Here is a 72,089-nt window from a genome sequence, read left to right on the forward strand (position 1 = left end):
TGTTTTATGCACGTATTAATCCGCCTACTCCGGTTCCCCCGCCGCCGCGTCTTGTAGATGGGGAACCGACTTATTCGGTTAATCGTATTCTGGACTTGAGATGGAGGGGACAAGGTTTGGACTGGGAAGGTTACGGTCCGGAGGAGAGGAGTTGGGTACCTGCTAGGGACATATTGGAACACTCCCTTATTGATGATTACAATCAGCAGGTACGCCCTTCTGGGAACTCCAAGAGGAGTTCTTAGAGGGGGGGTACTGTCACTGTTGGTAAACCGTGATCTCTGGGTTTTGCACTTTGTGGTGAAGTCTGTGTGTTTCGCGTCTGCACCGATTAGTTTGTGGGCGTCTCCGTTAATTGTCATCAGCAGCAGCTGTCCCTCATTACACACTCCCTATATATTGGCTTGTCTCACGTCTTGTGTTTGTGAGAACGTTGTTTCATGTCTGATCTCTGTCTCTTGCTTCTGTGTTGTTTGCGTTGGATGTCCATGTCTTCCCCCGGAACCTCATCCACTCTCCGCACTTCCACAAATCATCACGACTTACCTTTTCGGCTTGATTCCCCGCAGTTCCTGTGCCATCCTCTCCTGCTGCTTTCTCACCGTCACCATCCAGATTCCTCACCACCTCACCGCCGTCTTGGATTGTCGTCTTCCCAGCATCGTGTTGTACCCTTGTTTGTCTGTTTCATATTCATTAAACAGTTTAACTCGCACTTGTTTCCAGCTCCTCCTTCACCCAGTCGTCACAGGTAAGAAAAACATCATCAAAGTAGTCCATGTGACATCAGAGGGTCAGTTAGAATTTTTTGAAGCATCGAAAATACATTTTGGTCCAAAAATAGCAAAAACTATGACTTTATTCAGCATTGTCTTCTCTTCTGTGTCTGTTTTGTGAGAGAGTTCAAAACAAAGCAGTCTGGATATCCGGTTCGCGAACGAATCATTCAGTTCACCAAATCGAACTGAATCGTTTTAAACGGTTCGCATCTCTAATACGCATTAATCCACAAATGACTTAAGCTGTTAACTTTTTTAATGTATGCGCTGACACTCCCTCTGAGTTCAAACAAACCAATATCCCGGAGTAATACATGCACTCAAACAGTACACTGACTGAACTGCTGTGAAGAGAGAACTGAAGATGAACACTATAAGTCAGGTTATCACATTTATATATTTAATTGAATTTTACATATTTGAAAATGTTATATACAGATGTTTAAAATGTTTTCTCTTTGATTTTGCAGTGTTAATTTTACTGTGTCGACAAGGTAAGGCCTTATGTAGTTGTTTTGCCAAACCATTTTAGCATACATGAAACGCATTTAAATCCAAAACAATCCCTAAAATATTGCTTTTTAATAATTAGCTGTACTTTGTCATCCTAAAAAGTTTTCTTTCTTCAGGTGTTGACACTAAAAGATATTTCTCGTGTGAAGGTGGCTCTGTTCCACTCAACTGTGGTGAGTAAGCAAAATTCACACAGACTGTCAAAATTCACAACGATTCTTATAAGTTGTTTCACGTGTCAGATTGGGGATACATAAAGGTGATTACAGCCAACTATGGGTGAACCGATAACACAACCTGTTCCACTGGAAGATCACTTCATCAGCTCTCAAACGTTGACTGCTTCCAAGAGACAACCGTCCATGTGATGTCCAAACGGTAATCACTTCTTTAAGAACAACTGAAACAACAGGACTGTATTAAACAGCAGTTCTTCTCAAAACCGTATTGTGTGTGTTCATACACAGATGCAATGGAAGAAAGAGCTGTTCTGTTCCTGCAGTGAACTCTGTTTTTTCTGACCCTTGTGTTGGGACTCATAAATACCTGGATGTCTCCTATTTGTGTCTACCATTTAGTAAGTCAATAATTGATACACACTATCATTCTAAAATTGGGGTGGGATTAAGATTTTTGATGGCTAAGATGTTTTTGAAAGAAGTCTCTTTTGCTCTCCAAGGCTGCATTTATTTTCTTAACAGTAAAATGGTGATATTGTGAAATATTACAATTTAAAATAACTAATTTTTTTTTAATGCATAATTTAGTCCTGTGATGGCAAAGCTGCATTATCAACAGTCATTACTTCAGTCTTCACTGTCACACGATCCTTCAGAAATCATTGTATTATTCTGATTTGCTGCTCACTAAACATTTCTTATCAGTATTCATGTTAAAACGTTGTTCTGCTTAATATTTTTGTGGAAATTATTATGGAATGAATGTATCCTGGCTGAATAAAGTACTAAACTATCAATTTTTAAAGCTTTTTTCCCATCTTGAATTGGTTGAGGCTTACTACTGACCTATGGTTCTTTTGTTTCTCTAACATAATTCTAGGAAAAAGTGTCACGTGTGAAGGCAGCCAAAGTCTCATTGACTGTGGTAAGATACGTGTTAATTTCTGTTATCAATCCAGACAAACTTGGGCATAGCAATCATCTGTTATCTTTGGGCCTGCTTTTCTTCCACAAGTGCTTTATGAAGCTTTAGTGCATTGTCGGCACACAATTCTCTTTAAACTTTTTATTTTTCTTTCCTGTGTTTAGCTATCTCTGCTAAAACAGGACATGACCTAAATGTCTGCTAATAAACCTTAATGTCACACAAAAATCCATTTTTTTATGTGTCTAAAGGTAATGGTGTGATTTGGATTCATCATGCGAATTACGGACGACGGGATCTTGTAACCTGTCCACATAAATTAGCAACAACACCAGACTATTACTCTCCTCAGACCCGCAGCCTGCGTTCCAGGTACTACAGGATACACTATTAGATCACAAACAAACATAAACATTCAATCTTATCTATTTTTGAACCAGTTGACAAAATAATAAGGGATAATGTACATTAAGCTCATCATTATACCACTAATTAAAACAGCTACTTAACAAATAATAAAATGATTGATTTGTAATTAGATATTTAATTATGAGAAAAACAAATACTGTATAAACAAATACTGAGTGATAAAAGATAAACAATCGGTATAATTGAACAATATCAGAATAATAAATAATAAAACATCAGCATAAAGTAAACACCTAATTAAAACCATTTAAATGCCTCAAATGCTTCATTCCTCTTTGATCCATGTACGGATGTCCATAAATACTTAGAAGTGATGTACAGCTGTATATAATATTGTGAGTATCCTACTAAATAAATTTTTTATATATGTTTTATATGTATTTTCTAAATGAAAACACACTCCATTATGTCAAATGCTGCAAGAGAGTTGACTTTCTTGATAGAGCTGTTTAGGTTTCTGTAAAAATGTGCTGCATGAAAAAAATAAATTACAGATCAGTGCAAACCAGATTGAAATTATATGACCTACTGTATTCAGATGCTATAGTTTCAGCTAATTCTCCAATATAAGAGTTTGACCACAATATATAAACAAGCATGCCATCTAGTGGTACTTTATGGTATTGTAACAAGTTATCACCTGTCTAACTTCACTTAAAGATGCAATGTGTTATATTAACAACGATCTATTTACATAAATGCAATAAAATATACATTACTTTGTTTTAAAGACCGTTCTTAATGAACCGTTATGTTTGTATTACCTTAGCTTAGATTGAGCAATTTCTATCTACATACACCGTGGGTCCCTTAGATGGAAGTCGCCATCATGTTTGTACAGTAGCCCTAACCGGACAAACTGCTCTACAGAGCGCGCTTCGTCGCTTTGTTGTTCCTACGAATAAAACACTGACACAATGATGAACAAGTACATTAACATTTGTTATAACATCAATTTATTGAATAATTAGGCAAATATAATTCCTTCCTGTCTGCTGTCTTTAGCTACGACATCTTTACCTGTGTCGGCCACCGTAGCTCCTGTAAAGGGAGGGGTGAGCGGGGGACTGAGCCGTTGGTTGCAATTCGCAACCTCACCGCTAAAATTTACACACTGCACCTTTAAGGACTTATCACTTTTTGTTTTTAGCTGTAAAGTTTGTTGCATAACTTTATCACATGTTGTATATAATTGCACAAGAATGGTACTTTTTTTATATTGTACATTTTTAATAAAATGTTTTGAAATTGTTATCTTGCTGATTTGTTTTGAATTATTGTATTCACTCAATATTTAGACACGATGAAATGACTTCTGTGTTCCAACGTCGTCATCTGTCCTTCATTGTAACCGATTTCAAATGGTGCTAGAAACCCCAAAAGACTCTGAACACCAAAAGAAATCGGTCAACCTTGGTTACAGGACATGTCTTGAAGTCGATCATAAGCTGTGTTTAGTATGAATGTTGTCAGTTGTCCAGTTATCAAGTGCTGCATTTCCCACCCCAAGAACACTGATTTCAAATGGTGCTAGATTCATTTCATCAGCACTCTAAGACACCACTTGAAACCAGCTTCCAGGAGGAGACACGGGCAACCTTTGATGTCAGATGCTGAAACACAACTCAGCGTCACTCCTCGGATGGCAGGGCTTTAGACAAAAGGATAGAAAACCCAATATTAAGTCACATATTGTTTTGTTTTCATTTTGACCTCAGGCAGTACACAGTGCAGAAATCAATGTTGAATGAAACGTCTTCTACTTCTGCATTAATATACCACACTGATGGGAAATACAGCTTTGGGATTTAGCAGAGCTGTCACTTGATCATGAGGCTGGAAACCAAAACAACAAAATGCTAAGATTTTCTGAGCGCTAAATGCTATGTTTTAATCCTCTGAAGCTGGAGGAAAATATCCTGACAATGCTGACTGGCCGAAGACGCCACAAGAACAAGCTCTTCACTAGCGACTATCCTGCTAAGGAGCATTAAAAAAGGCAAAGGTTTTAAGAACCTTAAATTGAAACGAAATGCAACCTCAACTGCTTGTAAATCATAGAAGCTTGCAAATCATATTTTGATACAACAGTTAGATCATGCGACCTTCATCAGGCATTATTTTGGGGGTGTTTAAGAACCTCAAAAACATGAATATTCACTAATAATATGTATATAAAATGAACTATTTAATAACATATTAATATTTAATGATAATGTTTATAATAAGTGTAATAATATTTAATACAATAAAATAATATTATTGATAATACTAATAATGTTTATAATAAATGTAATAATGTGTAATAAAATAAAATACAGATTTTAATTAAAAAATAATATTTACAGTATATTTAATAATAGTTAGATGCCAAGCTATAAACAAAACCACAGGTTCGCTTGCATACAAGCTAAACAAAGTCTGTTTGGACTTAATTATTAAAAGTACATTTATTCAACATACAATAAAAATTAATAAAACAATATCTTAATATTGAATGATAAATTTAATTGTATTCATAATTATTTACGGTTACACTTTATTTTAAGGCGTCTTTGTTATACATTTACGTACTGAGTGACATAATTAATTACCTACAAGTACTTAATATATGGTTAAGTTTAGGATGAGGGTTTGGTTTAGGGTTAGTTGCATGTCATTTTGCATAATTTGTTGTTATTATAATAGTAAGTACATGTAACATAACAAGGACACCAAAAAAAGTGTTACTTTACACATTTATTAAAGATATGATAATTAACAAAACAATATATTAATATTTAATAATATTTTTAAAGCTATATGTAATACATCTAACTAGATTTAATCAAATAAAAGTGCTATAATTAAATAACTATAATATATAGTAAAGCTATAACTATAAAAAGCTATACAATAAATAAATATTTCCAATTTGGAGAAGAATTTCCTTCTGAATGGCTGTCAAAGGAACGGTGTAGTCACACACCAGCAGAAGCTACAGTAACCAGCAATGTTAACCAGCTAATCTCTATTAACGCTTTTATTACAGAGCACCAAATCAAAACTCAATCCTCGTGACAGATTCACACCTCAAACCACAGAGAAAACAAAACAAGACGAGAAAGCCCACACCTCCAATTCTGGCAGGAAACCCAACACGGCTAGACTTCTTTCACAGAGGATAATGAAGATTATTAGTCTACTCTGCAAACCTACAAAACACAATCAGGAAGAGCACACACAGACTGCTTCCATCTTATACACCTTCTTCCACTTGGTTGCTCGCTTTAAACATTAAATGTGCAGAAGGAAACATTAAGTGTAATGTTAAACAATATAATTTGAAGAAATATCGATCGGAGGATAAAAGATCGTGTGGTTTCATAAGCCCTAGATACGGCGCTCATAACAAGCAAATGCAGTGGCATAGTGCCAGTGAATAATTATACACGAGACAATGCTGATTTGCAATCTGACTAAGCAAATTTGGCATGGATGAAAAACTGTGAACAGCCTGTGTTTGTGGGCTCTAAGTGGAAAATTGCAAGCATACAGAAAGTATGTATAGTTTCAAACCCAAAGGAGACCAGTCCCTGCCTCCGTCTCCACAGCTACAGCCACTTTACAAACTCAAACATATTGTTATTTCTTGTGTTAATCTATAACTACTCGAAGCAAATGAGAATTCTAACTTGAATATTGATATCTGACGTTTACAAATAGCTCTCTTTCAGTGCTCTAGTACAGTGATTCTATATATATATATATATATATATATATATATATATATATATATATATATAACATTTTTTTTGTTTACTTTCATATTAGCAGGTTGTAACTCTTAAGTCCTGATGTGAAAGCAGTCGAGCTCCACTGCATGCTGAGAGCAGTTCATCTGTCACTCATTGGCAGGGAATGTGAAGCTGTACCTACGCAGGAAAACGGAAAGGATTCAAGAGCAAACGCAGGTCAGAATATATGAGCAAAGCTCATTGCATTCAACCTATTGTATCAAAATGCCATTCTTTTGGCTTTTACAACTGATAGAAAGACATTGAATCAAATACATTTGAATCAAATAAAAATTTCAATAACGAGTACTCACTAGACCTGCGGCATATAAGGTCGAGCGTGTGAGGAGACGTTGATTTAGTCTGTTCTGACTCTGTTTTACTGCCTCCTTCGTCGCGGTCTCTCAGAATGGAGTGCAAGTAATGGAGAAGTCTGGAAGGGAGATTCCTGATGCCAGCACTCGGCGAAGGGTGTGGTGGCAGGTACGGCCCTGACGTCTTGCCAAGGTTTTTTGTTCTTTACATATCGGTGTTCTCAGAGCCAAAGTCTCAAAGCCGATAACCTGACATATAGGCCTATACTTACATTTATTACACCTTCCTCCTAAATCTTACAATTTTTTGTAAATCCTGTTTTTTAAATGTCTATTGCTGCAGACTGATTAAGAGAGATTCAGTAAAGCAATTCATGGATATCAAAATATATTTTCTGCCTTCTTATGTTTGCTCAAGGGCTGCGCTGCGTGTTTGTTTTAAACTGTACGGCAGAGCTGGAACATGCCCCAGGAGCTCGGTAACCCTTATCTGACTGATAGGACAGAACTCGTGGGAGTTTCCCGGGAGAGAGGAGAGAAGCATGGCGACAGTTGCTGTTTAGAGGTATCTGGTTGCTCCTCTCACTTTCTTCTGGCTGTTTGTTCACCATTGGCCTGTTGTGCAATATTTATAAAAGACTTTAAGGGGGCAGCTTTGTTTTTCTGATGACAAAAAAATTATAAATAAAATAAAATAAGCAAATAAATAATGAAAAAAATCTAATTAAAAGACATATGAATTTATCAAAATGAAGTGCTATTTTTTTAATAAATAAATAAATAATTAAATAAATATATCTCCCCAAACTAAAATGTGGAAATAATTAAAAATGATTGATTTGATAAATAAATAAATAAATCCTCCAAAATATTTGGACACTTTAATTACTTAAAAAAAAATGATGAATTACATTGCATTAAATATCCTTTTCCCTTTATTTGATATAAATGTGTAAATTTATTCAATTAAATTAAAAGCTATTTATATATTTACATTCATTTTATTTGTACATTTTTATATGTATAAAAGTGTCCAAATACTTTTTGGGCCCACTAAATAGACATTATGTTGTATAGTAATCAATCAATCAAACAAATAAATAATAATTCTATACATACATCCTATATATTAAAATCTCAATTACAATTTAGTGGCAAGTTTCTGTTACACAATCACTTGGAAATATATTTTTCACCAGCTCTGTTTTGCTCCATGACAACATCAGCAAAAACTCAAGAGGAGTTTCTGAAAGAAAATGGCCTACACTGATATCAATATCACGGGGAGCTACAAAACCATGCTGAATATCAGTGAAAAATAGCATAAGTTACAATCTGCGTCACAGCCCATTCCTCGGCCCAGACGCCGGTAGGTAAACTCCGCCATGTTGCGAGCTTCATCCACAGAAAACGCCCCTCCCACGTGATAGGGATGATGAGGTAGACAGGGATGCAATCCCCTCCGGCCCTCTGGTGCTACCAACGTTTGCCAATGTCTGTGGCGTCTTATGCAGCATTAACAGCTGCAGTGCAGGCCTCTGCCTCTCTCTCTCTCTCACACACACACACACACACTCGGACGTAACCTGGGGACAACACCGCTCAACACGCAACAGGTTTTAGGACAGGACCATCTCCCTAATAGAACTAATCGCATGCACGTAACAAACTTGCCATGGCACTGTTTGACACAGTGTGTGATTAAATCAGAATTGTTAAAAAAGACAAAAATCAAACAAACAACAACAAAAAAAAGAAGACAATTCTAATCAAACAATCACTTGATGTAACAAAACATCAAATGCCAATGAAAGTCAATGGGAACCGAAACTATTTGGAACGACAATATGGGGAATAAATAATGACATATATCCCTTTAAACTGCATTAAAATAATTTTCCCACCCTCATGTTTTAAACAACATTGGTGAACAAACTAAATTGGACCCCATTGACTTTCAGTGTATGGACAACACAGACATTCTACAAAATATCTCCTTTTGTGTTCCACAGAAGAAAAATGGCACAGAGGTGCGAGTGAATAAACGAGAACGGATTGTTCATTTTTGGGTGGATTATCCCTTTCAATAACATTTTGCCATAGTGAGGTTCTACCAAGTAACAGCTCTCTAAAACAACAACACTACCATAACAGAGTACTCACGAATGATAATATTACCTTGGAGCCAATCGGATTAATCCCTCCAGCTGCTTTCCAGGGCTAATCCAATGGGATTTGGAGCTTCGAAAAAGCACCAGCCGGCGCCTGATAGGAGCAGAGCTCCGTCACTCATCTCTCTGATGCAGCTGCATTAGGAAGTCTAGCGCATTTGAACTGGACGCCTGCCAGTGCACAGTCACCAAGAGAGCAAGGTAAACAATTTCGCTCTCTCTCTCCCTCTCATTCTAGTACTTTCCCTGGTTCCCTCCCATGACATTTATACCCTTTTCATCAACATAACCCTCCTCAGGACACAATTTAACCCCTGTATTGAAGGTAAGACACAGGGAGGGAAGTTAAAATAATGTGTCACGCACTGAAAAGTAAGTGCTTCAAATATTTGCAAGTATTTCTAGTAAACCACAGAAACAAATGTTGTTGAGGGAAATGCGACATCTGCCCTCGTCTCTGCCAAAAGATCACAAATTTAGCCAAGGCACCTGCTCTTCTACTCCCTTATATAAGGGACATAAAATGCCATGAAGTAACGTCTAAGTCGCCTCTCCTGATATCTTAATAATCCAGAGATTGATCTCAGGTCAGACTTACAGTGACTAGCCTGCTGTATTTGACTTACCTGTTAAGAGGAGCCAGAAAAGATGTAACCTATATATATCGGTATCAGTATCAACCGTAAGTATGCGTATTGCGATTACAGTACAAACCCTTGTGGTATCCGATGTGGTTCGAATAACAGGCTAAAACTGTTATTTACATGAACTATTTCTCACAAGAACCTTCGAAAGCAGCATTTGTTTTGTTATCGTTTTTTGATAACCGTTTTTTTTGCGGACATCGCGATACCGTCACACGCCCAGCAAACGTCGACAAACACCGAACCTCTGCGCACACAATCCGAGGAAACTCTATCACGTTCTCAGCATCCATGTTGGAGCTGCGACTGTGGAGAAATGGACTAAAACGTGAAATCAGAGAGAGCGTAAGTGGGAGAGAAAAAGAGGAGGATGAAAGGCGGACAAGCAGACGAAAGGACTGGGATACACTCACAGGTAAGAGAAAAGCACACATGTCCGAATCCTCTCCTCCTAGCTGCTGTTTTCCTCTCGACGTGAACAAGTGACGTAGCAACAAATCCAAAATCTCTTTCTCTCTCTCACTTCCTCCCTCTCTCCACCAGACCTCCACCCTCTCCTGCTCGCTCTATTTTCATCTTGTTGCAACAGCAGAATTGCTGCTGTTTTTTTTCAGACAGACACATATCTACATAAATAGATCGCTAATAGACACATACAAACACGCTCATTGCGATCACCGAGACAGATAGTTGCCGCAAATGCTCCCACAATCCCTCAATGTCTCCTTCTCCCTCAGTTTGCCTCTCTTGCTCATTGTGACGCAGCACTTAATTCTTGGGTCTTTTTCACTCTGTGTTATTAGCACACAAACACAGCATCTCGAAACCCACATAACGAGTGGAGAAGTGAGAGACAGAGAGCCAGAGACACTTTGATAACAGTTGGCTTCTTTCTTTTCCTGTCTATCTGGTGTCCTCCTCTCCCCTCTGTCCTCCTATAACTGTTTCTCTAGCCGTCAGCTCCCCTCTTTTATATCTTCCGCGTCTCATCTGCGTCTCTGAGAGACACGCTGGTGTCTCGGTGAACTGAGATGACGGTGCCCCTATGATCACCTGACAGCCTGCAGCTTTTAAAGGCACATCGCAGAGCTCGGCTTCAGTTATGTAACAACTGGGCTGTTTTGTTTCTCGTGTTTTTAATCTCGGCCTGTTTAAAATATCCAGGCTGTCGGGGGACAGCTAAGTCAGATAATATGGGCAGGGACGGAAAGAATCTTGAATCTGTGAACATCACAAATGACGTGACTAATAGGGTAACGTCATACCAGCGTTCGGACAGATTAGAGAATGGACACGCAGGGTAAGATATGATATGGACTTTATGATTAAAGATATGATAAGGACTTTATGATTAAAAGAAAACAAGAGGGACTGTAGAATCATGGGAAGGCGCATCAGTGGCTCATAGACTTCCTCTTCCTGTTTTGTGACTACAGATCTGTAACCATGGAGACAGACGGCAGAATAACATGGATTATGTCACCATATTCAAAACTGAAGTGATGCATGAGGAAAAAAGGGAGAGTAAAACCTGAAAATCACATTAGGACAAAAAAATACACTTATTTAAATAAAAAAAATAATTAAATATATAAATACATTATTAAAATAGAAGAAAATAAAGTTTTATAAAATGCAAAATAAAATAAAAATATAATAATACAAAAAATTTATTAACTTATTAATTAACGAATAAATAGCTAAATAAAATAATAAGAATTAAACAAAATGCAGACAGGAGGTGATTTATAAATTTCTAAATTATAATAAAAAATATTAAATGAATCTCTTTCAGAAAACTGGCCACAGAAGAACTGCTTCTTTAAATATCTTCATACATAAACATAACGATAACATATAACAAGACATGGCTAAAATTGCTCTATGCTCAGAGTAGCCTGACACACTTTAACACAGACCACAATTCCCAGCATGCTCCTCTGTATGACATCTCAATCGAAGTGGGGAAGTGAGGTAGGTCAGCTGGCAGGGTGCAGTCTAATGATACACCACCAGCCAATGATAATCCTCCTCTCTGCTCCAGTTTATTTTAGATTGGGAGATGAACACAGTATGACATGCTACACTATGAAGCATGATGTTACTTTGATTTATCTTTAATAACATCAGTCTTTAAGTAAACAAATATCTGATTCATGCCTTGAAGGCACTTGAAGGCAGTGCTTCTATGTCTCTAATGGCTTTTTGAACCACCTCTCATCGCACTACAACTTGGCATCGGAACACTGTCAACTGTGTATTGATTAAGGAATTTTAAGTATGCAAGATACAGACCTATGAAAAATAGATTCTACAATATTCAGGAACCAACTGTTTTTTTTGAGTCAGAAATAAACGTTCATCCATCCATTTGCTGGATTGCTTTTCTAAACGCAAATTAAACCAAGTCACAATTCACAGTGCATTTTACCCAAGCTGTGCTTCAATCTATTTGTGTCTGGGTATATCAGGACAGCTATTATGCAACATTTACAGTTATGAGGGCATCTGTTGAGCTGATGGCTGGGACAACTTCCTCAGTATTTATCAATTCGATGTGAACCATTATAAATATCATGAAGCAGTAAATGCAGAGATGCATTGCATTAATTCAGGAAGTAAATAATCACAGAAATGGGGTATATTTTATTTCTGTCAGAATCAATAAAAGGAACTATACTTTCCTAATCTGTCCCTACATTGCAAATTATGCCAGCTAAATGTAGTTGAAACAAAGGAGTAAAATGAAGTAACAGAAGGTCAAACTGTTTAATAAATTACTAAATCCTAATAAAAATATTATATTAACCTGTTAATATTTTGTTAGAAGAACAACTTCTCTGCTGACTAGATGTAGGTCTACACATCAAATTATCAGCTAAATGTGTCATTGAAGAAAATAGAAATTTGTGGTATTAATAAAATGACCTCTTACACCAACGATGGATCATGAAAGAAGACATAGAGACATGACAAAAAAAAAGTTATAAAGAATCTTTGGTAACACTTTACTTGAAGCCTTTATGTATAATGCATTATAAAGGGTTATTAGAGGGTATAATGCATTATAATTATTCATATTGTGCATTCTAATACATTATAACTTATCATAAATTATAACAATTGAAAATGCATAGTGTAACAATAATTTGGAAAGTGTTATAATTTATTAGCATAGTTACACAACTATTCATGTAATTATAAAATGCATTATAAGGTGCATTAAAAGGCATAATTAAAGCATTCAAACTACTTTTATAATGCATTATAAATAAAGGCTTTAAGTAAAGTGTTACAGAATCGTATAACTTCTCTGTGCTAACAGCCTCATGGGAAGTGCGCTGACACATAGTGCTGTTGTACTAAATACTGTCCTGTCACAATAAAGGCAAAAATGCCAAAAAAGATATATCTTAAAAAAAAAAGAAAAAAAAAGGACAACAGTTATAACTGGCCGTGACTACAACTAACATTTGACATTAGACTGTGGACCTTTTTCCTATGAAACTCTCACTGAATCTATTTATTAATTCAACATTACATCTTTCTGACCTTTAATGCCTGATATAACACCATGTTTTCCTCTTTATCATGTCAAACAGGTTATTCAGCAACAGTGCATGCTAACTAGCATCCTTCCTGTCTGACTATTAATGCAGTCGTCATTAGCAGCAAGCGGGTTAATTTTAGCAGTGTCATCTCAACATAGTAGTCTGGTTCCTGTAGGCTTAATCTATAACAGGAGAGGAGCCTGGCCGACTGACTACACGTTGACCCTGAATGACGCACTTTCAAATAGCTGCCAAAGTGTTCACTCAGATAAAACCTTGGCGAATCAGAGAAATGAGATGAAGAGCTTGGCATATGTGCCAGTAAAGGGAGCTGATGCTAATGCCATCAAGGAGTGTATAGGGTTTTAATACATGATGAAAGTGAATTCCCATTAGAAAAATGGCAATATGGCTAGTGTTGTTCTGCTTATTTAGCTTGGATGGATGAAACTGCAGATTCCCACTGTGAACGCCACAATGGTGCCACACCCAAGAAGTCAATGCACATTCGTTGTCATTTATCTTATATAAAAATTATCTCAAGATGCATGCCAATTTGTACACATACCTTTGCAGTGTTGTAGTTCCTTGTCATCCCAGATTCCCTAAAAAACAAAAATAAACATAAACAAAATTGGTAAAAATGGCATTATAGAGATTTCATCAATATTCACAAGGAATGTACATTAAAACATATTTTAAACAATGACGAATGCAAGCAAGTTTGTCTGATGAATAAATACAATTCATCATCCAATCTCGAATAATTTTGGCATTGAATCATTCCTGGGACCACTTAGAGCCAGATGTATTCTTAATAATGATTCTACAATAATGTTACATTACTCTAAAACATGACTTCCTGTTGGTGTGCTTTAACAACACTCATTTGTCCTACTCTCTTGCATAGTATCTGTAATTATTGTACTGATTTGTCATATATGCCACATTTGTGACCCTTGAGCACAAAACCAGTCATAAGTAGCATGGGTATATTTGTAACAATAGCCTATAATACATTGCATTGATCAAAATGATACATTTTTCTTTTATGCCAAAAATCATTAGGACATTAAGTAAGATCATGTTCTATGAAGATATTTTGTAAATGTCCTACCATAAATATATCAAAACTTTATTTTAATTGGTTATATGCAATGCTAAGGACTTAATTTGGGGACTAACGACTATTAATCATTATGTGGATTTGGATTAATTTGGATTTTCTCAATACTTCGATTTTTTTTTTTTTTTTTTTTGCAGCTTCAGATTCCAGATTTTAAATAGTTGTATCTTGGCCAAATAATGCTCTATCCTACCAAACCATATACATCAATGGAAAGCTTATTTATTTATACATCTTCCCCTATGACTGGTTTTGTGGTCCAGAGTCACATATATTTGTTCCCTATAAAGTTATCTGAGATTAGGTGCCTTTAATCAGTGGCAGAACCTACAGCCATTCAGTCGTCAGTCTGGTTTTAAAGTCAATGCTTTCTAGTAGTAAATGATTTTCTGTGAACTGTAAATAAATATCTAAATAAAAATTATTTAATGATTTAAAAATAATAAATATGAAAAGTTTTGATTGATTAAAAAATGCATTTAATTGGGGTAAGTTACGTTTTAACTTCCTTTTTATTTTCTTGATTTTATGTTAAATAAAACTATTATTTATATATATATATATATATATATATATATATATATATATATATATATATATATATATATATATATATATATATATATATATAAACAGCGTAATAAACACAAACAGCGCCGCCCAATGGCAGAGGAAAATAAATGCCAGCTTTGTTTACATCAGAAATAAAAGGTGCGCACTTGACTAAAAACATCATTAGCTAATAAAGAAATGGCCGGTAGTGGGTCAACATGGGTAAACCTCATGTGTTCACCACACGAAACATCTAGAAATGCAGATAAGGTCCGCGGAATCAATAGGTTACATAAACCCAGTCATATAATATCATGAATAGACATTATCAGCTAAGACTGAATATGCCTTTCATGCAAATCTGAGTTTATTTGTATGTTCAGGACAGCAGCTATTTTGGTTAATCGACTGATGTCTGTGCGGAAACTGTTTATGCTTTAATCAGTGGAAAAAAACAACCGAGCTCACCTGTTAGACGCTATTCTGACTGATCGAGATGAAAACATTCCATGGGTCAGGGCAAAGCACACTGGGTTGTAAATAAGAACTGCGTAACATCCTTTCTTTGCCACGCCAAGCAGTCTAGGCCAACCACACACGCACGCACACCTTTGTCGCAGCAGAAACCCCTCCTCCTTCCCTGCAATCCCCACCTTGATTTTTCTTCTTTCTGAGAATCAGCTGTACATTATATTTAACTAAGGACAATATTATAAGACGATAACTAGTCTAGGTATTTCTAGAGCATCTCAATGAAAATGACTGACAGCATCCTTATAAAGAATAAAATGGACATGACGAGAGACTGGCTTAATGGGCACGATACCAACATATATGGCATATTTCAAATAATGAATACATCAATCTCGTCCATGTCAAAGTTCATAAAAGTTCATCGATCTGTCACACATCAGAAAACAACATGTTTTTTGTCCCGGCGATAGATTATTTAGAATAACGCAACGCCCAATGTGAAGGACTTAACAACTTTACTAAATAGAAAACACTCCTACTAACCCGAACAAACCTGTCTCAATTCTCTCTGTTGGCGATGTCAAACGCTGGGTGCTATCGGCTTGAACTTCATTTTTCAATTATAAAACGTCTTGATGCAGCGCACATCGAATTTTCCACAGCGCAACAGCTAGGCCCCGCCCAGGGCACACACCCCCGTGTCCTGATTGGCTGTCCGTCTTGAGCGCAGTATGTCGTACCAGAATCACATGCTTTTGACGCATGTTTACAAACACTCGAGCGAATCACATGTCGCAGAGCTCTATTGACATGTTTCGCGACTGCTAGATAATTAGGACTGTTAACAGAGGCATTTCCCTTTGCGCTACATTTTGTCTGACACGTGCAGTTAAGAAATGTTCAAAAAATTTGAGTGTCCTGTCACCGAATGTAACCACACTATGCTTCCTGCTAGAAAAAGGCATTTCCACTTTGTTGGTGAAAGTCTACGGAGCGGAAACGTGACGAACGTGTTTTTAATTTAAGTTTTAAAGGTCATTTTGATATATTTTTTCTCATTTGAGAGACATAATATAAAACAGAAAGTGTTTTATTTATAATTTTATTATACGTATAATTTTATTATATCTTTGTATTTAATATTTATATGTGAATATTAATATAACATTAATAATATTAATGTTATTAGATATTTTTAACATTTTTCATTTAAAGGCATGTGCTGATCATGTTAACATTAACATTTATAATTTATTTTTGATATTTTGAGAGAGGCATGTACATATATGTGGGTGTATGTATGTCTACAATGTAATTATGTATGTATATATTTCATTTATTTTATTAAAATGTGCTGATCATGTTTTCATTGACATTCCTTAATTTTATATTAATATTTAGATAGAAAGAGATGTAGGGTTGTAGTATTTGGGTCAATGTATGACTGGGACTATGAAAATATATTTTATCATGAAAATGCACAATATGTGTACTTTTAATGTAAAATCAAATCAAATGAATCAAGAAGAGCAAAGAATAGAAAAGAAAGCTTCACTGTCTTTCTAGCTGCATTTACTCTCAGTATAGTAAAGAACATGTCAAAGATATAGGTACAGCGTACAGTCATTATTATTACAGAAGAGGGCGACATTTCTCCAAGGAAAACAACCTAGACGATCACATGGATCAGTTAACATTCTTAATCCATGATGCAAGTGTTATGATAGTTTACACTATGCTGGCTTGCACTTCATTCTGGGCCCAGTACACAACATGAGAAGAACTTTAGACTATACAAATTTTGCATAAGTTGCTTTTATTGTATTTAGTTTTTAATACATTTTTAAGCCTGTATGGCTAAAGTCTTAGCTAGTTTATAACCCCCCCCCCCCCCACACACACATTTAATAATAAATATAGTGTCAATATATAGAGAAACAAACAGTTGTAGTATGATTACAATAGACTGGAATGTCCAGAGTTGAGCTGAGATGACGCTTGACATGGGAGTATTTAGGAGAACAGGAAATGAAATCACTTAAGTGTGCATTGCATCATTGTGGAAAGAAAGAGACAGTTTTCCTGATTCTGCATGGTCTTCATTAGAGACTATGGCCTTGAAAAGACAATGAAGATTCCCTTGTGAAGAAAGTTAACACATCCCACAGAGAACAATGGCTGTATTCATTGTATTTACGTCTGCTGTCCTGATCCTTCTTATGAAACCAGTGTTTTTTTTTTTTTATGTAATGATTGCCATTTTTAAATGTTTTTTAGTGCTCTTTGTATTCCGTACAATAGCATCTTGGGAACATATGAATTTAACCCGCAACATAATTAATTTGATGTTAATAAGAGAAAGTTTGTTAATATGAATAAAAAAAGTGATGTTTAAAATATAAATGTAGGCGATGTATCTGTATGTAATTGAATTTTTTAAAAGTAAAAATAAGAAAAAAAAACACAAAACAAACAAAAAAAGAAAAACTAATGTTATATATATATTATATATATATATAAATTAGATTTTTTATTAAATAGATTTTATCGACTTTTTATTAAATGACAGACATTAACTTTAGAAAGTACATTAATCAACTGTTCTATAAATACAGAAGCATTCTCATTTACTTCTTCTGATATGGTCATGTAATTATGCTGTGTTGATCTGTCATGCATGTTCCAAACAACAGGTGCAGACTTTGCACATGTGGGAAAATGTGATAGCATGCTTGACCCTCAGAGCTGCAGTAAAATGTTATGATCCAGTAATATTCTCAAACCAGAGGACTGTCACACTGTCACATGGCTGGGCTATACAGGTCTGTTCACACCCAGGCTCCCCAAACCCCTCGTCACAGGCTCCTTGAAATGACCTCCATCAGGCTGGGTTGGGAAGAACTTCACCAGGCACTAATAGCTGCTGATTGTATACTTAGGAATAAACGACTGCTTGTGAAAGTGTGGCTTCCAGAGTTGGCAACTTGACACAGCGACCATCCACAGCGTGTATCTGTTGTTTTTGTATATGTGTCCTAGCGTCGATAATAAAACTTAGCAGGATCATATTTTACACATGATGAAATTAAAACCAGGTGTCAGGGTGGGTGTGTGTGTGTGTGTGTGTGTGTGTGTGTGTGGAGAGATCACTGGCTTGGACGGCTTGGTATGTGCTTATGTGTGTGTAGTTTAAAATTTGTTATGTGGACACTCCCTTTAGGTCAGACTTAGGAGCAGCACATGGCTGTGTCAAACTCTCACGCAAAGATGGATGGAAATGTGCACACGCCTTACATGCGTAAGCAGCGTTATCCTGTGCTGTGTGTTTATGTCATGTATGTTCTCACATAAAGGAACATTTTACTGCACAGAGGTTGCTCTTTCATTGTTTAAAGAAATATTCTAGAGTTCATTACAAATTGAGCTTAATTGACAGCATTTGCGATGTTGATTAATTACAGCAAAAATGAATTTCCACTTGTTTTCGCCTTGCAAAAATCTGGCAAAAATCTGGTTTACAGCTTCCATATTTTCAAATATGAATGTCCAAAAGTATATTTGCTAAAATATATTTGCTGCAGCCAAACACATATTAAACATTTTCTTTTTGCCATTTTTGTTTATTTTTGAAAATATATTGTGTAAGATATAAATGTGTTTATTGAAAAAGCCTTGAAAAAATATAGTACAGTTTGAAATATATTTTGTTATATGAAGGTTTAAACTAAATATATATTCAATTTTAAAAATATAGTTCACTGAGCTTTACAGTTCACAACATTTATTATCATATATTTAGCATATATTTAGTACTACTCAATAAAAAATGTTAAAATACTGTTTTCATATTTTTGCCACATTATAAATATTATGAATGTTAAAATGGTTTTAGTTTAAAAAAGGTTACTATCTTTACTGTCAACACAGCATAAACACTTAAAACATTTACTAAAACTCTAATAATGCACACATTTTAGCAGAAGAACTAATGTGAGTGCTTTTATAAAATTGTAATCTTCACATTTCAGCTTTTAAATCCTCTAAAAATTGGCCCCATTTTTCATATTGAAGTAATATTTTAAATGTACATATAAATGTATAAGTATATATGTAAATTTTTTGATGAGTACATATAATATATTAATCTTGATTTATGGGAACCAAAATAAAAGTTTTTGTTTACATAATTTTTGTGATGTGTGTATACAGTATTTATTATGTATATATACAGTACACACACACACACACACACACACAAACACATGCATGTATATACTTCATAAAAATCTATGTTTATATATTAATATATTTATATATGGTATAATGTATATGAATATTAATATATAAGTAAATATTTTCAAAATATATGCTGTATGTGTATCTGTTGCATAGAAGTAAGCTTATTTTAGATGTTTCTCCTTGAGATTTCCTGCTGTGATGTTTTGTATTTTTCTTCTCCTTCCAAGTGTTTTTTTTATTTTTATTTTTTTACAGTGAAATCTGGAGCACGTCCAGCAGCTATCTGTGACCCTCCCTGTAAGGACACTCTCTGACTGCCGTCAGTCACATATAGCAGTGGATTATGTGTCCTCTATATTATCTGTGCACACTCTCTCACTGCCATAGGACATTGATGACAGTCTGTGTGTATTAATAACTGTCTAGTTTGTGACTGGAGGTGTAGGGACAAGGGAATGAGGCGAGGACTTTGAGATGAAGAGATGGATTACTCTGAAAGGCTAAACAGTCATGGAGTTCCAGGCAAAATGAAGCCCTCTAGAGGGCCCTGCAGTAATAAAAGACTCAACATTCTATTCTGTTGCTTAACTGGCCTTGAATGACATGATGCTGATGTTCATTCCTTTTCCAGTCAGTGATGAAAATTCAGTTGCTCTTCTTGTAACAGACATCTTTCCATCGTTTAGGAGTGGATTTTGTGGTTAAACAGTTTATATGAATATGTTTTGAAAGCAAAACGCTCATTGTGATGTTTCAGAGTTAGATAAATGTGCATTTGTCCAGCATATATAGCTAATTCTTATATGGACACATCTATGTCTCATTGAATTTTATATATAATCAACTTTATTTTTATTATATCTTTAAGTCACATGAAAAGAGCATTGGAAATGTTTTTTCATGCCTTCATCATTTACTTTTCCTGCTTTTCAAATGAATTTTATTGTTTCACCCTGTGAACCCAGACTTACAATCTTATTAAAAGTCCATTATAAAACATAAATAATATTATGTTAAACGCTGATGATCTAAACAATAAATAATATAATTATTGCAATCTTAATTGTGTGAAAAGTGTTTATATAAATGTGTACACAAATTACAGCTGTGCCTCACTTGTGGTGTCATTTCCATCATGACCAACAATATTGGTACTAAAAACTTTTTTTTTTCTTCTCAGAAGTTAGTGTACACTATTACCAAGAAAACAACACGGTCAACAAAGAGCTTAAAAAAGGAGTGGAAACAAGAGACGTGCGATGTCTGAAGAGAATTCAAGATAAATATCATTTATGTGTGTCATTTCCAATCAAGCTGCAGTTTTGTCAAATGATATCAGATTAAAAGTGTGTGTATTATATTAACAGTGTGTTTGTAGGATATGACAAGAAACTAAATGTTAATATGCATTTCACTACAGAAATTATGCTATTAAACACAATTTAATAGCACAATTTTCCTTTGGTGCATGTTTATACAGTACATGGTTGGACATTGTTAATAGACCAATTTAACCACTGAGAGTGTGAAATGTGTGTATTTAGGGGAGTTGAAGTGTGTACACCCTTGTTTTCTGACTCTTTGGCCGATATAAATTCTGATTAGAACTGTATTTGGTTTTATGGTCTGAATGCCTCTGGCACACACTGAACAATGTCTAAATCACATCGACCAACCGGATAGATAAGATTAGAGCAGTTTGTATCATATTTTATTGTAGTTAATGTGAAAAAGTTATGTTGAAATAATTTTGTGTGTGAATACAAGTGTGTGATTTTTTTGTGTAACAAGTATCAGCCAAAGACACTACTATAGATTTTGTCCCTTTTTGAAACGGGGAAGCTGTCCATTCAATACACTTCCTGCCCAGATCTAGGGACCAGATGTTTTCCTACCCTGAGAGATAAGGACCATGTCACCATACAGCAGTCAAAATGCTCACAAGAAGCAGGAAGTTGGTAAACATTCTTAAGCTCACTTCTTCCTAATAGAAACCTCCTGAGGGTTCAGCTTCTATAATGGGGACATAATGGTCACATGAAATGGCTTTCTTTAGATAAGAGCACATGATCGCTTTTAGTCATGTTTACTTTCATTAGGATGCATTAACTTCTACTTTACCTGCAAACACCTCTATTAGATTATTGAGATTAATGGATCATTAACCATTGAATGGTATTATGAACCAAACATCTCAAAATATAATAACATGCATAGCAATAAAATGAATGCAGTTAAATCACAATGCAGTGCAACGTTTGTATATATTATAACCAAAACTATTTAATAAAAAATACAATTATTTAATATATAAATAATTAAAACAGAACTTATAATTAAAACACTGTGCAATGAAAAATGCGAGGTGGTCTTCAATCAGTACAGGAAGTTGTATGTTATAAGAGTAACATGAACCCGGGTTCCCTTGTGTGATATTTATGTTCATTTCAAGTGTTCTAGCCTAAACATATGAGGTAGAAGTGCGCTTGGCACCCTTCATCTCTTCTCTATCTTTCTCTCTTGGTGACGACAACAGACTCTCCCGGGATTCTCCAGCCTCCCCTCCCTTGGCTGGTGTGGCCTGAACCTTGACACAAAACATACTTGTTCTTCTCTGACTCTATCCCTCAGCCAGGCTATCTTACCAACGAAGTGAGGTGAGGGAAATCTCGACAAACCTCACAGCTGCGACAACACTCGCCTTCACATGGCTGACAAGAGAAAACACCCTGCTGTTTTGGGTGGGAGTGTGGATATATGTATGTGTGTTTAATCTCTGACTCTTCATGTCACACACTCTCACACAAAGAAAAAAAAACATATTTTCTACTAGAAAAACTGTTAAGTCCAGGATTTATCTTCTTGGCCAAACATATGTTTTGATTATCAGCAAACAGAGGTCAGGTCAAAAAAAAAGAAAAAAGAAAAGCCCATTTGGTCAACTGTTATCATTGGAAGAAACGCCATTGTATGTGACTATGGATGTGTGAATATTAAGTGTGATTGTATAACAAGCCATGGCATTTTCATCTGATATAATTACTTCACCATAGTTAAAGGGATAGTTCACCCAAGAATGAAAATTCTGTCACTCATTACTTACCCAATAAACTGGACTAAACCCACAAATCCATCCAATCGCCAAAGATGAAGATGCTGTTTGTGAAGATCAACACCTGCATGCGCAACCTCTGAACAACTATACAGGTAAAAACATTTAATTAAATATCTAATTTAACAAAAAAGTACAATGGCATTACCATGGTTTTTAAATGTACTATGGTGTACAGTTGGAGTAGGCCCACTGTGTCTATTTTATGGAACTGTAAATGCAGTGGCATGGAATGGTGTTACATGAAGGGTTATATTAAGAAACTGTCATAGTCGTTCTTTTCAGAGATAAGCCATGATATATTTGGATTTATTTTTGCCTTAAGGAAGGCTGTTCTCAGTTTTTTTTTTACCAGACTCATTTGTTCTTGTTCTATTTATGTTTTGGGTTGTACTGTGAGGTTATTGTCAGGGTGATTCCTGATTTGTAGAACATATTTATCATGGTTTATGAAAAAAAAGAGCATCCTGAGAAGATTAAGTGTGACGTCATAAGGCTCACCATTCCAAATATGTGAGATGATATGAACTGGCTCCAGGCAGGAAAATGTCAAAAATTTTCGTTTTCATGTTTTCTCACATGTTGGTGACATAGTGATGTTTTTATTAATATTTGCTAAATATTGATACAAATATGTTGTGGTGTTGGTTTTGAGACCTCTTAAGACTGCATAAAGACAGATTTGGTCTGGATCTGGGCCTGGATTATGCTTTCAGACCGCAGTCTGACTTCCAACAGTCTGTGTGGTCTCTTATGATAACCCCCCCCAACATTTACCCGTTCAATGTGATTTTATTGGTAATGGCTGTTAACACATAGTGGAATGCAGAATGCTGTAAATTTGTTCTTATTTTTAGGAACATTGAAAACATTGACAGAATGGAAAAAAAATTATTCATGCCATAAAATCTTTCTAAAAATGCATTTCTAGTATATTAAGCAAGTCTTTTTTTCAGTAGATGTCTTGAATCATTTTTCTTACTCACATTGTTTTTCTGGTACTATAGGTAAGCAGAAGTCTAACAAAAATAGAAAAGTTCCTTGTCATAAATTATATACTGTAGCTATGGAAACATTTTCTTTTTCTTTTTATATATTAAATGTGATATATTATTTGGTGGAAATACTGTATTAGAGGTAAAATAAAAATAATAACAATAATTTATATAAATTATAGGTAATATAATAATAATATAATGAGGTAAAATAATAATAATAACAATAATTATATAATAGGCTGCTAATATTACTAATATTATATATTAAAATAATAATATTAGTAATATTAGCAGCCTATTATATAATTTAATATAATTATATATAATAGTATAAAATAGTTTATAATACTATAATAATATAGTGTATTGTATTTGAATATTTCCATGAGATTTTATTTGTAATATCATCATTTTCCCATTTACAGCTTTGTTTTTTAGGGTGATTATTTCAGAACTCAGAGGGTGTGAGACAGCAGTCAGTAACACATAAACGCTGACTTGCTTCATCTTAAAGTGATGAGGGTCCACTGAAACCCACCCTGCTCTCTGCTCTCTGATGTCATCACCCTCTCTTATGCAAACCAGCTGTTTGCTTAAATGGCTTTTAGATGCCAGCCAAATTTCTGCATGTGTGTTGAGGAATGAGGGAGAGAACATATGTGTGCATTTGATATCGAACACAAAATTCTTGAGTAAACAGCCTAGCCGCCATATAAATGAAAAATTGGATCATATAGATCCTAGGCACACAAAGACGACGTCTCACTGGGGTAAAGTAGAAATGAATAGTGAGCACATCAATTTATTTTTCAAAACTTTATTCCTATCACAAACATACATCAGTTTAACACAATGCTAGTACACCGATCCAAAATATGACGGAATATCGGAATGATAAAACAAATGTCATAGTTGAAATAAAGGAAATTGTATTCATATGTATCTACATTTAAAACATAATTCCTTATTGGTTTATTTTAAGAGATACAGTCACGCTCTAGCACCAAATTTTGACCCCAAGTTAAGTCAGTCTTGTGTCAGAAATTTTTTGAAGAAGTGAAAAAAGTAAAAAAGATATGATTTTAAAAGTAGTGTCTTTATGTCTGCACATTTTTTTACTGTATTGAAGTGAATCGACTAAAACTAAAAAGAATGGTCCAGGGTTTCATGGCTGCACCCAATTACATCCTTTTTTTGCCTAAGGACTTTTTGTACAGTGTAGTAGCAAATGCAGAGACAAAATAAAATGCACCCGCCCACCCAAGAAACTTCTAGTAATTAAAGCAGGTAATTGAAACGATTAAGTCAGTCATTCAATCCATAAACACTAGTTCTAAATGTCTAGAATAAAAATATAACAAAAAGAGCATAATACTGGTTTACAAAGTATGGCAAAGCTGTAACACAATCAAGAAATGTCAGATAACAATTAGCTGTCACCCTGAGCACTAACGGGCTTTGCAGCATATCTAATTGGTTGAATTTTACGGTACGTTAAGGGTTGTTTGCAGCAATGAAATGGAGTTGATGGATTGACGCTTGAACTGATTTCTCATGCTCAGCAGCTCCAGGAATCATTACTTTGTCATGCAGTGATATTAACAAAATTATACAAGACTATTTACTAGTCAAATCATACTATACACAAAGACGAACATTTGGAACATTTCATACAGTCTCGAAACACACAAACAATCCGTCGCAAACAAAAACACAACTCCCATCCATTGGATTCTGAATGTTTCTTTATAGTATCATGTGATTTACTCTCAGCTGGAAGCTGTGGAGCACTGGGACAGGAGCAAGGATCCTCCCGGCGTTCCGTTCCAGCCCTGGCTGCACGTTTGGAAGCCAGCAATGATTAATGGTTAATTAAAAGGTCCCCCACCCCACAGCAGTATTGTATTATACTGAAAGGGTTAACCTCTTGAACTAAAATGTTAATTTTTTTCATATTTTGATTGAATTTATATAATGTTTTTTTGTTTACATCATCACTGTCATAACTGGCACTTACAACTGCTTTCTGAACGTACAACAATCTTTCATAAAGTATTGAAATGTGTACATTTATTTTAATATATCGGGAGGAGGATTACTTAACCAGTTTGCCTCAAAAGTTGTTCTGTGTGAACTTCAATTGAACATTTAGCATTTTGCAGTGGAAATTTGAGTCTTTGACACCCGTGTGCCTTATGGCCAAGGTCAGTGCAGTAGATTGAGCTGGGTTTAAGAAGCAGGGACTAAGCCTTCCGCCCAGACCCTTGGTGGCAGGTTGGCTTGTTCACAGCTCAGTGTCTGCTGTTTTGGTGGTAGAGTGGCCATTGGTGGCAGCAGGAGGAGTTTGGGCTTTAACTGCCTCTTGTGACTCTCCGTTAAGACTAGGCTTTTCCTGGGGCTCAGGCTGGTTTAGAGGGTCCACAGACACCAGAGTGTTGCCCTGGTTCTCCTCGTCAGCCATGTAAGACTCCTCAGCCTGTAGAAAACAAAATACAAATAAAGATTTTCTTTTTATTTTTTATATTACATTTTTACATTTTATATTACATTTTTATATTACATTTTACTATATATTATTATTATATTTTTACTACTTATAATTATTTATAATTATATGAGTCTTTTTTTTTTGCAAGACAATTAACCCCAGGAATATTCCCAGAAAAAAAACTGTATTGCTCAAATTTACAAATTCTAATTGAGATTAAATTTCTTGGGATGAATGACATTAGACACAAATGAGACCATGATTAATCATGCGGATCATGGAAGAATTTGGAAATAAATTATGGCGTTCATAACAAGATTCTAGCAAATTTGATCCATTGACTGCATTAAACTATAAATAGTTAAGATTTTTTTTTTTTTTTTTGTCCGTATTTTTCTAAATCAGCACTGATGAGCAAGACTCTTGAACAGAGGGGAGGGTGTTCTTTGAGTAGAACATGTTAACTTCCATAAAATAATTTTTGTTTGATGTAAGATTTTTCCTGACACATCTTCAAAGCTAAAGCATTTATTGTGCAGCATAGGGCTTATGAAATGCTGCCCTATGAATGTACAGTATGTATTTTTTCATTTTAAGACTCTGTCTTAGGTCTGCCGAGAATGCACTTTGCTTCACTTTCATCATTTCTCATCGTTTATCAGAGAAGGAAAACAACTTAGAACTATTGGCAGGGAGATGAAACGGTGTTTCACTAGCATGTGTTGTGTTTCTGAGCATTTGATGGGGCGTGTGCTTGAGGAAATGCGTTGCACTGATATGCTGCCAATTGTTTCCCTCTTAATTATGAGCTTGGCAACAGTTCGCTTCTAAATACGCTGAACTTTGCAATTAAAATACATGCATAACACATTCAAAATGGAAATTTGATTGGGAACACTTGGCGATGGAGATACTGTCAGTGAAATTATCAATTTGAGGGTTTAGTCAGCAGGAAGTGAATGAATGTGTAATTTTGCTTCAAAGGTTTGTTTAGTGTTGATTTAGAGCATGCGATCGCAAGAAAGCACATTACAATTAAATGGATGTTTTTCTGGGGTTCAGTAAGTCTGACACTCACCAGTTTCATGCCTCTGGCGTTGTTTCGGCGATGGCACTTAAAGTAGTATATGCCGACTATTATAGCAGCAAGCAGTAAGCCAAACACCAGCAAAGACACAAAAACAGCAGAAGAAGATCCAAGGGAAGGTCCAGAGGAAGATCTCTTTTGTCCAGATCGAGAAACACACACAAAAAAAACATGTTGAACAAAAACAGGGATTAAATATCGGAGAGCTTCAACAGCAATTTGAATCATATTTTATAGATATATAATCAAGTGATGTTGATTTAGTTTGGGTGTCCCTTAACAGCATGCAGGAATGTTTTGTCATAGATCTATTTAAAAAAAAATATATATATATATATATATATAAATGGTAGAATAATTCACCAATATTGGTAGATATTGTATATTTAAAGTGTTAGTTCACCAAAGAAAATTCTGTCAATGTTAATTACTCACCCTCATGTCGTTCCAAACCCATAAGACCTTCATTCATCTTCGTAACAAAAATTAAGATATTTTGATGAATTCTGAGATGAATTCTCTCTGACCCTACCATAGACAGCAAGGGTCTTTACATGATCAAGGCTCAGAAACGTAGCAAGGAGATCGATAAAATAATCCATGTGACATCAGTGGTTCAACAGTAATTTTACGAAGCTACAAATACACTTTGTGTGCAAAGAAAACAAAAATAACTACTTTATTCAACAATAAGTCTCCTCTGCATCATCCTATAGCACCATTTTGGAGAGTCACATATATAAACAACATATGCAATTTACAGTATATACACGGTTATTCTGTTTACGTTAAGATCAAAGCAAAAAAAATTACAAAATTTACACGGCGCACCCATGTACAGTGCTGCTGACAAAGAACAGCATGATTAAACCACTGATGTCACATGGATTATTTAATCGATCCCCTTGCTACGTTTCTGAGCCTTGATCGTGTAAGGACCCTTGCTGTCTAGGGTCAGAAAGCTCTCAGAACTCATCAAGAATATCTTCATTTGTGTTCTGAAGATGAACAGAGGTCTTATAGGTTTGTACCGACATGAGGGTGAGCAATTAATGAAGAATTTTCATTATTGGGTGAACTATCCCTTTAATTGTGCAGGCTCATATCCCCCTATTTTTAATTTTACATTTCATCTAATACTCACTTGAAGTTAGAAGCTTTCCTAATTTAGACTTTTTCCACTCTTCCTGACATGCGTCCCATACACAAAATGTATCTGTTGTACATAGTTTCATATAGCAAACAAAAAGAGGAAGTAAACAGGAAGGAGTCTTTGTAGTTTAGCACCTCTCCCTGCCTTTCACAAAGCATGTCTGGGCTCCATTTTATCCCATAGTGTCATGCCAGAATAACCAATGCCTATCATGATGAAAAAAAAAATTTTGATCCTTCGTCAGACTGGACATTCGCTGCTATCATCTCACCCATAGTACTTTCACCGGTCTCAGATCTGTTCTTGCCAACAATGGATGCTCATCATCCACCCCCCCAATTCTTGTTTCTAACCTTTACTGGGTTCATAACCACATGGCAGCACAGAGGAAGCACTGAGAGGAAGCTCCTCTTCTCTCCCACTCATTCATCTTTTGTGTGGAAGAATTATTTATAACGAATGACGAAGCAGGATCTCGCTAATCTGAGCTCACAGGCATCAACAGCTCAAACTGCCCTGCTAAACTATATCCTCACAGACACAAAAGCTTCCTTCCTTTCTAATGTACACAGACGTCCATTGGTTTGGGTTGGCAAAGTAGAGATACTGGAGAAGTCTCGTAGAGGTACTTTATAGTTGAGTTTAGATTGTTTTAAGCTCTTCTGATGACCTTTTGGAGTCAATATGGGAAATGTGCATTGTTATGATGCTGATTTGGCCTCGCTGAAAAGTATGAACGTGTAAACAAAAGTATAAATGCAGTTGCAAAATGTCCCTTTGCCAAAAATGTATTTTGTAGGTACAGTGGCAAATTGATAGTATCAAATGGTAATATTGTGGTACTTTGATTTATACAAATCTACTAAATTATTTTCATATTCAATTGTATTTATAGTACTTTCCTTATAAAAAAAGTACTATGGTAGAACCATCGTACAATGATATAATAGTATTATTATGGTACTTTGAAATATATCATGGTATTAAATTTCATGTACTTTTTTTTTATATCATCATACTATTAGTTCTTCAGTGGTTCTTTTGTGGTAGTTGAGATGCTATATAATGTAGCACTGCTAAGTGTTTTTTTTTTACTCATAATCATAGGGGAACCAATTTAAGTGCTATTGGACCAATAAAGAACCTGTAATATTCTTCAGTGGTTCTTTTGGGTGGTTAAGGTGCTATATAGCACCATCTTAAAAGACATAGGTGCTATGTAGCTTTAAAGTGGTTCCCCAATGATTACGAGCCAAAGAACCACTTTTAGTGCTATTTAGCACCATTTTTTGAGAGTGTATGGTAAATGTCAACAAATTAAGTACCATGTTAAAGTACCAAAAAGACCATCTGTACTGGAGAAGTGTAGTGGATGTGTCATGATATTTTTGGAAGTAGATAAAAGATAAAAGGTATTACCATCTGCACCATCTGATGAAACTTGTGAATGTGAATCCTAAATGTCGGGTTTAGGAAAATGTAAGCTAAATTGGTCAATTTAACTAAAATTAAATATAAAAATCACATTTCTTCTGCATGTTCTTCAGTAAAGCTTTCGAAAACCAATGAAAACCAATGATTGATAATAAATTAAAAGACAACTCTGATAATTCTTAACTGAACAGTCAAATGTACATTTAATTTGGACCATTGTTAATTTTCCAAACAGAATTCTAATCCATGATATTAGTAACCAAAAATAAGATTATAGAACCTTGATTTGAGACTGTTTTGTTTACCTTTATTTCTGTCTCCTTTACAGCAGGGGTTAATTGATTTGGGTTTTCTGATTGGTTTGTTACAGGTGTAGACTGGCTGGCAGTGGTATTTAATTGAGGTGCTAAAACAAAAGAATCAAGGATTAGTAGTATCACCAACTATAAACACTTAAGAAATTAATTAAGGGCAATTTTTGAAACCTCGTACTTTGGTTAACAGAACCTGTTTGGCTGGGGATGGTTGTTTTTTGATCATAAGGCCCAGAATTTGAGTTTGCTGCTGAAACTGTTGTATCTTCAGCTGTCGGGGGTGTTGTCGGGGTTGCTGTCCGGGTTACTGTAGAGGATGCCGTCTGGGTTTCTGTTGGGGTTTCTTTCGTGGTTGCTTTCGGGGATGCTATCGAGGTTGCTGCCGGGGATGCTATCGAGGTTGCTGCCGGGGATGCTGCCATGTTTGTAGACGAATCTGGTGACTTAACTGTTGGGCTCTGTCCCTGACAACCTGCATGGTACCACAGAAAATGTTAAAGATATCAAATACTGTAAGACACTTTAGGTTGCACTTCCACCTCACCTTGTTGATATATGTATGGTCATGTTACATAAATAATGAAAAACATGATCAAATTTGCACAAAATTGGCATTAATGTGCCGCCCATAAGAGCAGTTATATTTTGATCTCATAAAATTTGCTTAAATATAGCTCATTGTTTGGTAGACACTTCCAGACACAGAACATTCATCTGTTTACAAACTACAAATTTTTGTTGTATTTCCTATTGAAACGGGAAGTTGGGGAAGGACGTATCAAAGGCCCAAATAAAAATAATTTGGTCACAGGAGTGTTTTTTTATTATTTAATAATGGGACTATACTGGTTGTGCTGTATGTTTTTCATTCACTAAAAATTATTTGTTCATTAAAGACGTTTGTATGTGAATCAGACTATATTAACTGCCCAGGTTTTTTTTGATTTACTAAAGAGAATTTATTCATAAAAGCAATTTGTTTTTTACATATTTTATAACATTTAAAATATATTAATTTAAAAAAGTTTTGCAAATCGGTACAGTATGGATTTTAGAAAAAAAATTCCATGCCACCTGTTCACTTTGTATGTCATACAGTCAATAAGTGTTTGCAGTTTTTGACCAGGCTGTCAGATCCTCCTTATCCAGAGCCTGCCGCTCAGTGTTTGCTAGCATGTGGGTGGTAGGTGTACCCTGAGGTTGAGAAGAGGTAAAAAAAATTCTGGCCCTTGTTATCTAATGCCCTTATGTCTCCACCCTCTCTAAAAATGTGCCTTTTTTGCACAGCCACTCTGCATTATTAATAACTTAAGCAGGAGGGTAATGCTCCAGACACCGACTGAGAAAATAAACATTACCCTCGAAAAGTCAAGACCTTTGTCTTTGCTGTACATTACCACCTTCCTTATAAAGAGTTATGTTTAGAGATGTGGAATGCAGGAAGCGAGTGGCTGGGTGTAAAGTACAAATTAATTTGTTTGCCCGTTTGTTTTAGGTGTTGCATCCTCAACTAACTATGCCATATCCGATAGTCATTAAACTTGAGTTCTTGCTAAAATAAACATGATAAGAACTACTTCTAGTTTTCACTCTTGTACTGACACGTTCAAGGTAAATCATTATATGTAAATTATTAGCTACATATAATATATAGTGATTATTTTTACAATAAAGTCATATTAACAAGCTTATTGCTTTTTTTTTTTTTTAAGAGAACGGGACAACTGGAAATTAATTCTTGTGATAACGTGACACAAATGGTGTGCACAAATGCTCAGTTGAACCTGGAATTGCCTTTTAAGTGGTTTTCAGCAAAGAATTGACAAAGTTTTTTGGCATTGGGGATTGGAGCAGCTGAGCTTAAATCTAGAACAATTTCTACATGTAACACGTTTTGCCATCAAACTTATAACTGAGGCTTCAGAATGGCATTTGGAGCTCATGCTGGGTGGTCTTGTGTTTTCCTAACTAGAAATACTAAGATATCTTCCACAGTCTGATCTTAAAGTGATTCTACATTTGTCTCAACAAGTGTGACTGTATCACGCAGGAACAACAATCTTTGATCAATCTTTTTAGTTAATCCACCAAGAACTGACAATCTGTGCTTGGTAAAGCTCAAATCTCTTAGTGATAGCTCACTTTCTGTTCGTGACTCTTAGCAGCATTTTGTCATTTTAAAGGATACATGGCCACCGCGATAGCGCTCGGCCGCATTAACAGCTTGAAACACCCCTTCCTCATTACAGAAACACCCTGAATATCTAGATACTGTTTGTGGCTAGCCATATATTTTAATTTGCAGAACTGGGCATGCATCCTATAGCGCTTAAGAATGTTAATAAAACTAAGCACTGACTTACGCAAACCAAAACCTGACATGTTTATTGATATAATAATTGTTAGGAAGAATGTCCCTCTTCTCCTAACATCATATAAACAAGACTAGTTAACATGAACGCCCTTGTACACATTTGTATTTGTGTGTATTCTACGAATGCAAAGTGCAACATTCTTTTTCATTGTGTATGGAGACAAACATCTTTGTGTACAAAACAAAATTCTTCTCCCAGCAGCACAATCACAAACACTAGCAATGTCCTGTTTTGCATACTTTCTGTCCCAAGTCAGTGTTGTGCGAAATTAGATTTTAAGGGAATTTAGGTAGATGTTAATTGCTAAAATACAAATCCAAACAGTACCCAAAAGGTTTTCTTGTTAAGGAAGGAAGATGTACTGTATTATGGTATGACGTCACCATTTATATTCCTAGAAACTGATATTTGTGGTGAATGAGGTCACTCTAGACAATCTGGGAATAAGTCTTGCCTAACAAATGAATGTCCATGTAAATATTGTCCCTCATAGCCAGACCTCTGATTAAACCTTGTGAACACAATTTTGATTCCAGGGGGACTGATAAAAACCTTGTGTTGCGTGAGGTCAGCCAGTCAAAACTGAGAAAGTACTTTCTAGTTTTTTATGCAGGCAGTCAGGAAGTGTGCTGAGTGTATGCATAAATGTTGTGCTTAAATTTGCTCTAGCATAAAATGCATACATTTTATCCATAAATGTTATTTAGATTTGATGCATAAAGTTTCTACATACTCTCACAATATACATTTATTTATGCATAAAATCCATAAGTAGTCACGTAAAGCTGCATAAATTGTTTCTTGATATTATTTTTTACCGTTTTAAAAAGTTACAAAAACCTTGTGCATCAAGACATCTGTCTTGATGTCTCAGCTAATAAACTAACAATGATCTTCAGTCATGCCACATTATATCTACTTTTATCGAACATATACTTGCATGCACTTTCAAATATGTACACGATCTAAAGCGCTACTCTGGAGATGAAAGATAGAAATTATTAATAATGATTTTTCAGACACCATGTTGCAGATTAGAAATGAGATAATTCAGTTCCCACTGTGAAGAAGTACAGTAGGTCGGTTGTCTTGCTGCAGTCTAAACAAACATAAATCTCAACCCATCAAATTTTCTTCCCAAATGAGATAACCATCTTGACGTATCTAATATTTCACAATTTGTGCTGCGGTGAAATCTGGTCATCAGTCTGACATCTGGATGCTCGACAGCAAGCACAAACAGAGTTCTGGAAGAGTGAGAGTATGTGACTCCACCTAACTGCTTCAATGCATGTTTTTCATCCAGCAATACAACAGAAATATGACCGGAATCATTATTTTCCCAAGGAAAGTGACACAACAGGGACCAAATGTGCTCTCCAGATTTCTGAATCACTCTAATCCTTTCTGTGGTGTTCTGGCACGTCTGGTCTGATGTAATGAGACAATCTCAGGCAAAGACTTTCAAAATCCCTCATGCTCTCAGCTGTGCCTGAATGGATGTACGCCAGTAAGCTTAACCAGACACGTCCTGACAGCTCTGATATAAACCTGAGAGCTAAAGCCTCCTCCTTCCTCCAGAATCCCTGGAAACATGAGAAATGCCCATAAAATGCTTAAGGTTATTTTAAAGTAAGTACTTCATTAAATGGATAGTTCACCCATGAAATGAATAATTTGCCATCATTTACCTTTGCCAGATATGTAGATGATAGAATTTTCATTTTCGGGTCAACTGTCTTAGTTGTACAGAAGGATTCAAATTTCAAGAATCTAGAAGAAGCTAGATTTTGTGTTTTTATTTACATGAACTAGAAATATTGTAGAAAAACTCCAGATAACCTTTTTTTTTTTTTTAAATTTAAATCATTATAGATCATTTTTAGACTATTGCCTCTATAAATGTCCCGTGGGCCTACTCATACAACTAAAAACGATGTCACTGTAATTTTCCCAGAGACATTTATTTCTGGAAATCTAAAGGCATGTCTGCTTTCATTCTGACTCTGGAGGATTTTTGAATGTATCCTCAGCTCAATCCCCAGTAGGAATGCAGCGATAAGCTATCTGCCTTTTCACAGCTCATCAGGGAGTGTCTTTAATCACTACCCATATTAATGTTTAAATCACAAGCTTGTTGAACTCTGGGACAGTCTCTGTCTTCTTAACAGAGCCCTCCTCTTCTTCTTCTGTCCTCACACAGATCTGTGGCATGACTATCTGGCAGGACGGAAGGCCATCTCGAAATCACCTATCTCTGGGTCTGCTTGAAACAGGAGAAACCTAAATAAACAGCTTAGCGAAAGAGGAAGGAGTGTGATAACGGGTGCAGGCAACTCAAAAGGGTCTGTAATCACTCTAATAATCAGTAACGTGTTGTCCAGCAGGGTGGAGTCCATCTCTCTCAATCTCCAGATGCACAGATCTCAAGGGAAGTACTCTCCTCCCAGTGTACGTACTTTGTGCTTTAACATGAGGCTCTGATGTCTGCAAACGGCTAGGCAGGACGGCAGCCTGGGATTCAATGCTCCTCCACCCAGGCCGTAGAGAGCATGTCTCGGTGATGAATCAGCTGCAGCCCAATTCCCTTACCTAAGCAGGCCTGAGCTCTATATGTTTACTATCATTGTTCCATCGTTCTGTCATTCTATTAGTTGTTCTATGCATCTACCATCCATCCATTCATCAGTCTATCCATCCCTCTGTTGAGAGAGAGGTTTTAAGCTTTAGAACTTTCGAATAAGACTTTGTCAAGCAAACAATGAAAACTTGGCTTTTCTAATTTCAATTTCACTTTTTCTCAAATGTCAAAATGTTATTTCTCAAAAGGTCAAAGAACTTTATGGGCACTTTTAACTGATGCACTACAAATCCAGTGGTCACTCCATCCACCCCAACTATGGGAGAACTATTTCCATTTGTGAGTTTGCTGATCCTGAGAGTTTACTTAGCAATGAGCCCATGGCCCAGTTGTTTTCTGACAAAACAAAAACGGGTTGAAGGAATTAATCAAATTAGCGTCAGGCGTGGAATGTTCCCCCAAGCTAGACAGGATGTAGGTATCTCAAATAAAAACTATAGACGTGCGCTATCCATTCACACAGTAATTCCATTCCTGAGCCCTTTGGATTCAATTCGAGATGTATATTTAATACACAGACCACCTACTGATGGGTGCCTTTGCAATTCTTAGACAATAGTCTCATTCACCGTTTTTGCAGTGTTAATTTCCATAATAACCCTCCAGAGTAATACAGTACAGATTCTATAAGAGTTTGATTTATGGTTTGCATAACAACATTTTGTGTTTTTATTGCTTCAAACCTTTTTTTAAAAAGCACCCTCTACTGTCCAAAACAGCAATCTTCTTGTAACCCCCTCTAACTGCCAGCTGCCGCCTCCTTTTGCAGCTTACTGTCAGCACCAAAAGCAAAGCGTAGCTGAAGATGTCCATGGACTTTTTCCAAGCTCTTGTTCTTTGACATCATCATGCAGATTGATTCAGACAACGTAATTGGATATCTAAATGTTTGATCCGCTGCCATGCTCGGCTTATACAATGCTTGGAGAAAAGGCCACAACAGAAAGACGAGTGTGGGGCTGTTGTTTTTTTCTTTCTGATTTGTTCCTCTCATCACACAAAAGAAAAACTGGGGTTGGGTTTTGCCCCCTCTCTCACTTTCTGGCTAACCGTAACAAATCCCCTGGGCTCTGTAATGCTTTGGTTAAGGAGGAAAGACTGTTATGAGAAAGTTCTCGTGCTTTTGATGGCAAGCAAAGGATACAATCTTATGTTTTCAATTAGGGAACATTAGGTAGAATTGCCCCAGTGTTGTGTTGCTTGCTGAACATTAATTACCCCGGCAATTACCCCACCGGTTAAAGAGGCTCAGCCAAGCCACATTAACGCTGTTTATTCCTCAGGCAAAATGGCAGAAACCACCATAGAAGCAAACCTCTCAATAATGTTACATTACAACGAGTATTACAAAAACACAACAATAGTTTAACTCAATTTGTGTTTGTAAAAAGCAATTAATGAAAAGGCTCTTTCCACAAATAGTGTACAATTTTCTAATAATATATATCTAATTTGAAAGTAAATAATGTACAATATTGTATATGCATGTGTATATATAAAATTAACATTACTTATTTATATTTGATATATTTATATATTTGTTGTACCATTTGATAAGCGTTTATGCTTATTTATTTATTTATTTTTTACCTTAAAGGTTTAGTTCACTTCCAGAATATTTTTTTTCCTGATAATTTACTCACCCCCATGCCATCCAAGATGTTCATGTTCATGTCTGGAACTGAACTAATCCTTTAATCATGGAAAATACACAAATTTATGACTACGTACTGGATTTTGCACAAGTTCCATATCAGTTTGAAAGGTTACAATGAAAGTTTCTGAAGAACTGAAACTTTGCCATGATTTTCTAAGTTGCCGTTTGACTAATACGATGATCTAACCAGTAGACTGGTCCAAAATGGTGTCTAAGAGTTTCCGCTCGTTACAGATTTTGTTGAACCACAGGCTAATTACACGCTAATGTTTGGACTCAGGTTTTTGGATAGTAATATTACCAGAGTACAGTGTCAGAGTGAGAGCGGTTGGAAGCTGGATGCCAGCTGTGAGAGACGCAATAACAGCAAATCTATAGTGCCAGGGGAACTTCAGAATAACAGACTCACGAGAGTGACAACAACAAACCCTGATATGCATCTAGACAGTCTTTTTTTTTCATTTAAGATGATGTACTAATTAAACATGACTGTTAGTTGTTATTTCACATTTGGTCCTAATATTATACATAATAGTTATTTTGTCCTATTCTTAATTATAAGTGAAGTGTTGAACATAAACGTCTAAACATGCAACTTGCAATAATTACTGCTTGCTCAGATGATCTTTTCACATAATCACAGAATGAACTGCTTATTTTTCCAGCCTTTGAGTTTCAATCAATATGCATCTCTTAAAAGCCAAGTGAGCCCGAGCACACCCGAATCTGACTGATGTAAGATATCCTACAGCATTTGTGTTTAGGCTGGTTACATGACGTTAACCTCACCAGAGTGGCCTGGGACTGCAGGAATGCCAGGCAATAGCTTAAAGCCATGAGAAAATGGCAGCTGCTTGTTTTTATTGGCCAAAGAGTGCATCGTCAACCAAGGAGAATGTTCCAGAACCAGGGTATAAAGATATGAGGTCCACAAGTTTATCATTTCTCTCCTTGCCCCTTAGTGACCCCTGCCATCCATCTTGTTTTTATCACGCATGATGTTCTGGCATGCATAAACTTCCTCTTCCGATGTGCCTTGACTGTGTCTTTGTGTAGCTAAACCCATGAAAATATGCATCTTCTGTCCACTAAATAGCTTTGCTTGTCCAATCCAGTGTGATAAAAAATACTTTACGTATTTGATAATAGTGCCTTTAAACATCATCTGCGTTGTGCAGTTTGGGAATTCCCATGTGTTGGTTCAGATTAGGGCGGATGAATTGGCTTCTGTTGGTACAGTTGATCTAGGCCTTGGATTTTATCCAGATATCTAACTGTAATACACCACAGTAGCAGTTTTAGGACTGGGAAAAGACCTGCTGGAGGGACGCAAGGTCTGCCAGGGAGCTAAAGACGCGTGAAGGTTTTTTCTCACTCGCCGTTGAGCTCAAATCGCAGCCAGATTCAATAATATTCCATGATGCTTGGGAAGCACCAACCGTCATACTGGCACCTCTCCACTGAAATGCCACATTGCTACCAGGGTGTATAATGGGTGAACCTACTACATGGGAAAAGGTGGTAACTGAAATTCAGGGTGTTGTTCGGGTGGCTATCCTAACTATGAGGAGAATGTGAGCTCAGCTAAATACATTTGCCAACAGGCTGTCATAGCAAATCATTCTTTCTTGCCCTTTCTATCCATCAGTTGAGAAAGGTTGCACCTATGAAAGAGCAATACTTACATTGGGGGGTCACTGTCACATTTGAACCGTGGGTGGCCGGTTGGAATGCAGTTCTTTTGAGTCTTTCCTTGGAGTTCTCATTCAAATACCATGTAATTTGACCCTTTTTAGGCACTTAGCTTTGGTTAATTTAATTCTGAAGCAACTGTAGCATGTGGTTGCCTGTCCACATTGCTGAATCCACTGATCCAGTTATCATAATTTGAAGCTTTTTTCAGTTCACTCTTTCTCATTTTGTAAATTTAAATGTATGTATTTAGCAGATGCCTTTTAGGTATACTGTAAGTTGTATCAGTTTATGTATTTTCTGGGAATTGAACCCATGACCTTATTAATGTCATAATGCCTCTGTTTGCACTACAAGCACAAACCGACAACACAAATATGCTATTTAAAACATAAAAACAGCAATTTTAGCTTCCAAATGAATGTATCAGATTACGAATGTAACCATGGTTCCCTGAGAGGGAATGAGACACTGCGTCCTCTAGGGGTCAGCTCTACCCCCAGCCCGGGGTAGAGCTGAAGGCTTGGAATCACGAAAGATTCCTATAAAGAGATACGGCTAAGAACCTAGCATGTTCTTTACCAAGTCTTGCCTGTCACACAGGGGCTACCGCTAGCTTTCGCAAAAACCTGCCGAAAGAGCTGTCTCAACAGTTCTCTAGTAGCAATGCCCTGTTCCAGATAGGTATCGGAGGATACCTGGGTGGAGTGGCGCCCAAGATGAACGGGGCTTTAACCAACTCAAGAAAGGGCACGAAGCAATCGCGCGAAGCCCTCACCATATAGGATTTTAGAAAGAACTCAGAGTACTAGCGTGCGAACTTACCACAATGTGGATTTCAGAAAGTGTGCAAAGACTTCACATGCACACTTACCATAGCATGGATTTACAAATACTGTTCTAAGGAGGGGCTCTTGTGGCACTCTGATAGAGCAGCTCATATATGTAACCCCTACCGTACAGGATTTCAGAAAGTACGAAGAGTCTTGCGTGCACACTTACCACTTACGTGGATTTCAGACAGTGCGCAAAGTGTTCACATGCACACTGACCACCATGTGGTTTTGAGAAAGTACACAGGCTTAGCGTGTGTACTGAAAGGTTCCTAAGCATCTCAGAGGCGCTGGATCGCACGGAAGAGGCCAGCTCCAATTTTCCAAACCTCAAGCGAGGGAGCATTACCTGAGGCAGTACATACAGAAAGATTCCGTAACTACCACCTCCAGCTTTCCATTGGACGTCGCTAAGCGGCCAGGAGGCCCCTCAGGGTGACCTGGCCGGACATCCTGCCGGATGCGCCAAGCGGCCAGATGGCCCCTCAGGGTGACCTGTGACCGGAGAGAGAGGTCTGTGGTGCGGCGCAGCTCGGCTACCTGGTCAGCTGAAAGGCCCTCGTCTGTATCCAGGTCCTTCAGGAGGTCAGCCGGGTAAGCCTGAAGCACTGCCATCGTGTGCAACGAAGCCACAGACTGACCTGCTGCTGCGTATGCTTTACCATTTAAGCAGGATGTATCCTGGAGGGGCTTAGATGTCAAAGAGGGAGATTTAAGAGATGATGTTTCCCCCACAGAGAGATAGCTAGCCAGCATCTCTTCTACAGGGGGCATCCTCTCATAGCCGTTTTCATGCATGCCCTCGATATTAGCATAACTTGTATGCTGAAACCGATGGATGCGAGAGGAAAATGGCCTCTTCCATTCCTTTTCGATGCCATGATAACAATGATAGATCGCTCTTACCGTTTTGGTCATTTCGCAGATGCACGCTTCAAACAAAACAGTCAATGAAGACGAAGAAGATGAGTGACGGGTCCTACGGGCGCGTATTTATAGTCGCGCCGGTAGTGATGTCAGAGGCTGTCGCTGGCCAACACGTTGGCGTTTTTCAAAGTATGCTTCAGACACGGGTCACGACGAGGTGTTCCCCAAAGCGACCACTAGAGGACGCAGTTCGAAGTTCCCTTGACAGGGAACTCATGGAATCCTGTGAAATGAGCTGGATATGATGCCAAAGTTGTGTTGAAATTAATATGTTTCAGGGCTACTGTTTCAGTCACTAGACTGATGTTTGAATTTGTGGTCAATTAAAATTGTCTTAGTGACAGTAGACATTAATTTTATGATCTAAAAACTCCATGCTTGCATATTTCCATGGTTGTCTGAAAAGTGTTGGTACGCTCTGACAGTCCATTGGCGAAATCTCACAGGAGTGACAATTGCACTAAAGTGACAAGCATTTGACAAACTGGTGGGAATGGAAATGTATAGTGCTTTGCGGTCGACAAAGTGGCTTCATTTGAACAATGACTTTTTGCAACCTCCGAAGTCTTAGCAGCATGGCTGTTTCAGCCTTATGAATTCAGCTGGTTTACAGTTTCACATTACTCTTATTAAAATCTCTGAACTGAACTTTTGAGGATAACTATAGGAATGTATGGCACATTAACTTCAGATTTCATATTACAGAATAGCTTTGGCTAACTACGCAGGGTTCCTTTCAGCTGCCTAATTAAATTCTTCATTTAGCTTGAAAATTTATTATGTGCTGTTTGAGGGTTTGTCTGTTATGGAAGTCTGTTTTTGTAGAACTTTTCTTATTCAAAATCATGTTTTTTTCCCGTTTTTTTTTCATTTTAACAGCACTAGTTTCCTGGTAAAAGTTTGTTCAGTTGAACCATCATGCTCTTGAAAAGCTGCTCCGTGCTTAAACCTTCACACTGTTAAACCTACAGCATTACTTTCACCGTCTGGGAAAAGGGAATGGGGCGTACAGCTCTGCCCTGCCCTGCCCACAAGGGCGTCGCTTAAAAAACAGCTTTTTTTTACTCCTTTTTTAAATAAAGGACATGCGGTGGGAAGGCGAGTGCCTTTTACACAAAACTGTCTTCAGCCCTGTGGCTGATCATGTAAACATGCATCTATTTTCAGGAGAACATGAACCAAATGCTGTGGTCCTACAACAAATCCACATGTACGACTGCTTTTCAAAAGGACAGTTTCACCAAATGTAGTCTCAGAAAACAGGATGAAGATGCTTAACAGACTCCTCAGACAGTTTCCAGGCTTTTCCAGCCTCTTCAGTCTCTAAACACATATACGCCCATGTTTCAGCCAGCTCCACCCAGACGGAGAACAGGATATAGCCCGCAATTACGATCAACAGCATGTTTCCACTCCAAACCAGAGCCCTTTGTTTGAGTTTTCCCGCTAACTTTTTAACTCCGTCTTCTCTGAGTAAACACTACAAACTGCCAGCTGTCACATCAATCAGAGTGAAACTGTTTTAGAGTAAAATTAAATAAAAGCCACTTAACCCCCAAATACTAGCATTAACTGTGATGCTTTTATACTTAAAATATAATGTATCCAACTTTCTGAATGATTTCCTAACAAATTCTAAGGAAAAATTATGAACAAATAAAAAAACTTGAAAGCTAAGAACATAAAAAGAGTGTGTAATCATAAAACGCTGCATGTAAGGCTCAAAACTTAAAGTACAGTTTACAAAAAACGTCAAATAAACTTACTGTGAAGCAAAAGAAAGCCGAACATTAAAGCCAGACCCATCGTTTTCCAGAGCTCATTCATTCTTCGTACAGCCATTCTCATCTCTGAGCACGCTGAGGTGTGTGAGAGAGTGTGTGCAGACGCTGGGGCAAGGCTGAGAGAGTTTAGGGGTTTCCTGTGCCTGAGACAGAAATGAGCGGGTCACAGGATGAAAGCATGGCTTGTGCTCTGGGGGTTTTATATGGCCCCTCTCCACTCCCTCCACGTCTCTCTCTCTTTCTCTCTCTCCGTCACCCTTATCTTCTTGCAGGGAAGGGCACCTCCTTCATGTTGTGTGCATTTGATAGTATAAGAGATATGCGTGGCTGTGGATTTATTTAATTTAATTTTATTTTATTAAGACAGGTAGTTTTCTGAATATACCAGGTGCGAATTATGCGATTAATTAAATTTTGTTTATTTTTATTAGGTTACCTAAATATAAAAAGTGTCATAATTTGCAGAATAATTTGTTATTCCAAACTTTGTTATTCCAAACAAAGGATTTTTTTCCATTGGTCCACAGAGGGTTTGACAGGGGCTTCATGGCAGATATGTAAATAATTTAGAATTTCCTTTAAAAATATTCCATATTAAATTGTTTTTATTTATTTGTACATGATTATGAAGGCTGGATTCCTTCACGTTATGTCACATTTGCACTATATATCTCATGATTTGACTTTTTATATCACAATAAGACCTTCTTATAACAATCTCTCAATAACTGTTCTATGTGGAAATGATCTTCAATAGTTACAAATGTTTGTTGAAGTGTTACAGAGAAAATGTAGATTCTTCTTTATATTTGGGGTCCCAGGGCTGGCAAAGTGTCAGTACCTGGGTCTGAATTTTGCATTTCAAAGTTCCCTTTCGTTATTCCAAATGTGTGGTGTATTAATCAAACTGTTCTTTCTTCTCGCTTCTCTGCAGACTTTGTACTGCGTTCATCGCTGATCAGCTTGTGAAAGCACATCACGTCACACACGCTGGATTTGTGTGTCTCTGGACCAATGAGTAATACAGCGAGTCATCTTTAACCCTCAATCACCCAAAAATACCAACACATGCACACAAAGGAAGTAAAGAACGGAAGGCAAGCTGAATAAGCCAACACTCACATGCACTAGTGTATCTAAACATGCGCACACCCTCATGAAAACCCATTTCCACTGGACAAACTTTAATTTCTCCTCAGTGTGACTGGGCGAGAATCATTCACATGTATCTGTGTGTTGGCGCCGCACAGAGAACATCTGGAATCAGTGCTGTGTGAGCAGCTTTGTGTGTTCTTGGGGACTTCTCGCAAAATTACTTGTCAAACATTTCGGCCAGATGGGGGAGAGAGCGGAGAACATGTGTCCCCCTGCCACAAGCCTTAAATTTTTTTAGTTTCCCTCCCTTTTTGAGGTGAGGGGAGTTTGGGTGAACCCCATGCTGTAGCCCCTTCCTGACCTCTCAGGGAAGAAACACGCACAACAGAAAACTGATTTCTTTCTTTCTGTTCTGTCTTTTTGGAAGTGAAATGATCAAGCATTCAACATTCACCTGGGCTGTTCGGTTTCTGGCCAGCAGCATTGGGTGGAGTGGGACTCCTAACACCACGGTGTGAGGAGGGTCCGACGGCATGGCCAAGACTCCACATATGGAGCCACACGTAACCCGAGCTGTTCTGCCTTATGCAAAGAAGCCTCTCCAGTTACAAATGGCCAGTATGTCTCTTGAATTTATCATTGATGCACTAAATGAAAAGAACAAATCTGTAAATGAATTCCCATGGCTGTGGTTTTGTAACACAAGACGCTCCAGGCACTTCGCGTGACCATAACTCACAGGAAAACTTGTGTGTTTTCTGCTTCATAGTGGGTGACTTTTTTTTTCTTCTTAAGCAGGCAGACGATTGAAAAATGAACAAGCTTGTGCTTTTAATGACCATTAAGTACGTAAGTAGCCGTTTGGTGTGTGCATTTATCAAAAGCAACTTAAAGTATTCATTAGAATCCTGGAGTAAAAGAAAGAAAAAGAAATATTTTAATTGTTTTTTGAAGACAGCTTTGAGATTAAATGAAGGCCAAAGACACGTTTGATGTTTTTTTCTTCTTCTTTCATCCAAGGCCAAATGAAAATATAGCCACCTTATTTTATGACTTTATACTTAACAATTTCCTTATTACAGAAATAGAAAGGAGTTCTTATAAATTGTAAACATTTCACAATATTACTGTGTTTACTGTATTTTTGATCAAATAAATGCAGCTTCGGCGACCTTAAGAGACACACACATATGAATTATTCCAGACTTTTGACCAGTCAGTATCTGAGAAGAAACATCTGAGACAAAGTTGATAATATAATAAAATATTACTGAGCTATGAAAGGGAAATGTCTGAGCGATAAGATTGTCCTCTCCTTCATCCTGGAGTAACCTCAGGTTAAGTATCTTAATCAGAGGTACAGTATTTCATAACTCATCCCTTATGGGGCTTAAACCAGCGACCTTATATTCACCCGTCCCTAGCTTTAACCTTATGGTGCACCACCCTTACATAAAGGACTGGACAGCGAGATAAAATTTACAAGTACGCACATTTCCTGTTTGTGATATTTTCTGCTTCCTGTTATTTCCTGTTTGTGGAATGGGTCATTATGGTTTACATAACATGAAACACGAAAACATACAGCAATCGTGCACATTCGCACCACTCAAAAGCACACTCAGGCACCTGTTTTGAATTACCACTGAGAAGCCTATCTTCCTCCTTTTCTCTTGCTTTAAGAGTCTCAGGGGTTTTGAGAAGGGATTGCCTCATAGTGTGTATGTTCTGCCTCCTTCCTCAGCCACGCCCGTGAGAAAACAGAAGACAACATGTGAATGTTCCTTCACTCAGCGGCTCCACAAGAGGACAAAACAGATCCTCTGTGTGGCCGTGGGCCATGGCTTAGGCACCATTCAGGCATCATGAGGCACAGCGGGTGGTGGGTAAATGGTCAGACACTTGACCTACTGTGACCTTGTTTATATTTCAGTCCATGGGGGCAGGCGGGGGGATGGTTTAGACAAACTGCCACAATGTTACTAGGATTCCACTGGGAAGGAGATGACTTCCACATGGAATGCTTCAGAGATATGCTCATACATACAGTATAAGTAATAGGGCTGGGTGCAGCTAAAATAATTGTATCTAAATATAATGATATTTGATCATACTGTGTATATATACAGCACTGTTCTAAAGTTTGGGGTCAATATTTAAAGTATCTTATGGTTATCGAAAACTGCACCTCTGTGTATCTAATAGTTGAATTTTCAGTAGCCCTTACTCCAGTGTCACACAATCCTTCAGAAATAATTCTAATATGCTGATTTGTTGCTCAATTGTTATCAAGAATATTTTTGTTGTTGTTATCAATGTTGAAAAACAGTTGTGCTGCTCTGTAAGCAAAACTTCATAAAAATAAAAAAAAATCTTAATTATTATTTAATTAAAGTTACAGGTACAAAAATAACAAGACATATTAAAAACCGCAATATTTACCTACATATTTTTTGTTTGTTTCCACAAACACATTTTGGGAACATTTTAAGCAATTGATTCAGTCAAATGTTTGAATCTTATTCATCAAAATGGGCAGTTAGAAAAATTTAATTGGTTCATGTACGGTAAATATCACCATGTTATAATACTGTTATATCATTGTATGCATTCAGTACATCACTCAGTCCTAGTAGCAAATTCTACCATACTGCCTAAAGCCAAAGTATGAACTCAATTTATGTAGCATCTGCACTCTGGACATGTTTCTAGCTTTGTGTGGATGTTTTTCACCTCTACTTGAGGAGAGTGTTGAGCTTCCCCTGACTCCAGTAAGGAAGTGGGGAAGGGCGGAGAAATTTGCGGCTGTGAGACTGCGGTTTGCATGTAGTGGCGCTTCTGTTAAGCTGTTGTACATCTTTCCAGTGTTCATAATTCACAAGTACTTTCTTAGGTGGGGATGAGCGATCTGGTGCCAAGAGTAGAACAGGGGCATCCAAACCTGCTCCTGTAAGGCCACTGTTTTGCATTGTTTTCTGACCCATAATTAAACACCACTTCAGGTCTTCAGACTCACTAGAAACTTCCAGGCAATTGTGCTAATGCTGATTGGAGCTTAACTCTGCAGGATGTTGGCCCATCAGGAGCAGGGCTGGACACCTGATATTTCCTGTTCATAGTACAAACGTTGTGGGATGGCTTACATATCGAAGTTTAATAGTTTGGATTAAAGGTTTGTACAAATTGAAGCATCAAGTAGTGCATGTTAAAGAATAAAACCATTTAATACGTAAACGGCTGCAAAATAATTTGTGAAGCTAAATTGCAGATTAATGAGCACAGCTGAGCCCAAAACTCCCAAATAGTTTTTAAATGGCAGCATAACTTACACTGGCTCATCTTCTCGACAACTGTCATGACAAAAGCTTCTGAAATCTATAAATACACTAAAATGACACATGCATAATGGCCCCTAAATTCCTCTATTATCTGTCCAAACAAAAACCAAGAGCCTGTCCAAACAAGCAGTGAGCGGACGGGCCAGTGCTCACGTCTGATGCCAAATGTGACATTGATAACATCAATGGGTACTTAAAAAAAGAAGGAAACAAACAAATGGCAAGCCAAAAAGAAACACAGCGACAAGCAGCTGTTGAGTAGTACATGGAATTATGGGAGATTACTGGAGCCACCGAATGCGTCTATCAAGCACATTTAGGAGGTGAGAATTGAGTTCCCATCTGAAAAAAGGCAGATGCCAAGGAGCTCACAGGAATCTGGATTGCATTCCTGTAGAACGAATGAGACTGGAGACACTTTGGCCAAGAAAAGCAGGAAACAAAACAGCGAGCCCCTGTTCTGCACAGTGTGATGGCCAACACTCCCTGCTTCCTTTCCGACTATTGCCTGCTTCCTGTCTTTCGTTGGCGTGTGTGTATTTGTGAGTGTGTGGATATCTAACCCTGTCTTCGAACTAAATGTGGACATCACTGTGGGAGATGACCCTCAAGGTCCTTGTCCAGGTCAGAGAAACTGTCCCACACTCATTCTGTTGCAAAACACAACAACTATTCAACAATTCGTTTCCTCTATGTCAGAGTAACGACATTTTGGATAATATCCACTGGACGCAAATAGCGTACGTTGTTCTGTGTCACCGTATAGTGTCCATAATGGTGCTATGCTGAAGCAGAGAGACTAATTGTTAAATAAAGTTATTTTTGTTTTCTTTGCACAGAAAAAGTGTTCTCAGCTTTTCATTAAATTCAGATTAAACCAGTGATGGCAGATGGACTATTCTGACAATCCTTCATCCTTTTCTGGACCTTGACAGAGTAATTTAATTGGCAGTCAATGGTCACAAGCCACCCGGTTTTCATCCATAATATCTTAAATTGTGTTCTGAAGATGAACAAAGTGTTTATGAGTTTGGAACGACATTGGGGTAAAGTGATTAATGAAAAAAAAAAAACATTTTGGGGTGGTGTAACTCTTTAAAGGGTTAAAATCATGTTGTTCCAAATGACTTTCTTCTATGGAGAAGTAAGAAAGTCTTACAGTTTTGAAATGACTAAAAGGATGAGTAAATTATATTTTAAATATAAATATATTTATATTATAAATTTAAAGGGTTAGTTCACCCAAAAATGTTAATTATGTCATTAATTACTCACCCTCATGTAGTTCCAAACCTGTAAGACCTTTGTCCATCTTTGGAATACAAATTAATTTAAACTATTTTATAAAATCTAAGAGCTTCAGAATGCCAGCTCCTGTGTCATATGGTGAAAACTGTCACAGAAGAATAGATTTGTTGAATAAAATCATTATTTTTTCTTTGCTCACAAAAATATTCTTCTACCATCATAAAATTACGGTTGAACCACTGATGTCACATTTTAACAATGTCCTTACTACCTTTATTGGCCTTGAACATGGTAGTTCCCTTGCTATCTATGAAGGGTCAGAAAGCTCTCGAATTTCATTAAATATATCTTAATTTGTGTTGTGAAGCTAAATGAAGGTCTTACAGGTTTGGAACAACATGAAGGTGAGTAATTAATGAAATTAATTTTTGGGGGAACTATCCCTTTAAGTGAGAATTCCATATATCTTTTTAAATTTCCGTGTTTTATTAGTGTGGTTTTATCCTCTGGCGAATTTCAAGACACACGGAAAAGGAGACAGACCCTGAAACAACATACTGCAAACCAGAAATGGATAGACAGAGGGCACTTTTCCATGTGGAAAAAAACCTGGGAATCACGGAGGAAATTTTAGTGGAAAGTGCTGTGGCGGACTGAGATATAGCTGTTTTATTTGAACTGTGATTGTGATGTATCTGTGCTGGTTTTATTTTTGGAGTCTGTTAAGATCAATCCAGTGAGAGGGCATCCAGATTGAATCCATTATTCCTTCCTGCCAGATCCATCCCTAAATTGATTGTATCGTATATTTTGGGAAAGTGGGGCTTTTCATTTGTATATCATTGTAGATCATTTACAATGATCTAACCGGTCTGCTTTAAACAAACTCTTAATGGTGAAATATGTGTTGTTGTTTTTTTTTTTTTTTTTTAGTTTAAAGGGCAGAGACTGTATTCATAGGCTGATTCCTCAAAAAGTGTATACATTTTGGCTCTGTAGTGCTATCAAACATTGCTTGAGCACAGAAACGTTGGCTTAACCAATCATGAGTTTGGGGCGGGACTGTTTGTTTGATTGGCGAGTGGTAAACGTGGATCGTGGTTCTAATTCTTGCCATTCATCTTTAATATAAAAAATAGTTACATGCTGCAATTTTGAAGCATTTGAGATTTATCTCCCACAATATATAATTGTTAATAATAATAGCTTTATGATGCATGTTACAAAGAAAGTAATATATTTATTTAGAGTGACATACTCTAATATTTATTTATTAAGTGACAGTAAATGCATTTATAACACTGTTCATTAAATTTGCCCATTCATCAAAAACATTATTTAAAAAATGTATCATGGTTTCCGCAAAAATATTAGGCAGCACATTTTTAGCATTGATATTCGGCATATTTTCTAGAGGATCATTTGTCACCGAAGACTGGAGTAATAGCTCATGAAAATTCAGTATTGCCATTACAGGATTATAAAGATTGCAATCAAAGTGGACATTACAGGATAATACGAAACATATTCAAATAGAAAACATTTTTGAAGTACAGTAATATTTCACAATATTAATGTTTTTACTGTGTCTTTAAATATTAATGCCGCATTTGTTAGCATAATAGAGTTTAATCTAAATTAATTTAATTTGTTTTAATTTGTAATTAATTAATTAATCATTTAATGTAATTAATAAATATTTGTTGATATACTTCATAAGGAGTCTTACTATTTGTGCAAAATACCGAAACGAAACAAGAAAGTGAAGAAAAAAAACAACAATTTGCATTTTGCAGATGTGTATGTATATCTGCTTTTGCACTCAAACAGTGGTCTACAGTGGCTGTAAAAAGCATGGAGACTTAAGGTACACCTAAAAATGCATAAAATGTACTTCACTTTGTAATTCACGTTTTTATTTTAAAGAAAGTTCACAAGATTTGTTAAAGAGTGTGTTTTTTTTTAATATAAAAAGAACTAGTTGCAACAAAATATATTTGTTGAAAAAAATGAGAAAATAACCAATTTAAAGTACAATTTACAATTAACAAAAATATGAGTTAAAAAAGGAACTGGTGCCAAAAAATTATCCAGAAGCAGTTCAAAAGAGTGATTTCTAAAGAACTGATCTGATTCAAAATAATGATTTGTTAAGAGTAAACAGGAATACCAGGAATTTAAGGAATTAAAGGGGGAAAAAAAGAGGTTCGGAAGAATTTTGATTTTGATCCAACATAAATAAATAATAAAAAAAGTTTGAGAATGAAGATGTAATATTTTAAAACTAAAGTCAAAATTATGAGAATAGAGTAAAAATATTTTGAGAATAAAGTAAAAAAATTTAAATAGCAATTTAAAAAAGCACCAGATCTGATTGTCCAAAAAAAGAACCTGTTTGGACTGATTTGGTTTTCAATTTCAACTCACTGACACAATCCAGTTGTAGCGCAGCAGCTAGTGAATACATATGGCTTCAGAAGACTTTTAATATAGTGCACAAGTCATATGAACTACTTATATGGTGCATTTACACGAGAGATGGACAGAAACTGTGCAGATAAAAAGAAAAATGCATATTACAAAAATCTGCTTAAGCACGCAAATTCTCTCATCATTGATGCCTCTGTACTAACGTGGTTCTGGGAGCCAAAGCAGTCCATTTATCTGTCATGTTCTGGCTCTGATGTGGGTTTAACCACATCCTTCATTTCATCATCATCTCATCTCTCTCTCACTCTCTTGCTCTAAGCACGTTCTGTCTTTAGCTGATTGAAGAGGACAGAACACACCACATGACCAGTCCTAATTGGTGCTGATTGGGCGGCTTGGCAGCTCTTGAAGTGATTTATTGTGTACTTTAATCCTTGTGAAATTCTCAAATCTCCTTCAGACACCAATATAACCCTTAAAGTGAGACCTAGGGGAGATATCAAGAAGAATAAAGCATAATTCTTAACCCTTTATGTGCAGTATTTTTGTAGCTTAATACTTCTCGCCCAAACCCGCTTCCCACAATGCCGTTCTTACACATACGGATGTTATTCTTGGCTTTCAGTTCGATCTGTCGTTCTCTCTCCCAATATGGTCTGATACCATAAATCAGACTGAGGCCTGTCTGCAAAATGAGCGCGAGACAATACTTGGAAGAGAAATGAGAAAAAGCAAATAGGGATTTTGCATTGTAAATTAAAAATTTTTTTGTGTGAGCCTGAAATGACATGCAGTTGTAAAGCATGTCTGGGTTATGGAGTCTACTTTTACTGTAAATCTTTTGAAGCATGTTTATGTGTAGTGTTAGTGTCGGAGAAAGCTGGAACAGAGAGAAATGGGTTTTGCTAGCAAAGGCTTGTGAGATCGCTCCATTATGGAAGGCACGCACATGTTTCTCATTATATCTCAGAACCATATCTAAACTGAGGTTGTGCAGTTGGACTGTCATGTTTTCGTTTAAAGGATTTCTCACACAAGCATTTCGCTTGTGATAGATACTTTGGAAAGGTTATACAACACAATAATCTGATAAATAATAGAGTCTGCTATCTGAATGAACTCATGAAAATGACTTGTGTTTAGCCTAAAATCTAACATTTTAATCACAGTGTTTGCAAGGCAAGGTAATTCTCAAGCACTATAATTTTCATCTTCTCTACAATTTTCTGCAATTAATTCAGCTTGAACACACAGACTTTTTGTTTTGCAACTTTACTTTCAAAGAAATAAAGACATCTCTTGTTCACCATGAATAAAATCAACAGCACTGAGGTCACTGAAATAGTTTTTCATACTGGATTTTTGATCAGTGTTTCTTCTTGCATTTATTTACTTTTTTTCCCTCATATCTATATGGCAGCATACAAAGATGGTGTCAAATTAGTAGGTGTTTTTGCAAAAACTGGATAATAAAAAATAAATAAAAATAAAATAAAAAACACCACATTAACAGATGGGTGTGAGTATTGTTTGCCTCTGATGTATTTGCTCTGGACTTGAGCACAAACAGACTATTTGCGGGTTCATTTACATTCTTAAAAATTGTTATTTAACCATCTATATTGACTTTACAAGCTCTAGATTCTAGAAGCTTCTCATTAACTAATCTTATCAGCTTACTAACTATTGTTTTCCTTGCTAGACTTGATTTTCCCTTCAGGAAATGCAAATCTGGTTACAGTTTTATCTGATGTGATTATGGTTTATGTTAGTCTTGTACTAATTTAACTTTTTCCTCTTGATGGCAACATAAGACTAGTTAAATCTACTGTTACTGCAGACGGTGAAGCTGTAACGTTGCAATGCTGCCCTCTAATGGTCAAACGTAAAATCTTCTGTAAACATACTAATTAACATGCATGGCACCTCGTATTTCATAAGACAGCATAGTCTAGTAAAAGCAAAGGCTGCTGGGAAAACATTAAACAGATTGTTTCTTTGATCCCCCAACATTCATAATCTTCAAATCATCGCTGAGCTGCATTTGCCAATGCAATATGGGTAGTAAAATTAAAAAACCTACTCCAAACTATTGCATTCATCTCTGTTTCTCACTGTACACAATAGGTGGTCACTTTAAATGTGCTTTAGAAATGCACTAGACCCGTTTGAAAGTGTTGAGCAACACTGAGACACTAAAACCTCTATAGCTACTGAAATTATGCTGTCTATATGCTAAAAGTTTATTTCAGTAGAATTTTACAATGAGTTTATAGTCTTGTTTTAGGGGTGTGTGTGTATGTAAGTATTGTTTGCCTCTGATGTATTTGCTCTGGGTTTGAGCACAGACTCACAGGTTCTATGCATCAAATATTTATCCCACAGTAACCCTTATGCCTTAAATAATTCTCAAAGAACTGCGGCAAAAGCAAGCCCTCACAACCCCAGACATGCTTCAACCTGGACAATGAATTCAAGGGAACAGAGAGAGAGAGAAACTATTGGGGAAAAACCAGAACTGATATAAAGTGAGAGACGGGCATTGTTTAGCTAAACTTTAGTGTAGTGTTTTTAGCTAAACTGAACTGTCCAGGCCGTACAAGCTTTGGGTTCAGCACTTTATGTTTAAGTGATCAATGTGAACACAAAACAAAGGACTGTCAAACTACAAAAAAAAAAAACTTTAGAAATGTAGGCTACTCCATATAATGTGTGTATTATATTTAATGTGTTCTTAATCTATCGCTTTGTATGAGTAAGGTTTAAATCATTCCTCTCTCTGCTATGTTACAAAAGTATATTCAAGGTTGAAAGGCATATATGATGACATTTTTTATTTTTGGATGACCTAAACCTTTAACACTTTATATTCCCCCACAGAACCTGAATGACTAATGAAAATCTTATTTGTAAAGTTTGGGTATATTTATCTAAGCAGAAGCGACTATAATAGGCCTAATTACTTCTGAAATGCAGTTTCATTGTCAATGAAAATATAGTGTAACATTAGTTTTATCAAGACTGGACGGTAGTTTTGCAAAATTCACTTGATATATGAATTGCGCTCATCCATCTGTTTGCACGACGTGACACCTGAACTAAATGGCGCACCACGTGCGATGATAATCGTGCTGAGTAGGATTTAAGGTGGCAATTCATGTGGGAGCAACGGACCAGAGAGAATAATAAACAATATTTGGAATTCACTGAAGAGGAAAACAAAAGACTGGTTTTTATAAGGGTGCTAAGCACATTCTAATAAAAGACAGAGAGCACCCTTATGTGAAGCTCAGGGCTTCAAAGGCTTCTATTTACACCTGTTTTGCAGCATTGAGCATGTAGCAAATCACAGACATAAGGATTTTATTTAAGTGAGTTTTTGTCGAGTTTTTGTTTAGAGTATTTACGCTCGCGAGTCATCTCATTACAACAAAATACAGACACAATGTTAATAATAGATTAAACATTCTGCAGATAGCTTCATTAATTATAATGGAACTTTTTGAGATCACGATTAACTGAAAGGGGTGGCTTTTTACTGAGTATTTGACTCTAGATAGTCTTACTTATGCAGTTTTTTATGTCTATATTAAAATTTATTAAGATTGCGCAGGCATATAGGCTACCTATACAGGTGCTTCTCAATAAATTAGAATGTTGTGGAAAAGTTCATTTATTTCAGTAATTCAACTCAAATTGTGAAACTCCTGTATTTAATAAATTCAATGCACACAGACTGAAGTAGTTTAAGTCATTGGTTCTTTTAATTGTGATGATTTTGGCTCACATTTAACAAAAACCCACCAATTCACTATCTCAACAAATTAGAATATGGTGACATGCCAATCAGCTAATCAACTCAAAATACCTGCAAGGGTTTCCTGAGCCTTCAAAATGGTCTCTCAGTTTGGTTCACTAGGCTACACAATCATGGGGAAGACTCCTGATCTGACAGTTGTCCAGAAGACAATCATTGACACCCTTCACAAGGAGGGTAAGCCACAAACATTCATTGCCAAAGAAGCTGGCTGTTCACAGAGTGCTGTATCCAAGCATGTTATCAGAAAGTTGAGTGGAAGGAAAAAGTGTGGAAGAAAAAGATGCACTACCAACCGAGAGAAGCGCAGCCTTATGAGGATTGTCAAGCAAAATCGATTCATGAATTTAAGTGAACTTCACAAGGAATGTAATGAGGCTGGGGTCAAGGCATCAAGAGGTACCACACAGACGTGGCAAGGAATTTGGCTACAGTTGTTGTATTCCTCTTGTTAAGCCACTCCTGAACCACAGACAACGTCAAAGGCGTCTAACCTGGGCTAAGGAGAAGAAGAACTGGACTGTTGCCCAGTGATCCAAAGTCCTCTTTTCAGATTAGAGCAAGTTTTGTATTTCATTTGGAAACCAAAGTCCTAGAGTCTGGAGGAAGGGTGGAGAAGCTCATAGCCAAAGTTGCTTAAAGTCCAGTGTTAAGTTTCCACAGTCTGTGTTGATTTGGGGTGCAATGGCATCTGCTGGTGTTGGTCCATTGTGTTTTTTGAAAATGTCACTGCACCCATTTACCAAGAAATTTTGCTTCCTTCTGCTGACCAGCTTTTTGAAGATGCTGATTTCATTTTCCAGCAAGATTTGGCACCTGCCCACACTGCCAAAAGCACCAAAAGTTGGTTAAATGACCATGGTGTTGGTGTGCTTGACTGGACAGCAAACTCACCAGACCTGAAGCCCATAGAGAATCTATGGAGTATTGTCAAGAGGAAGATGAGAAACAAGAGACCAAAAAATGCAGATGAGCTGAAGACCACTGTCAAAGAAACCTGGGCTTCCATACTACCTCAGCAGTGCCACAAACTGATCACCTCCATGCCACGCCGAATAGAGGCAGTAATTAACCACTTCAGCAGTTATTTTGATTTTTTGAGAATTAGGCATATGCAATATTGGACCCACCGGTGTGTCCCCAGAGTTGATGTGGTTAAAGCAAAAGCAGCCCCTACCAAGTATTGAGTACATGTACAGTAAATAAACATACTTTTCATTGAGCCAATGAGCCAACAGTTCACTAAAAATGTTTCTTATTATTTTTACTTTTTTATGGTCTTATGAAGTATTCTAATTTGTTGAAATGAATTACTGAAATAAATTAACTTTTCCACGACATTCTTATTTATTGAGAAGCACCTGTATGTTTATGGCTTGTTGTGACTCACTTTCACTGAGATATAAAAGCAGCAGTCGGTTAATGAAGAAATCGCGCTCCAACATTTTGTCCAGTCAAATGTTATAAGAGATTTGGTCATCACCATATTTGATATTTAGGGTGCTTTCACACTAGCACTTTTGGTGCGCAACCGGGTTTGATTGATGTCAGAGTTCGGTTCGTTTGAATGATGTGAATGCTGTCTTCCGAACTCTGGTGCATATAAAAAAACCTTTTTAAACTGCAACGTTAATCTATTTTATTATTATTATTTTGATGGAAATTTACCTGCTGTTTTTCTGAAAATGTCCCAGCCCATATAATAACTATCTAGTTCTATAATTATTCATAAATCTCCTTTTGTGTTCCATAGAAAAAACATGAGGGTGAGCAAATAATGATGGACTTAGGGGCCAAGCACTGATGAATTATCTAGAAGTTTGAGGGCTGTGCAGTGTTTTATTTCGCAACTGACCCTCTGAGATTCACAGGTAGCAAACATCTGCATATGTTAATAAACATGCCAGCAGGACACTCTTAGCATTATGTATATGCCCAACTATGTCTAAAGTCAAAGCCTGAGTGTAACAACGAGACTGAATTTGGTTAACAAGCTCCCAAATGAATGCAACAGCCAGATCAACAATATATACTGACATGATATAGTTCATGTCAGTATATATTGTTGATCTGGCTGTTGCATGAGCACTAATGGACCCATAAGCACATGATCTTACCACATTCAAAGCCTCCATCACTGCCTCTAGAGCTCAACCCAGATGGTGTGGGAGCATGAGGGGCCACTGAGGGCCATTGAAGTGCTCTGCATTTGTTTACCACACTCTTCTTGCTGCTGTCAGGAAAAAAAAAATAGACACTCATAGCAGAATGTCAGAACAGTTGAGCCAAGTGAGTCATGTAGTTCAGTTATACTGGATGAATTACAAGTTTAACGAGACAGGTAGAACATTGGAGGAATGTAGAACCAAGAAAAACTCCTCTGCTTTATTGTGACACTCAACAGTTCTGACAGAAAACAAGTGTGTACTATGTCGAACATTCTGAACAGTGACTCACAAAGTAGCATGATGCCAAGACTAGTACTTGTATAGCCCTATGAAGTCAGTTAAATTTTTTCTCAAATTCCCTGTTTACATTTTTCCCATTTTCCCATAGACTGTATAAAAACATGGACGTAGTGTCCATGACGTCACTCACTGGTTTCAGAAGAGCGTTTTTGAAGTCAAAAGTGGGCAAAGGCGGCCGTCGCCATCTTAGCCGCGTGTTACTGAGCGTCACTCTCGGATGATCGAAAATGGGCAAAAAGGCGGGAGCTGGTTGCTGAAACCACGCCCACCTAGATCAATGGTGGCGACAGCAGCGGCAATCCACCTGTCACTCAAGTGGCTGAGCCCTTAATTAAATGTAACTTTAAGGCTTAATATAATTAAAAAATGTAAAATTTAAACGGATGAGTTATAAAAATATTCACCCCCACAGTAGTCACGAAGGCCAAAATTAGCTATATAGACCAAAATAATATTTTTGTACCAGGTTGTAAACGTTTTTTTTTCTACTGTAAAGTTGGGCATTTTACCATGGGGAGTCAATGGGATTGGATCACATCTTTTGGAGCCAGCCTCCAGTGGCCAGTTTTGATAAGTTATGTCTAATCAAGTGAATTCATGAAATTTTGTTTTAATTTTTGTGGTTTTCCATCTTTTATGATTCATGATAAACACTGGTACAATTAAATTAATACAAACTTTAGCAATGTACAGTAATTAATTGCGTTTTTTAAAATGTAATAAGATTAAACTTAAACGATTCCTGTCATTTTTTAGCAATGTGCTGCAGAGGTTCACTGTTTAAATTGAAACTTCGATGAAAATTTGTGTGATATTCCCTAAAGATAAAAAAAAAGTATTATTATTATTATTATTGTTGTTGTTTTTACTACTACCACTGCTTAGGAAAATACATTCTACTGTGCAATAGTAAAAAATTAGTATGAGTTTTTTTATTATCATTTTTGCTATTACATTTGGTGGCACTAGTGGCATTGCAAATTTGCCATAGAGAGAGAAAGAGATAGTAAGAGAGCAAAGTGACAGATAGATCAGGTGAACAGGCCATCACTCTATAAATAACTCTACTTTGACGCATGGAGGGTGATTTCACCTGGACGTTTTTTCTCCCCTACCAATTTTCCTTTAAATCAGTCTTTAGACATGCTACCCTGCACACCTCTCTCCGCCAATAACACACAGCCATGCTGCCCTCTTTCTCTGTTCCTCTTGTTCTGTCATTCAGAACCTCACCTCTGTTTTCACAAAGCCTGATTATTATGCTCTTTTCTTCCATCCTCTTCCTCTCTCTTGTGTGACATCCCTTCTTAAGTTATTATTTAATCATTAGTTCATTAATCCATGATTGCTTTCCCGTTTTCATCTGCATTAACCACACTGCTCATTATGCTTTTGTCTCTCCAGCCTTCACATGTTCAGCTCTCACATCCCCTCATCATTTCCTCCCACTCTCTCTCTCTGACAGGTACCCTGTGTGGACAGCTCTTTGAGGCTTTAGTTCTCTAACTAGCCTCGGGGGATGCGGTGACTAGCCGCTGTCAGAGTAGCCAGGATTAGGCCGTCTTCTAGGCCTGCGGATGACAGCGGTGCCCATCTCTTCACCCTTGGCATCCCCGGAGGACCACCATAGAGGTGACATGTAGATAAAACCAAATTATTGATCAAAGCTTCTGTATTTTGTTATGGTTACATTACAGTGATATAAACATCATTTTAATTCATATTCTATGCCACTGCTTCTCTGATGGTCTGTAATGTCCTCCAAATGGTCTGTACACTGATTTAAAAAAGGTAAATGATAATTAGAGTTAATATAATCAGCAAAAATAACCTTTTGAATTAACATTAAAATATATATACATTTTATATTAATATTTACATCACTACAACAACCTTAATACACTAATTACACGAACAAAATTAAATAAAAAATTTAAAACAACATTTTTTATCACTTTTTTTTAACTGAAGAATTAAATTGTGTTTTTGTCATTTTTATTAAATTTTTTATTATTATTATTTCTATATAGCTTTCATTTGTATTTCAGTTTCAACTTCTTTTATCAGCATGAAGACAACTGTTATTCAAATTGTGATTACTTTATGTACAGAAGGCATGCAAAGATCACTATCTTCAATCACTGAAGCTGTCAGTCACTTCTGTTCTTTTCAAAAGCATCGAGTTCAGTTTTCTTGCAAAAAACTTGCATTATAATTGGTGAATCTTTATGTAAGTGAACACTATATAGTGTGCTGCAGGCATAACATCAGCTTGTGGGCCTGGTTCTATTGGCAAAAATAAAAATAAAAATAGGATTTTGGATCACTGCAGAAAATAAGCTCTTTTTTCGTCTCCAACATTTATGATTCTTTCACTTTTTGTTCAAGGTAATCATAACAAATTTACATCACTTTTATATGCAAATTACCCTCCCTTATCCCTTACCCTTACCCTTATCTAAGATGGTTTATTGATTTTCCAGGCCTAGTCAAAATGGTGTTTAACCTGTCGGGCAGCTGGTCTCCCAGACTGACCTGCTGAAAAATGCCTAAAACCTTCTAAAACCATCAAAGCAGACCAACCTAACTAGCTTGGCCAGACTGGCAGACTAGCCAGATAAATATGATGTATGCTCTGATTAAAATCTGTAAACTGCATGATCATGCACAAAAAAAAATAATTTTAGTGAATAAAAGTGCACACTGTGCTAAGATGGTATAGTTAGCATATATATATATATATATATATATATATATATATATATGTGTGTGTGTATATGTTTTATTATAAATCAAGAATAGACGATAACAACACCTTTGGCCAAAAATCCATTATTCACATGTAGTCTGCTATAGAATAGCCATTTCGAATTGACATCATTGCTAATTAAGCTTAAACAAGCACCTCTTTTAATGAACATTCTTAACTTGGTATTTAAAGCTTCTCACATTCCCATATCAAAACACATTGGCAAGCCATCAGCATTCACGGTGAAGCATCACGGCTAATGAAGTTGCACTAAACCCACTCCACTGCCTTGGGCAGCACCTCAATGGCAATCAGAGGTCTCGGCAGAGCACGTGCTAAAATATTTATGAACGGCTATTACATGCAGCCTCTTTCATTATTGATGGCCGTGGTTGATGGCGGCCGTTTGAGCCGCTCGTACTGCATGGGACCTCTTTCTATTTGACCAGCTAATTAGCGACAGGCCTCACCATGCTAGCTAATATTGACTAGATGCATAAGTGTCAATGACAGATGGACGGTGGTAGAAAAACTAAATCGACCAGCAGCTCTTTTCTCACAGGTCGTTTAGCTAGCTGCTGCAGCTGTTGTGGCGATCACTCATGCAGCCCTGCAGGTAATAAGAAACAGAGTCAAACCACACAACCCCATGTTCTTCAGCAACCCCAGTGAGGTCCCCGCTGAAAACACTGCATAGCTTCTAACTAGCATATGTCATGTTGTGGTTGCTAGTTTTCTAGCATGGACTGCTGCTATGCTCTTCTTAAAGAAACAGTTCATCCCATTCTGTCATTTACATCTCACATTTACAAACATTGCAGATCTTCATATTGTTGTATTTCAGCCAAATATTGCCCTCTCCTAACAAACTATACATCACTGGAAAGCTTATTTATTCAGCTTTTAGATGTGTATATATTTTTTTAAATGCCGTTATGACTGGTTTTGTGGTCCAGGGTCTCAAATGAAATAATAATAAAACGACAGGCACATAACAAATTTATATATATACGGCCTTGCTCTCAGTTGTTGAAGCTCTAAGACTGGCAAGAGCGGAATCCAAATCTTCAGTACTTATCCTGCTTGATCTGTCCGCTGCTTTTGACACGGTTAACCACCAGAGCCTCCTATCAACCCTACTGGCAAAAGGCATCTCAGGAACCACACTTCAATGGTTTGAGTCTTACCTATCATCTACTGTAACTACTGGGGTGCCTCAGGGCTCAGTTCTTGGAGCCCTTCTCTTTTCTGTCTACATGGCATCATTAGGTTCTGTCATTCAGAAACATGGCTTTTCATACCACTGCTATGTTGATGACACTCAACTCTACCTCTCATTCCATCCTGATGATCCGACGGTGGCTATTTGCATCTCAGCTTGTCTAACAGACATTTCTTCCTGGATGATGGACCATCACCTTCAACTCAACCTTGACAAGACAGAACTGCTTGTGATTCCAGCCAACCCATCGTTTCATCACAATTTCACCATCAAGTTAGGCACATCAACCATAACTCCTTCAAAAACAGCTAGAAGCCTAGGAGTTATTATTGATGATCAGCTGACTTTCACAGACCACATTGCTAAAACTGTCCGATCCTGCAGATTTGCTTTATTCAACATCAAGAAGATCAAGACCTTTCTTTTGGAACATGCTGCACAACTCCTTGTTCAAGCTCTTGTTCTGTCCAGGCTGGACTATTGCAATGCCCTCTTGCAATCAAGCCTTTACAATTAATTCAGAACGCAGCAGCAAGATTAATTTTTAATGAGCCAAAAAGAATACACGTCACACCTCTGTTTATCAATTTGCACTGGCTTCCAATAGCTGCTCGCATAAAATTCAAGGCATTGATGTTTGCCTACAAAACTACCACTGGCTCTGCACCCATTTACCTAAATTTGTTACTTCAGACTTATGTGCCCTCTAGAAGCTTGCGTTCTGCAAGTGAATGTCGCTTGATTGTGCCATCCCAAAGAAGCACAAAGTCACTTTTACGGACTTTTGAATTAAATGTTCCCTCCTGGTGGAATGACCTCCCCAACTCAATCCGAATAGCTGAGTCCTTAGCCATCTTCAAGAATCGGCTTAAAACACATCTCTTCCATCTTTATTTGACCATCTAACTTTAACACTCACTATTCTAATTCTATTCTTTAAAAAAATCTAACTACCTTTCTAATCTTTTTGTATTCTATTTTCTTTTCATTTATTATGCAATTGTATGTGTGTGTGTGTATATTAGTAAAGATCTCTAAAACTTGCTTGCTCTATTCTTTTTTTATTTATTATATTATTTAAAATCCCATGCTACGTGTACTGTGTTAACCTAACTGAGACTTGTTATAGCACTTATATATCATTGCTCTTTTTGTTGTTTTTGATTGCTTCCACTGTCCTCATCTGTAAGTCGCTTTGGATAAAAGTGTCTGCTAAATGAATAAATGCATCTAACCAGAAGTGCAAGAATATAGTGTTTTATATACATAAAAGTGCAGAGTAAGTTAAGCTATGATATACAGAATGTACAGTGGAGTTGCTATATACAGTATTGAGCAGAGTATGTACAGAATATAAATAGGAATGCAAATGTAGGGATTGTATGTACATTATGAACAGAGCAATGTAGGATTATATATACATTATGAACAGCAGCATTGTGAGAACAGTGATAAATACAGTTGGATGAGTGTGTAAAAGTATTGTTAAACAATGTATTACAGTATATACAGAATAACAGTAGTGCAATTATGTTTTTATAGAAATAGTTTACTGTGCTTTGTACAGTAACAGCTTTAGACAGTTTACAGTAATGGCTACAACAGTGTGCAGTTTGTGCAAAATATGATTAGTGCAAATGCATGTGTGTAAAGTACTGTGACCAGTGCAGTAAAAGAGCAGGTGCAGGTTAGATTGGTGGGGTGGCGCTCAGAAGTGTCACAGCCTCAGGAAAGAAGCTCTTCTTGAGCCTACTAGTGCGATAGCGTAGGCTCCTGTAACGCCTGCCGGATGGAAGGAGGGTGAAAAGTCCATGGTTAGGGTGAGAGGCATCCTTAAATAATGTTCCTTGCCCTGCCCAGACAACGCTTCTGATAAATGTTCTCGATGGATGTTAACTGGGTGCCGGTGATCCGTTGAGCAGTTTTCACCACCCGCTGGAGTGCTTTGCGGTCAGATGCAGAGCAATTGCTGTACCATACTGAGATGCAGTTCGTGAGTATACTCTCAATCAGAGATGTATAGTAACGAAGTAGAACTACTTCACTACTGTACTTAAGTACTAAAAGGCGGTATCTGTACTTTACTAGAGTATTATTTTTTTCTCCTACTTCCACTTTTACTTCAGTACATATTTTCGATGAGTTTAATACTTTTACTCCGATATTTTTTTTATGTGCTACATCGTTACTCGTTACAATTATAAAAATGTTACGAATCATTCCATTACAAACAGAACTGTAGATGGCAGGTTTGATGAAGCTGGCACATCATTGAGCGAATCAAGCGATTGAGAAGACTGCGCGTGCTGACTGAACTGCTGTGAAGAGAGAGATGAACACCGAGCCGAGCCAGATAATGACTTGACTGCAAGCCTTCAGTTTACCTGGGCTCATAAAATTAGCACAGAATCAGTTCAGAATCAATCACCAAAAGAATCAGTTCGGTTCAGACGCTCTGTGTGTCGGTTTGCTTTCACGCTGAATCACACATGCGCAGTATCATCAGCTCCTCGGTTCTCGAATCGGACGCGTCTGACAGAAACGGTTCTTGACCACTGATCTATAATAAACAGTAAGTTATATTATATAGATCAGTGTTCTTGACTCGTGAACGAGTCAGTCTGTTGTTCGTTATCTGGCTCGCGGCTCGGTGTTCATCTTCAGTTCTCTCTTCACAGCAGTTCAGTCAGTGTACTGTTTGAGTACATGAATTACTCCGAGATATTGGTTTGTTTGAACTCAGAGGGAGTGTCAGCCACATTAAAAAAGTTAACAGCTTAATTCATTTGTGGATTAATGCGTGTTGGAGATGCGAACCGTTTAAAATGATTCAGTTTGATTTGGTGAACTGGTTCAAAAAGATCCGGTTACATCGAATGATTCGTTCGCGAACCGGATATCACAAACTGCTTTGTTTTGAACTTTCTTACAACAGACCCGGAAGAGAAGACAATGCTGAATAAAGTCGTAGTTTTTGCTATTTTTGGACCAAAATGTATTTTCGATGCTTCAAAAAATTCTAACTGACCCTCTGATGTCACATGGACTACTTTGAAGATGTTTTTCTTACCTTTCTGGACAGTATACCGTACACATAGCTTCAATGGAAGGACTGAGAGCTCTCGGACTAAATCTAAAATATCTTAAACTGTGTTCCAAAAATAAACGGAGGTCTTACGGGTTTGAAACAACATGAGGGTATGTTATTAATGACATAATTTTGCAAATTGGGCGAACTAACCCTTTAATCTGTTTTTTTTTTTTTTACAAAAAGTTATAGTCAAAGGAATTGTGATTGTCCTTTAGGTTAATCATTTGAAATAGTAAAAACAATATGTTCAAACTTTTGACTACTTTCTTTAATAACTACATAACACAATACTTGTACTTTTACTTTCAGTACTTGAGTAGTAAATTTTCAAATAGATAATTTGAAAATTTAGAGATTGCAATACTTGCAATACTTAAGTACAAAAAGTGTTGAATACTTTAGTACTTCTACTTAAGTGTGGTGCTTAAAGAGCACTTCAACTTCTACTCAAGTCATTTTTTTGATAGAGCACTTGTACTTTTACTCAAGTCTGGGTCTCTAGTACTTTATACATCTCTGCTCTCAATGGTACAGCGGTAGAATTCAGCAAGGATCCTGGAACTCAGGTGAACTTTCTTAAGGCTCCGTAAGAAGTAAAGGCGCTGCTGTGCCTTTTTGACCAGTGTGGAGGTGTTATGGGACCAGGTGAGGTCATCAGAGATGTGGATGCCAAGGAACTTGAAACTCGACACACGCTCCACTACAGCTCCGTTGATGTAGATGGGTGTGTGTGCATGACTCCTAGTCTGCCTGAAGTCCACAATCATCTCCTTAGTCTTCTGGGTGTTTAGTTCCAGGTTGTTGGTGGCACACCACACAGCCAGGTGCTGGACCTCATCCCTGTAGGCTGACTCATTGTCATCCTTGATCAGACCGATCACCGTGGTGTCATCTGCAAATTTTATTATGGTGTTGGAGCCATAAACAGGAAAGCAGTCATGGGTGAATAGGGAGTACAGGAGAGGGCTTAGTACACAGCCCTGTGGCACGCCGGTGTTCAGGGTGATGATGGAGGATGAGAGGTTTCTAACTTAACAGCCTGAGGTCTGTTCGTCAGAAAGTCTAGAATCCAGTTGCAGATGGGTGTGCTGAATCCAAGCTGGCTAAGCTTGGAGATCAGCTTGGAGGGGATTACTGTATTAAATGCAGAACTGAAGTCTATGAACAGCATTCTCACATGTGTGTTTTGACTGTCCAGGTGGGTGAGGGCAGAGTGAAGTGCCGTTGAGATGGCGTCCTCAGTTGACCTATTGTGGCGATAGGCAAATTGGAATGGGTCTAGTGAAGCAGGGAGACAGGATTTTAAGTGGGATACAGGATTTTAAGTGAGATCTTAATCCCATTGAGAACTTGTGGTCAATCCTCAAGAGGCGGGTGGACAAACAAAAACCCACTAATTCTGACAAACTCCAAGAAGTGATTATGAAAGAATGGGTTGCTATCAGTCAGGATTTGGCCCAGAAGTTGATTGACAGCATGCCCAGTCGAATTGCAGAGGTCCTGAAAAAGAAGGGCCAACACTGCAAATACTGACTCTTTGCATAAATGTCATGTAATTGTCGATAAAAGCCTTTGAAACGTATGAAGTGCTTGTAATTATATTTCAGTACATCACAGAAACAACTGAAACAAAGATCTAAAAGCAGTTTAGCAGCAAACTTTTTAATTTATGTAATTCTCAAAACTTTTGGCCACGACTGTATATACGCTTGTGTGCTAGTTAAGATGATTAGCTAAACGAGATGCACTTGTGCCAATTTGGATGATTATCTGATCGTGCTCCTCCTGAACTTTGTTAATAAAATCACATGTGTCATGACAGATCTCTGTATTGCCTCAGTTCAAACTTGTGAAACAATCGTCTTTTCATATTTACTTAAAGCACAAAATGAACATGAATAAATATCAGAAAGTATTTTATTTCAACTGTGGATCACACCATTTTTCAAGTTTAAATCCACCTAATTTAATCTACTCTACTGTCTGATTTGTGATAAAGGCTAAAAGGGATACAGCCGCTGCTACTGGGCATGCGCAACTACATATTTTCTAACCCAACAATATAACCTGAATGCTATGAAAATGGTTTTAAAAAGCACATGGCGCCATAGTTTCATCATTTTACAGGTTAGCAGTGACCGTCTTTTTGCAGTGCATCACATGTCCTGAGAAGTGAAGCTGCGGGCTCTTTGATTACCCCCTGATGGCTGGCTGGCAGTGGCTGCAGTTCTGGCCACACTCTCAATGTAAACAAATTGGACTGAAAAAAAAAACATGATCATATAAGGTTGTTGTTATCATGCTGATATATGTTCAATTGTTCGTTTTTGTGAAAAATTTGGTTTTAGCTAGTAATTTGATGCTATAAAAACAGGGCATGTTGTTATGGTTGATACTTTAAAAGAATTCCTTACCTTGGCAGCCCACTACAGCACAACTTAAACCTGCACACATTTTTATATTTAGTTGTATTGAAAAAGTTTAAATTCAGTCAATCTTTTTTACCCCGCTTTAACATGGATTTCTATGGAGACCAGCCGTAGCTGTCAAGCAAGATGGTAGATAGCAGCGGCGGCACATAATATCTGAATTCTGATTTGTCCGCTCGCCTGTCAATCAAGCTCTTTGCGAACAATGACAGCTTCAAAATAGGTACAAAATAACATAACAAATTTGTTTATATTTTTTTTCTTCAATTTTGATTGTGTAATTAGTGGATTAAGGTTGCTTTGGTGATAATATTAATATAAAAAATGTATCTGAACAGGAGTGTTGCTGCAACACACATTTCTTTGTTGCTGAGCCACAGTTCCACACTTGTTTTTTGTAATTTTTGGAGCTTCAGCATCCTGGTTGAGCTTAACCAGTACTACATTTACATTTACATTTAGTCCTTTATCCACTTTTATCCAAAGCGACTTACAAATGAGGTCAATAGAATATTCTATTATATATTCTATTGCCCTACACCAACCCTACACCTAAACCTACCCCTTATAGAAAATGTTATGCATTTTTACAATAAAAAAAAAAAATGTTTATTTTTATACCAGTTTTACAAATGAGAATGTCCCCAAAGGGACGTTTTTTGGAGGTTTTGTCAGGTTTAGCTCTCTTTTGGGTACAAATTTGTCTCCAAAATATGGTTAAGTTGCTACACACACAGACACACACACACAAGGAAAAACTTGTAGATAGAATAGAAAAAACAGAAAGCTACTGTTTTTTTTTTCTTTTCTTTCTTTTTTTTTGTATATATTAAAAAAGATAAATAGATAAAGTAGAATTAAAATAGAATAGAAAGTGCTAGAGTTAGAGGGTCAAATAAAGATGGAACAGATGTCCCCAAAGGGACGTTTTTTGGAGGTTTTGTCAGGTTTAGCTCTCTTTTGGGTACAAATTTGTCTCCAAAATATGGTTAAGTAGGTACACACACAAACACACATACACACACACACACACACACAAGGAAAAACTTGTAGATAGAATAGAAAAAACAGAAAGCTACTGTTTTTTTTTCTTTTCTTTCTTTTTTTTGTATATATTAAAAAAGATAAATAGATAAAGTAGAATTAAAATAGAATAGAAAGTGCTAGAGTTAGAGGGTCAAATAAAGATGGAACAGATGTTTTTTAGTCGTTTTTTTTGAAGATGGCTAAAGGCTCATTCCACTAGGAGGGAACAGTTAATGAAAAAGTCTGTGAAAGTGATTTTGTGCCTTTTTGAGATGGCACAATAATGCGTTGTTCACTTGCAGAATGCAAGCTTCTAGAGGGCACATAACTCTGAAGTAATGAATTTTGGTAAAAGGGTGTAGAACCAGTGGTGTTTTTTTAGGCAAACATCAATGCCTTGCATTTTATGTGAGCAGCAACTGGTAGCCAGTGCAAACTGATGAACAGAGGTGTGAAGTGCATTGATGGCTAAAGGCTCATTCCACTAGGAGGGAACAGTTAATGAAAAAGTCTGTAAAAGTGATTTTGTGCCTTTTTGAGGTGGCACAATAATGCGTTGTTCACTTGCAGAATGCAAGCTTCTAGGAGGCACATAACTCTGAAGTAATGCATTTTGGTAAAAGGGTGCAGAACCAGTGGTGGTTTTGTAGGCAAACATTAATGCCTTGCATTTTATGTGAGCAGCAACTGGTAGCCAGTGCAAACTGATGAACAGAGGTGTGAAGTGCATTATTTTCGGCTCATTAAAGATTAATCTTGCAGTGGCATTTTGTATTAATTGTAGAGGTTTGATAGAAGTGCCTGGAAGACCTGCCAAGAGAGCATTGCAACAGTCCAGCCTGGATATAACAAGAGCTTAAACAAGGGGTTGCGTTGCATGTTCTGAAAGAAAGGGCGTGATCTTCCTAATGTTGTATAAAGCAAATCTGCAGGACTGGGCAGTTTTATCAATGTGGTCTGAGAAATTCAGCCTTTCATCAATCACAACTCCAAGGTTTCTAGCTGTTTTTGAAGGAGTTATGGTTGAGGAGCCTAAATGGATGGTGAAATTTTGATAAAGTGATGGGTTTGTTGAAACCACAAGCAGTTCTGTCTTAGATAGGTTGAGTTGAAGGTGATGGTCCATCATCCAACAAGAAATGTCTGTTAGATATGCTGAGAAGCGAGCAGTTATTGTCAGATCATCAGGATGGAATGAGAGGTAGAGTTGAGTGTCATCAGCACAGCAGTGATATGAAAAGCCAATGTTTCTGAATGACAGAACCTAGTGATTCCATGTAGACAGAGAAGTAGTCCAAGACCTGAGCCCTGAGGCACCCCAGTAACTAGGTGTTGTAAATTGGACTCCTCACCTCTCCAAGATACCTTGAAGGACCTATCTGGGAGGTAAGACTTAAACCTCTGGTGTGCCATTCCTGAGATGCCATTTTCCAATATGGTTGACAGGAGAATCTGGTGGCTCACCATATCAAAAGCAGCAAACAGATGCAGAAAGATAAGTATAGAAGATTTGGAAGGCACTCTTGCCAGTCTTAGGGCTTCAACAACTGAGTACAAGGCAGTCTCGGTCAAATGTCCACTTCTGAAGCCAGATTGGTAACTATCCAGGAGGTTGTTCAGTGTGAGAAAGGCAGAGGCTTGGTTGAACAACTTGTTCAAGTGTTTTTGCAATTAAAGGTATAAGGGAAATCGGTCTGTAGTTCTCTAAAAGAGTTGAGGTAAGAGTGGTTTTCTTATGAATTGGGGTTACATGAGCCTGTTTAAATGTTGAAGGAAAAACACCAATGTGAAGGCATGTGTTAACGATGTGAGTGAGTCCAGGTACAACGGCATGGTATGGTACTAATGCTGGTCTTGTCAGTATTCTGACAGCACACATACATATCCTAAACATGCATTTAATGTTTTCATCTGAGTGAATTTTGAATGTTTACTCGACCACAGTATGCCACTAAATCACTACCTGTCAGATTTTACAACAACATTCAGCTGTTAATGATGCGTCTTATGGAATAGGGTCACCTTAATGGTCAACAGCGGACGTACTTTGTGTTTAAAAACAGTGAATCAAGGTTGCGATAAATTTATTTTTGTTATAAAACACATTGACTTAGGCTGTATTTGGTGGTCTTCTTGCCTAACCAGACATCTGTATTGATTAAAAACTGGCACATCCACCTCAGCCCCTCTGGGAGCATTTTACATGGTCATCCAATCAGAAACCCCCGGCCCATTACCACTGTAATGTAATTTGTCTGAGTGTGGTGTGAGAGAAATGTCCAGCTAGGGATAATGGCCACGTGAGAAGACAAACTGCAGCGCTGGGCTGTTTAAGCTCCATCGGTTACCTTGTTATGCAACGAGTCTGAGTGTTCATTGATGGCAGGGTTTAAATTGCATCCCTAGATTAACCCCAACTTAGTGGAATGAATGTGTGGCCATTTTTCCCCTTGGGCTGACAGAGTAATGACAGGGTATCGTATACCACAGGGATATTTCTCAATGAGTCGAGCAGAACCACCATCTTTAACCAGTAAATTTTATTTATATATAACAACAGTACAAAGTGAATCCTTGGCTTGCAAAATAGGTGTGCTTCATATTTACAATAGGTACACAGTAATATAATATAACAAAACAAAAGCAATTAAAAAAACAAGACCAACTTTTTTTCTTTTTAAATACTTTAACTCTCTTACAATTTTCACAACACTTAAAAAACAACAAGAACAGACAACCATAAGTGTTATTATTATCATCATCATCAAGGTCATTATTATTTATATGTACTATGTTACAGAACTCCAGTGTCTACAAAGAGAGATTCGTTTATAATTTTGCGTGATTGAAAATGGAAGGATATTCACCTCTTAGGTGATTAAACCAACTACAAAAGTCTTTCTTGCTCTCGTTTTTTGTTTCCTACGATCAGTAATATGAAGAGAATATGAACATTTCACTTGTTCGTAGCATGCTATTCCATCACAGAGCAAAACATGAGCTAAAAACAATAAAAAGTGCACAAAATTGATTCCAAGACTGTCGATTCGTGCCAAATATATAAAATTTGCAGCAGTTGTGACTACCACAGATGACTGCTGATATTTCAGAAAGCTGCCCAGTGCTGTCAAATTTTATTCTGCTCTGCAGAATAGCGCAATAAAAATTATAATTAACTTTTCTTTTTTTTTTTCGAGGGATCAAATGTCTTCTAAAAAACATTAATAAGCGTTGAGCTACTGAAATCTCTCTCAACAAAGTGCAATTTCCTGTGTCAAACAAAACGTTAGGACCAGAATACATTTTGTTCTCTGCATTTTTTTTCAGAAGCAAGAGAGTAGTCTCTCCCTGACTAATGTGGCAGCAAACAATGTTCACATTAAAACTGAGCCGCATCCTAGGAAATCCTCAAGTGCTGTGGGGTCAACGGAAGGTCTCTTGCCCTTATAGAGCTGGGATGAGCTCTGATGAATGGAAATCGGGGAAGACTGGATAACCAAAAGAAGCTTTTTCATGTACCCTAATGTCACTAACATGCAACATGGCTTGTAAATTCACATATGTTGACCATACAGTATGTGTTTGTTAGAGGAATGTGTGGTTGTTCAGGAAGAGAAGAATTACTATAGGTCATCCTATAATAGTTCACCCCCAAAAAATCTTGTCATATTTTAATGACTTACTTTCTTCCAATGAACACAAGAAGAGAACATCTAAACATACTTAAATCAATAAGTAGCCTAATTTACTTGACAAGCAAAATTATCTAAGATAAGTCTTGTTTTCTGAGAAATTTATTTAAACTTGAGTTTTTGCCTAAAATAAAATAAAATATCTGCCAGTGAGGTAAAACGAATAAAGGTTTTTATTTATTTATTTATTTTATAAAGCATGCTTTGATATTTATACTGGACAAATATACTGAACAAGATCTTTTTGGTAGCGATAATTCCATTATAAAGCTTTCAACTTTCAAAAAGGACACAAAAGTGCCATAAGAAGTTCATTCAAATAACAAAGCAGTGCAATAATATTGTGTGAGAAACTGACATTATTTACCTTAAACTTTTCCTTTTTTTCCATGTAATAGCACTGAATAATTTTTTTGATTCAGGGCTGCATTTCATAAAAGCATCGTAAGCGTAAGTTGATCGATCATTGGGCCTCATTCCAACCCAGAAACGAGTGCAGATCTGTGCGCACAAATTAAATTATGACAGAGTTCACATGTGATTCATGAAACATCCATATACCACCAATCTCATCGTACGAATGATTGCATGTTGATAAATGTGGCAGCAGAAAACAATTCTCATTTGATTATCACACCCCTAAAAACACCCCAGTTTAGAAGCTTTTCCTCTAGAGTTTATGACACGAAGAAACAAAACCCAGCCAAAAAGAGGAAGTAATCTCAAGAAAGAGACATTGATCTTACTCCAAAAACACCCATTAACCTTGTAATTGCAAACAATTAGGCTATATAAAATTATATATTAAACTATAAAATTAAAATAATATAAATATACAAAGAAAATAAATAAAATGCATTAAAAGTGTCACAAAAATGAGCGTAGCCTATACTTGTGCAGTGTTTTTTTTTCTCCTTTTGTTAATCTGTTAATTATATTATAGCCTATTATATACTTTTCATTTTATTAATTTTATAGATTTAATTTTAGTTTTTCCTTTCACAGAAGCACTGCAGGTGCTTGATGCGACGATTGAATCCTCATGGTCTTGTTTACACTGCTATTCACGCATATAAAGCTAAAAACATTTTAATCTTACTGGTTAACAATCGACTAATGAGCTTCGGTTGTCGGTCAGGAAAATTAAAAATGCTGTCATTCTACAATTCTCCACCATATATACTATGCTGCGCACAAGTTCAGGTAACTCAAAAACCTGCGTACAGATGTGAGATTTTATCGTAGCCTATGCTCCCATCCATACTGATAAATTCCAACTTTTGCGTTGAAATGACCGTACACCCAATTTTCTGTGGT

At 36.9% G+C, this 72,089-nt stretch overlaps 2 protein-coding genes and 2 long non-coding RNA genes across 4 annotated transcripts in view; 2 read left to right on the top strand and 2 right to left on the bottom strand.

Annotated features, from left to right (window-relative positions):
- LOC132118680 (L-rhamnose-binding lectin CSL1-like) overlaps positions 1–2,790 on the top strand; it is a 15,195-nt gene extending 12,405 nt beyond the window's left edge. The window contains exons 5-7 of the mRNA XM_059528643.1: positions 1,760–1,869; positions 2,352–2,396; positions 2,648–2,790. Of these exons, the coding sequence (XP_059384626.1) occupies positions 1,760–1,869; positions 2,352–2,396; positions 2,648–2,790 (298 nt within the window). The remainder of the gene's footprint in view (positions 1–1,759; positions 1,870–2,351; positions 2,397–2,647) is intronic.
- LOC132118374 (uncharacterized) lies at positions 1,231–1,662 on the top strand. The gene is made up of 3 exons (XR_009425890.1): positions 1,231–1,273; positions 1,409–1,465; positions 1,535–1,662. It is a non-coding gene; the product is annotated as an uncharacterized LOC132118374 (long non-coding RNA).
- A 27,458-nt stretch (positions 2,791–30,248) lies between the features above and the next one.
- On the bottom strand, positions 30,249–42,373 carry LOC132117753 (uncharacterized). The gene is made up of 3 exons (XR_009425834.1): positions 42,150–42,373; positions 30,437–30,730; positions 30,249–30,350 (listed from the first exon to the last, which is right to left on the bottom strand). It is a non-coding gene; the product is annotated as an uncharacterized LOC132117753 (long non-coding RNA).
- Positions 42,374–69,605: 27,232 nt separating this feature from the next.
- The window catches only part of LOC132118375 (plexin-A2-like), a 190,459-nt gene continuing 187,975 nt past the window's right edge, over positions 69,606–72,089 (bottom strand). Inside the window, exon 32 of the mRNA XM_059528186.1 lies at positions 69,606–72,089. This exon is cut by the window's right edge and continues 2,633 nt beyond it. The gene's annotated coding sequence lies outside the window, so the exon portion shown is untranslated.

This window comes from Carassius carassius, chromosome 37, assembly GCF_963082965.1.
Source record: "Carassius carassius chromosome 37, fCarCar2.1, whole genome shotgun sequence".
Classification (NCBI taxonomy): domain Eukaryota; kingdom Metazoa; phylum Chordata; class Actinopteri; order Cypriniformes; family Cyprinidae; genus Carassius; species Carassius carassius.